The sequence below is a fragment of the Dipteris shenzhenensis genome, chromosome 25, assembly GCF_047967505.1.
Source record: "Dipteris shenzhenensis isolate YYH24624 ecotype China chromosome 25, Dip_SZ_1.0, whole genome shotgun sequence".
In the NCBI taxonomy this organism is placed as follows: Eukaryota; Viridiplantae; Streptophyta; class Polypodiopsida; order Gleicheniales; family Dipteridaceae; genus Dipteris; species Dipteris shenzhenensis.
In genome coordinates, this window is record NC_141620.1 from 42,958,223 (window position 1) to 43,030,311 (window position 72,089).

General features: G+C 41.6%; 1 protein-coding gene across 1 annotated transcript; it reads left to right on the forward strand.

Annotated features, from left to right (window-relative positions):
• Positions 1-24,724: 24,724 nt before the first annotated feature.
• LOC147885910 (putative WRKY transcription factor 43) lies at positions 24,725-25,656 on the forward strand. Its single transcript, XM_087396037.1, has 3 exons — positions 24,725-24,833; positions 24,968-25,132; positions 25,227-25,656. Exons 1-3 carry the CDS (start codon positions 24,763-24,765, stop codon positions 25,345-25,347), a joined length of 357 nt encoding a protein of 118 aa, XP_087252163.1. The 5' UTR covers positions 24,725-24,762; the 3' UTR covers positions 25,348-25,656.
• Positions 25,657-72,089: the final 46,433 nt, after the last annotated feature.

Sequence of the window (72,089 nt, forward strand, 5' to 3'; positions counted from 1 at the left end):
TTCTTCCTCCCCTTCAAGGGCGAGGTTTATTGTGCGTGTTTTTGCCGGTCCCTCATAGATTGGAGGTTCTCCAATGCTATCGGTTTCTTGAACTTCAGATTCTCTGATTGGTCTTGGCATTGCTATTGGTGCACTTCCACTTGTATAATTCTTAAAGTATTCCGGCACTGCTCGAAGATCGGCCTCTGATGGGGTTGAACTAGCCTGAGATGTGTCATGAGTACTGGGTGGCATAGTTGCATTTAGTAATTTGTTAGGCTCTTCTTTCCTTTCTTTTTCTAAAGTCTCTTGATCGAGCTTCATCCGCACATGTGGCTTATATTTCCGAAACTTCTTACGTTGGGAACTGTGGGGTAACTTTTCCACTGGTAAGGTGTTTCCAAGTAAGGGTTCATGTGCTGCACATACTCCTTCCAGTCCTTCAGGGGACCAGTCAAGAGGTGGTGGTTTTGACTTTGAGGGGACTGCCTTTGCAAGATACAATTCCACAATCCGTGTTTGGACTCGTTCGAATTCATTGAAGTGCTCGGCCTTGGCTTTTCTGCGATTTCCTCCGGCAGCTTTCTTGCGGGATCTTCTGCTGTTATGCAATTGTGGAGGTTCAACTTTTGGGAGCTCAACTGCCATTAGGGCATGCAGAATGGCTAGGTCATTTTCAAAGATTTGATCTTCAATTTCAGCATTCGCAGCCTCTGTTTCAAGGTCCCAAGGAAAATCTGAGTCATCATTGGTATGGGTACCTTCTTCAGGTTCATTATCCCATTCGAGGTCAGCCATAAAGAAAGGCATCTCTAGATCGATTGGTTCTTCATGTGTCGGTGGAGGATCGACCTGTAGTGCGTTAACATCTATCTGTGAGAAGATGGGGTCTAATGAATGGCAGTTGTCGATGGTTGCCAATGTTTGTATCCAGTTATTGACATTGCTATGTGAGTCACCTGCTATGGCATGCTGTTGCGAGGGATCTGATTTGCTCGAGATTGTCGTGGAAGATGTGTCATCCAATGCTCTAGGAACAATTGGTTTAATAACTCCTGTCCCCACATTCACCCTGACTGCAGTGTCTCGATTCTGGATTGTCAATCTATCCGTTCCCCAGTCATGGAGGACTGATGCTTCCCGTAACCAAGGACGTCCCAGTAAGATTTGATAGGATTTTTTGGGGAGATCCAAGATTGTGAATTGAAGGGAAAAGCGGACTCCTGCGATCTTTGTGGACACGCCATTCACTATTCCCAAGGGTTTAGCCCGTGAATCATCGGCAAGGCGTATGTTGAAATTAGCCTTTTGCATTGGTGGGAGACCCCATTTTTCGTAAAGCTCCTTTGATAGGACATTGAAATACATCTGCTATGCACAAGTGCTATTTCAAAATACAATTTCCAACTGACTCATTACACTGGCTCTATTTCAAAATACAATTTCAAGCTGACTCATTACACTTCAAAATCTTACACAAAATGCAGACTTACAATGCAATGGTATTGTCGATTGATTGCTCGACGGAGCAAGACGCATGTCCTTCTCCATGTAGATGTGTTGCACCTTTGCAAGCAATCCTTTCTTCCCAAGCTTGAACTTCATGATGCGGCCCTTCCATTCATGAAAAAGATCACCTCTTTTGCTCTTGGGAAGCTTATGTGGTCCCTTGGTAGATCCTCTCATGACTCTCCAATCATTCAAGCTGTAGGCGCAAGGCACCCGTTCACCCAGTGCATTTTTGCTCCTGTGGGACACAGAGTACATGTATGGTCTCCTCACCATGCTTGTATAGAGGTCACAACAGCAATAGTGGACTAGAAAGTGCAGCTTGGAGGGAGAGAGCAGCTCCAATAGAGGGAGAGAGAGGGAGAATGTATAGAAGGTGTAATTGAAGCTTGAGAGAAGCTCCAAGAGGTGTTGTAGCTAGGAATGGAGGGAGAAAGAGTAGAGGGGGATGAGTAGCTGCTACAAGAGGTGTTGTAGCTAGGAATGGAGGGAGAAAGACTAGAGGGATGAGTAGCCACTACAGGAGGTACTGTAGGTAGGAATATTTTAACCCTCTCTCTCTCTCTCTCTCTCTCTCTCTCTCTCTCTCTCTCCCTACGTGTGTGTGTGTGTGTGTGTGTGTGTGTGCATGTGCGCTTTCACCCAAAAAAAGTGTGTGCACCCATGCACATGTGTAAGTGTGTGTGTATGTGTAAATATTTTACCCAAAAAAAAAAGTGAATGTGTGTGTGAGAGAGAGAGAGATAGAGAGAGAGAGAGAGAGAGAGAGAGAGAGAGAGAATGGGTCTCATGGCCTAGGCGGTACATTCGAAATTCATATCATAAAAATTTCCCATTGATTGAAATGCAAATGTTATACAAAAATGGAAAGCCCATCTATTTCAATTCGAGGTTGACCATCTATACTTCACTTTTATTGTCCCATAACCAAGATTGAGTGAGCTAAGCCAAGCTGCTCCTTGGGTTGAAATTTTATTTCTTGAAACTAGAGATATTTCACCACCTTCAAACCCAGTGGAGCAGGTCTCTTACCCGTCGCAGATGGGTCAGGCTACTCATTTAAGGTAAAGTGAAAGGACTCAGACATGCCATCCTCCATGTGTGAAGATAGTGGGAGAGAGGGAAGGAGTCTCACTTGTAGCTTCCTCACATGCACAATGGGGGAATACATACAAAGGTGGAGGCTGAAAACAGTTTTTCTCTTCTTAGTTGTGAAAGCCAAAAGAACTCTAGTACAAAGAAAATAGAAGAACCCTATATGTGGGTCTCAAACCAAACTCAACTAACTAAGGTGGCATACTAACTGAGCCACAAACTAGAGTAGATAAGGATAGCTATCATCCAGCTATTATTCGTGGGCAGTGTACCAACCGCATCTCCAGCTAACAAGTCGGTGACATAAATACACAACGGTCACCCTGGCATATCGCGAGTGGAGCTCGATATCTCAACACTCCCCCTCGAGCTCAATCCCAATTCCTGCACACCAAGCAGGTCTCTGAACTTGCGCAGCTTCTCTGCGCCCAATGCTTTCGTGAATATGTCAGCTACCTGATCCTCTGTGCTGACATAAACTAGATCAATAAGACCTAGTAAAACCTTCTCCCGCACATAGTGATAATGCACCTCTGTGCTTTGTTCTAGCATGAAAGACTCAGTTCTTTGCCAAATGTATACTGCTCATGTTGTCACAGTAAATGACAACCGGCCCATCTGTAGACTGATGCATATCATAAAGTAGCTTATGCAACCAAGCTACCTCACATGCAGCCATTGCTGCACCCCTGTACTCAACCTCTGTGCTCGACAAGGCAACTGTAGGCTGTTTCTTGCTGCTCCAAGTGACTGCAGCACTCCCAAAAGAGAACACATATCCACTGGTAGATCGTCTGTTAGAAATACTACCAGCCCAATCAGCATCAGTGTATCCATGCAACTGTATCTGAACCCTAGCCTCATAAAATAGTCCATACTGCAATGTGGACTTCACATACCTGAGTATGCGTCTAGCCGCATCCAAATGCGGTTTCCTTGGAGCTTGCATAAACTGACTTACCAATCCAACAGCATAGCTTAAATCTGGCCTGGTAATAGTCATGTAAATCAAACTTCCTACTATGCGTCTGTACATAGTAGGGTCTTCCAAAAGCTCACCTGCATCTGTGCTCAGCTTCACATTCTACTCCAAAGGAACTGAAATAGGCTTACAGCCTGTCATCCCATATTTGGACAGCATGTCCAATCCATACTGCCTCTGCAAGAGCTGTATCCCACTTGGTGATCTAATCACCTCAATGCCCAAGAAATAACGCAGCTCTCCCAAATCCTTCATCTCAAACTTCTGCCTCAATAGCATTTTCACATGAAGGATATCTTCATCACTATCACCTGTGATGATCAAATCATCAACATAAATGACAAGCAGCATAATCCCTTTCTCTGTTTTTCTCACATAGAGTGAGAAATCTGCCTTGGAAATCTGAAAACCAATAGTGACAAGATACTGTCCTATCTTGTCAGACCATGCTCTAGGTGCTTGCTTCAAGCCATACAAGGCTTTCTTCCACCTGCAAACAAACTCAGGATGAATAGCATGAACATAACCTGCTCGCTGCTCCATAAAGACCTCTTCTTGCAAATCACCATGCAAGAAGGCATTCTTTACATCCATCTGATGTAAAGACCATCCCTTTGATGCGGCCATAGCAATGGCTGCTCTTACGGTTGCCATCCTTGCAACCGGGCTGAAAGTTTCTTCATAATCAATGCCATATGTCTGTGCATACCCCTTGACAACTAATCTTGCCTTGTATCTATTCACAGAACCATCTGCATTGTGCTTGATCTTATAAACCCACTTACAGCCAATTGCATTCTTGTCTTTAGGCAAAGGCACCAATTACCATGTAGCATTTGCATCCAAGGCATCCATTTCTTCATCCATGGCTTTCTCCCATTTTTCATTTCCCATGGCTTGCTCAAAAGAAGTGGGTTCTGGTTCCTGTATCACCTTGACCATATAGGCATAGTGAATGGCTGTAAATCCATCATATTTCAGCCTATCCATAGAATACCTAACCCTGGTAGACCTGTGCAAAATAAGCTCACTTCCAGGTGCTCTCAAAACATCCCTGGTCTTCCTTACTCCAGGTGTAACAACAGAAGGAATACCCAACTCATCATCAATGCTCTGTTCTAAGCCACTGGATTCACCATCCACACAAGAGTGACCTGCATTCACATCAAACATGGGCTGATCTACCTTCTCTTTTCCTTTTCATGATACCTGCATACCACTCTCTGCATTGCTTTGAGGAGATTCTCCTGATCTCAATCTGCCTATCCATGGTGAAGTATGTGAACCACTGCTAGAGGACACTCCAGGTCCACTAATATTTTGTGATTGCTGCTGTGAATTCTATGCAGCATTACCATTTTGTGCATCTACATCAATCATTACATTTACTGGTTTATACCAGCTGCTCATCTCCTCAAAAACAACATCTCTGCTCACTGTGAACTTTCGTGTAGAAGGGTTATAGCATCTATACCCTTTCTACTACAGAGAATAACCAATAAAGATGCACTTCTCAGCTTTTGGATCCAACTTGGACCTCAACTCATCTGGCACATGGACATAGGCAATGCAACCAAAAATTTTCAAATGAGAAATGTCTGGTTTCCTACCAGTATACATCTCCTCTGGCGTCATGCCATGTATTGCTGCAGTGGGAGTCCCGTTCATTATATAAACTGCTGTAGCAACTGCTTTAGCCCAATAATAATCTGGTAGATCTTTTTCATTTAGCATGGCCCGAGATACCTCTCCAATATGCCTGTTTTTCCTTTCTGCAATTCCATTTTGCTGTGGGGTATGACTACATGAATATTGCTGCTTTATGCCATGCTCCTGCAAGAACCTTGCAAACTCATTTGAGAGGTACTCTCCCCCTCCATCTGACCTTAGGCATTTTATTTGCAGGCCTGTTCCTTTTTCAACCATAGCATTGAAAGCTTTGAAGTGCCCAAACACTTCACTTTTCTTTTTCATAAAATACACCCAAAGTTTTCTGCTGAAGTCATCACTAAATGTGACAAAATAGTGACAGCCTCCAATAGATGCAGCTTTAGTAGTCCACACATCAGAGTGGATTAATTCCAATGGCTTTTTACTTTCTTGAACATGCCTAGGAAAAGGTTTCCTTGCCTGTTTCCCAAATTGACAGGCTTCACAAACCTTGTGCATTTCTGCAACCTTGAATTTAGGCAATCCTGCAACAATATTTTGGGCTTGCATTGATTTAAGTCGCTGTATATTAACATGACCAATGCGTTTGTGCTAGATATCAATATCTGCAACTCAACCGGTCCCATGTGCAAACCTTGCTGCACTCAATTTAGGCATGTCCGCATCCAACGTATACATCCTGCCCTTCTTCTTTCCTTTTGCTATCAAGCGACCGTTATTTTTCATATCCTCAACAAAGCATCCATGAGGATTAAATCTAACCTGCAAGCCCTGCTCAACCATTTGACCAACAGAAACTAGGTTCTTGGTGATGTTCGGGACATGAAATACATCGGACAGGTATTTCTTTTTCCCATCCTGCATAGACAAAGGAATTTTATCAATCTGCACAATAGGATGTGCAGTATCATCACCTGTCTCCACAAATCCTGGCTTTTCCATTTTCCTTGCATCTTGCATCCTTTCTGCATGACCTGTCATGTGGTTTGACACACCTGAGTCAACATACCACACATCATTTCGTTCTTCTGCACTTGTCACAGAATTGGTCATATGCTGTACCGTAAATAGATGCTCATTTCTGTCATCACCCTATCTACTAGAAGATGGATAATTGCCTTGCTGCAATTTTCCATTCATAATGTCATCCTGCTTTTTGTAGCAGTCTTTAGCCATATGCCCCATTTTACCACAATAGTAGCATTCAACATTGCTGTTTGCATTTTGGCCTCTCTACCATCCACCACGACCTATTTGGCTCTTCCTGCCTCTAGAGTTACCACGTCCTCCTGCATAGGACTAGTTTTCTTGAGTTTGCTGCATATTCTGATTTCTACCATGGCCTCTAGATCGGCCTCCTCTACCTCTACCTCTACCCCTTCCAGCATTTGAGTAGAAGACAGTTTCTTTTGAAGTTCCTCCTGAAGAAGATGCACAATTTTTCACAGACGGTAATGGATGTCCGGAACTATGCATAATCCTTTCCTAGACCATTCAAGGTCACAGAAACTAAATCGTCATCATCCACTGGCGACCCAATGGAAGCAAGTGCATCCGCAATTTTCTTCACCTTCATGTGGTAGTCATTGATGCTTATATTTTCTCTCTGCACATTGTGCAGCTCCTGCTTGAGCTGCATTTTCCTGGCCTGTGTATTTGTGCTGTACATTTTACCCAAAGTATCCCATGCCACCTTTGGCGTACTTGCATCCTGAATATGCACAATCATTGAATCTAAAATACTGATAGACAGCCAGTACATAACTTTTCTGGCTCTCTCATTCCATCCTTTAAATGCCTGCATTTCCTGTTGATTGGGAACATTAGGAAGAACAGGTTCTTCTTCATTTCCTGTAATGAACTCCCAATAGCCTTTTCCCATAAGAAAATTCGTCATTCTAAACTTCCATGCCTGGAAGTTGTTCTTGTCAAGCTTTTCAGTGACAATCTGAGAAAGAGAATCAGATGCCATTTCAGAACACCGCAAAATATTCTATCATTGCAAAAAACACAACTTTTGCCTCACACGGGCAGATCTGCAAAACTGACGAAAGTGGTATTCCACCACACAGTCACTTCCTAGGGATGATTTTGCATCAACAGGCAACAAGCATGATTTTTGCAACTCCCAATATCTCTGCACACAGGCATACGATGCAATTTCTGCGGCAACTTTTCACCGACTAGCCGCGCACAGTGGTCGCACAGCAAAAAACAGGGCCTTTTTCTGAGTGCCTGCGAAGAACTTCCGCCTTCAAAATGGGCCCTGAAATGGCCTTGAATCAGAAAAATAAAGTCACTAAGGGCTTTGCCCATCCCGTAGCATATACTACACTCTCGCCACACCACGAAGGGCGTCTCAATCTAAGACAGTGCACTCTTGCACTTCTGGCTGTGCTACCTGCAGAGATTTGCTCCCAAACTCGAAATAGGAAAGCAACACTACTCCTCTTACCAAGACACCACGAACTTGGCTTGCTTTCTTGAGCTCCTTAACACGAACAAGGCTCTGATACCATGTGAAGATAGTGGGAGAGAGGGAAGGAGTCTCACTTGCGGCTTTCTCACATGCACAATGGGGGAACACACACAAAGGTGGAGGCTGAAAACAGTTTTCCTCTTCTTAGTTGTGAAAGCGAAAAGAACTCTAGTACAAAGAAAATAGAAGAACCCTATATGTGGGTCTCAAACCAAACTCAACTAACTAAGGTGGCATACTAACTGAGCCACAAACTAGAGTAGATAAGGATAGCTGTCATCCAGCTATTATTCGTGGGCGGTGTACCAACCGCATCTCCAGCTAACAAGTCGATGACATAAATACACAACGGTCACCCTGGCATATCGCGAGTGGAGCTCGATATCTCAACACCATGACCAATAGGTGTTCCCGCATATCCTTGAGAGTCCACTATGACGTGACAGTCACATTCTTGACATCTCCTAAATGAGAACCAATACATAAACTTACCCCTATATTATCATTGTCGTTGGAGTCAAGGGGGAGCCAATTGCCACCTGTTTTGTTCTAGCGCCTATATTGGAAAGCAAAATATAACATTTGGCGTGAGATGTGGTACTTGACAACCACATTGTCCTTACATACATGGCATTGAAACAGATCACCCTTTTGTTCACCTGACTTCCCCAATTCACCCCAAGCAATTCCTCAAGGGCATTCTCATGTAGGCACTTGCATGACCACATGGTTTTTGTTCTGTGCATCTGGATATTATGAAAACAAGAAGCAAAAATGTGCAGAGGCATAAACCAAGACAACCTTACCCATTTAGAGCCAAATGTAAACTTCATGGCCATGCCCACATCCTTTGCAATCTTTTTCTTGTATGATTGCATTGTTCTTGTGTCCACCATACTGCAATCCATGTCTTCAAGTTGTGGTGTTGCAATGCATTGAAGATGGCCATAGCCTGATGCCATCCTTGGAGTAATGTACTTGGCATTATACCAATAGATATTTCTTTGTTTCAAAGCAGAGGACTTCTCTCCACCATAAATTTGCCTTCCTAAATCCTCATGAATGGCAGTAAACTTACCTAAGAAGCACTCGACTGGTTCCCACTCCTCAAAGTCTGAAGGAAATACATCTACTATGCATAAGTGCTATTTCAAAATACAATTTGCAACTGACTCATTACACGGGTTCTATTTCAAAATACAATTTCAAGCTGACTCATTACACTTCAAAATCTTACACAAAATGTAGACTTACAATGTGATGGTATTGTCGATTGATTGCTGGACGGAGGAAGGTGCATGTCCTTCCCCATGTAGATGTGTTGCACCTTTGCAAGCAATCCTTTCTTCCCAAGCTTGAACTTCATGATGCCGTCCTTCCATTCATGCAAAAGATCACATCTTTTGCTCTTGGGAAGCTTATGTGGATCCTTGGGAGATCCTCTCATGACTATCCAATCATTCAAGCTGTAGGTGCAAGGCACCCATTCACCCAGTGCATTTTTGCTCCTCTGGGACACAGAGTACATGTATGGTCTCCTCACCATGCTTGTATAGAGGCCACAACAGCAATAGTGGACTAGAAAGTGCAGCTTGGAGGGAAAGAGCAGCACCAATAGAGGGAGAGAGACGGAGAAGGTATAGAGGGTGCAACTGAAGCTTGAGAGAAGCTCCAAGAGGTGCTGTAGCTAGGAATGGAGGGAGAAAGAGCAAAGGGGGATGAGTAGCTACTCTAGGAGGTGTTGTAGCTAGGAATGGAGGGAGAAAGACTAGAGGGGGATGGGCAGCCACTACAGGAGGTACTGTAGTTACTAGGAATGGAGGGAGAAAGAGTAGAGGGGGATGAGCAGCTGCTGTTGTAGGAGGTGCTGTAGCTAGGAATGGAGAGAGAATGAGCAGTTGCTACAAGAGGTGTTGGAGAGGGAGAAAGACAGTGGACCAAAGCAGGAGGGGGCAGAGAAGATGCCAAATGAGTTCTCAGGTTTGAAAAATGGAGGAAGAATGGAGCTGGACCAGAGAAATGGAGGGGGCAAGTCTGTAACAAGTTGAGAGGGGGAAAATTTTTCCCAGAAGGGCCCACTGCCTCTTGAATGACTTGTACGTTTGTTTGGGGGAGGTGCATATGGGAGAAGGGTCAAGCATGGATTGGGGGGGGGGGCGGGATGGTTTAAGTGGTCCTCGGTGTAAGAGGAGCAGCCAATAGGGGCTATTTGCAAGTCTGCCCACCCTCCACCTCAACATGGCATTGCCCCACAAAAAGGAGCACTCCCATTGGTACACCTCAAATACCTCACTAATACCTTGAAATTAGGAAACACTAATTGGGGGCCCTTTGGAGAGCCCAATTCTCCCCTAATGTTATTTGGATCAAATAGTAAAATTTTGATCTAAACAATGAGACGATCTTAAGTTTATCAATTTACTTTATTTCAATCCAAGCCATTGTGATGTTGACTTGGATTCTGGAATCTGAAATTGGGTGACGGATTGAAATTTCCATTGAGGGAGTGACATATTCATCCAAAAAAAGGGGAAAAATAAAGTGTTCCAAAATGTCTAAAATCTCACTTTAATCCAATGAAAATTCCTGTGCCAAAATTTCCTACTGCTGGGAAAAAATTCATCCAAAAATTTCACCGACACAAAAATTTCATTTGCATCCACCGCCAGAAAATTTTCATCGATGGGAATTTTTTATGTGATCAAAATCGAGATTCTAGAATTCAAGTGGATTCTGATATGATCCCAAATTTCATCAACAGATTAAGAGTTTCCATTGACGGACTGAGATTCCTGTCGAGGGAGTGAAGTTTCCATCGACGGAAATATCAGTCCATCGACGTTTGGGATTCCAGAATCCATTTGGATTTTGGAATCCTGATTTTGATGACGAGAAAAATTTCCATTGATGGAGACTTTTTGACGGATGAAAAGTCTCACTTGCGGCTTTCTCGCATACACAATGGAGGTGGAGGCTGAAAAGCAGTTTTCCTCTTCTTAGTTGTGTAAGCCAAAAGAACTCTAGTACAAAGAAATAGAAGAATCCTATATGTGGGTCTCAAACCAAACTCAGCTAACTAAAGTGGCATACTAACTGAGCCACGAACTAGAGTACATAAGGATAGCTGTCATCTAGCTATTATTCATGGGCAGTGTACCAACCACATCTGTAGCTAACAAGTCAGTGACATAAATGCACAACGGTCACCCTGGCATATCACGAGTGGAGCTCGATATCTCAACAAATATTGCATGCACACACGACACAGAACGTTGAGAGAAGATCTTATATTTACACGAAACCTTGAGACAGGATGAGGAGGGTGGCGAGGGTGTGCATATAACTTCACACTTTCAGCAGGACTATAGTCTCTCAGATGTGAAGATGAGGAGGGTGGCGAGGGTGTGGATATACCTTCACACTTTGAGCAGGATTATAGTCTCTCAGATGTGCTAGATGATGAGACGAGGGTATGGTGGACATGATGGATTCTATTTTTAGGGGCACTACATCACATGTACATGTGATGTCCGACTCAGGTTAATATGTGAGAGTTGCAACCAACACAGTTGTACGACAATGCTATGATGTCTAAACTATGGGCTTGTCTCTCAATCTTGAATCTGCAAGCAAAGTATGGGTGGTCGGATACAAGTGTCTCAGCTTGATAGGTTGCTCCAAAAGATGTTGCCTGCACCAAATACCATGCCCACACCAAGAGATGAAGCGAAAAAGATGCTAACAATGGTGGGTATGGATAATGATACCATCCATGCTTGCCATAATGATTGTATTCTCTTTCTTCATGAGCATGGAGATTTGGCTAGTTGTCCGAAGTGTGGGGAACATTGATATAGAGATGACTTGAAGGGTGAGCAGATATTGATAAAGGTCTTGAGACACTTTCCCATCATTGCAAGAATACAACACATGTTCCGACACAAATCCATGGTGGAGTTGATGACTTGGCATGCATCTCAGATGTCCTTTGATAACACTTATTTCATTAATTTTGGACTCATATGTCTACTTTTGGACTATTCCTTAAAATCCTTCCCAACTGAAAAGTTTACTTTATGAAACTGTCATTCGAGAATCAAAAGTTTACTTTCTGGCACTATCATTTTCACATAAGACATTTCAAAATATCTCTCTACAATGTTGTACAAATAATGCAAAAACTACTATTAAATCCTAAATTTGTATTTCTTGTTTATAAGAATCATATTCTTAAAATAAAAAATCCGAGTTATTAGTTTAAATCCATGAAAAACCATGCTATTGAGGATTCACAACATTTTAAAAATGTATACATAAGAGACCTGTAAGACTCTTTTTACTTTCAATGCAGAAAACTATAACACTCTTGAATATTCAAGAAATTAAAAGGTTTATATACACATGAGACATGATGGAAGCCTCTTTTATACTCCAAAAAATAGCAATAGCTATGCTTGCAATTTTACATTATCATGTCATAAGTTTTACAACAAATATTGCTTTGGATGAGTCTTTGTACAAAGGATCTCCTGTGGCCTTTTCAATAATTTAATTTTTCCTTTACAATGAGTTTAGTACAAATGGGCGATCCAAACATTTGCTTGTTTGAATGTCCTTTTCTATCATGATCACAGAAATGAGCGATCCAAACATTTGCTTGTTCAGAATGTCCTTTCTGTCGTCACTTGTTGATAGGAACAAAGCCGTGGTTCATTGAGCAAGAGGCAATGGGAGCGACGGTCGATTGGGTTGAGGTGGCTGCTCGCACGGTATAAGTTTACTCCTACTTGTAATCTCACTTTTTAATTTAAGTTCCAATCTAATTTTCGATTTATACGGTTCACTCTTAGGGTCAAAGCTCAAGTGTCCCATCATCGGAGGCAAGCGATCAATAGGGCCAAGGATCAGACGTAGGTGGCGACGACGAGGGAGAAGACGCAGGTGTCGAGGACCAAGGAACACGCCAACAAGAGGAAGATGATTCGGATTCGGATTCGGATGAGTAGTAGTGGTAGTAGCATCTTATATATCTGCTCGTTTGAGCAATTTTGTATCGCCCTTTCGAAAGGGTAATTTTGTTACAAACACTGTTGTATATGTCCGACATGTATATGCATTTGTTACTCATCATTTCACAAGAACAATTTTGTATCACCCTGCAAGCAAGGGAAATTTTGTTATAAAAAACTTTCTTTTGTAATTACAAAAAAAAAAAAGGATTAGTGGGGCTAAACAGTGCTTCTCCAAAAGGAAGCCCTGTTTAGCCCCACTAACCCTTTTTTTTTACTTCTGTTAATCGTCGCTATATAGCGACATTTACCAGTGTCGCTATATAGCGACGATTAACAGTGTCGCTATATAGCGACATTTGCATCGTCGCTATATAGCGACGTTTCCATGAAAAAAAAAAAATTTAATGTAAAAAGCGTCGATATTTCCATCGAAAAATGGCCTGTGCCTTGTAGTGTGGCCTGATCCTTGGTCCTCATGAGCTGCGCCTTCTCCCTGATCCTCATCACGTGCATCTGATTTCTGGCCCTGGTGATCGCTCGCCTCTAATGATGGGATGCTCGAGCTTTGACCCTAAGAGTGAACCATATAAATTGAAAATTAGACTGGAACTTAAAGAATAAAACAATTTAAAAAGTGAGATTACAAATAGGAGCTGACTTATACTGTGCGAGCAGCCACCTCAATGCAATCGACCATTGCTCCCATTGCCTGTTGCTCAATAAACCACGGCTTTGTTCCTATGTGACACGCGCATTGCGTCTCTGCATCTGTAGGAAAACGACCCATCGCAACTTGCTGTGGATCCAATTTACGAGAGTTAGAGTTAGATAAAGTGCATGTAATATGTAGTAAAACAAATAGAACAATACATTAAACGAGAAGAAGTAGACTTACCACACTTGCCTCAAACGCCAACCGTCCACCTGCACCAAAGTGCGAAGTACCTACGATGTCCAACCATCTCTTCACAGCCCTCCTCTAACCCTCGAACATTTCGGGATGGTCCCTATTCTGCTTCTTGAAGAACTTCCAATCAGCTTTGTCTGCCTAGCTGGGTTTAGCCATCCCCTTTGCGATGGAAGTACGCAAGGTTGATCTATGATGCTTCAAGACCAAACCCATGCGCTCTCGCATATAATTCTCATTAAACTTCCAATTTGGCAAGTTAGGGTATTTTTGTTTTAATTCATCGATGACCGCCTGCATGCTCATGCTTTTGCTTATGCTCATGCATTTGGTGAATTAGGAGACATATGCTCGTGCTTTTGCTTATGCTTATGCATGAGCATAAGAGAAGGAGAAATAAGCGAGGGGAAAGAAGGGGAAAAAGAGATTGAAAGATGAAAAAAAGAAGAGAAGAGAAGGAGGGAAAAAGAAATTGAAAGAGGGGGAAAAAAAAGAGGGGGAAAGAGATTGAAAGAGGGAAAAAAGAAGAGACGGAAGACGAGAGAAGAGGGAAAGAAGAGGGAAATGGGGAAGAGAGGGGAAGAGAGGGTTCCTACGCCCATCATTGCAGCTAGCGCTTAAGGCGCTAGCTGTAGGCCAATGCAAATAAAAAAAATAACAAATGAAAAAAAGAGGAAGCACTTACTTGGAACAGTACGTCCTGCTCGGTGTTTTGTGGACTGGCCTTACAAAAGAGAAACATACAATTTTTCAAATAACTAGTTAGAGGAAGGAGGAGATTATAGAAGCAACTTCTCAAAGAGATTGGATTGAGGAGACAAGGAGAAAGAGAAGGAAGAGAAATACAAAAAAGACTATCTAGAAGAGGTGAGTCTTCTTTCTTTCTTGAAATCTCGTTTTTTGTCCTCAATCCTTTGAAATCAAGCATGAAAACTAGTACACAGCTTTAGCAATACTAGGAGAAACATGCTTTAACACTCACAAAACAAAATCTCACAAAAAATGAACCTACATTGTTCAAAGAGACTCACCTTCTTGAAAAACTTCCTTTCAAGAAACCAAAGAGGGAGAAGGGTGGAGAGGAAGCACAAGTGTTAGGAGAGGGGTGAGTAGTGGTGAGGAGTGGAGAATAGAGTGGGAGGTCATTGGAAATAGGTGGGAGGAGAGATTGCTTTGCTTACAATAGAGATTTGAGATTGCTAAAGAAAGTGCCACGCATCGCGAGGTTCGGGTTTCAACCCACAGTGTCGCTATATAGCAACGATTTGCTCTATTCCGTCACTATATAGCGACGCTTTTAATTAAAAGCGTCGCTATATAGCGACAGAATAGAGCAAATCGTCGCTATATAGTGACGGAACAGGTCAAAATGTCGCTATATAGCAATGCTATAGGACACTTTATGTTTAAATTTAAAAAAAGAAGCTCATAGATGCTATTTTATAACTGTTAATATATTTCCTTGCAACTTATGTTGTGATTTTATAAAATGTAGATGGAAGGGATGAGTGGAAGCTCGTCCGATGATGCGCCAATGCCCGGGAGCACTCATTTTATCATTGTCATTGCACTCATTGCAAGCGAGAAGTACGACATCAACATCATTTTATCATGTGCCACTTGCAGGAGCACTCATTTTATCATTGTCATTGCACTCATTGCAAGCAAGAAGTACGACATCAACATCATTTTATCATGCGCCACTTGCAGATGTATGGGGAGGAGCCTGAACTAGTACCCACCGTTGGTGTTGCACGTGTTGATGGATTATCAGTAAGTCAAGGCTATTTAAGTTCGTGGTTAATATTGGATACCATTATGGTACGAAACCTTGAGACAAGATCTTATATTTACATGAAATCTTAAAACAGGATGAGGAGGCTGACGAGGGTATGCATATACCTTCACACTTTGAGCAAGACTATAGTCTTCCAGATGATGATGAGGGTATGGTTGACATGATGGATTCTATTTTAGGGGCACTACATCCCATGTACACGTGATGTCAGAGTTTGAGGTCAAAATGTGGGAGTTGCAATCAACACAATTGTATGAGGGTGCTAGGATGTCTAAACTACGTGCATGTCTCTCAATCTTGAATCTGCAAGTAAAGTATGGGTGGTCAGATACAAGTGTCTTGGCCTTAATGAGGTTAGCTCTTGCATTAATTTGACTCATTATTTGGATATTGTTTGTTCTGAGAATCATCATGTATGGATTAGTATACCAAATCATCATTGTTCGAAGCCTATGTATGTTTGAATTGTGATAGGTTGCTCCAAAAGATGTTGCCTGCACCAAATACCATGCGTGCATCAAGAGATGAAGCGAAAAAGATGCTAACAACGGTGGGTATGGATTATGATACCATCCATGCTTGCCGTAATGATTGTATTTTCTTTCATCGTGAGCATGGAGATTTGGCTAGTTGTCCGAAGTGTGGGGAACAACGATATAGAGATGACTTGCAGGGTGAGCAAATACCAGTAAAGGTCTTGAGAAACTTTTCCATCATTGCAAGAATACAACACATGTTCCGAAGCAAATCCATAGCGAAGTTGATGGCATGGCATGCATCTCATTGGTCCACTGATGACACATTGAGGATTCCTGCAGATTGTGCAACTTGGAAGCACATAGACAATCAGTGGCCAGACTTTCCGAGGGAGCCATGCAACTTACATCTTAGGCTCGCCATGGACGGCATGAATCCTTTTCGATTACGCTCGACATCTTGGTCGACATGGCCCATAGTCATGGTGAATTACAATATCCCACCATGGCTAACAATAAAAAAGGGACACCTCATGCTTGCACTAATTGTGCCAGGGAAGTACGAGGCAAAAAATATGGACGTGTACATGGCACCTTTGATAGAGGAGTTACAGATATTATGGAGAGGAGTGCGGGTCTTTGATATTTCTAGAGCTCCTAAACATACCTATGATATTTTGGTTAGGGGTATCTTGATGTGGACCATGCATGACTACCCAGGATATGGAGAGTGCACAAGTACGTGGTTGTGTCTGTACAAGTATAATATAGGATTATGCTTTTATGACTCTCTTTTGCACACATGTCTTATACTAACACATTCATGCACCCGTGCAGGACACCCGTGCAGGACTTGTTACAAGTGGGTACCATGCTTGTCCTGTTTGTGGACCGGGTTTGAAATTGCTTGCACGATACTCCAAACATATGAGGAAAAATGTTTATGAAGGTCATGCTCGATACCTTCTGCTGGACCATCTCACATGTGGAGTCAACTTGATCCACCACCATCATATTTGAAGGCAAGTGACTGGATTCAAGCTTGGAGGGCGAATGGAGAGGAACATCCTCCTTGTATGAAGAGGCTATCGATCTTTCACGAGCTTCCTTATTGGGGTCAGATACAAATAAATCATCTCTTGGATCCCATGCATATCTTCAAGAATGTGGGGGCTACTATTTAGGCACACTTGGTTGGTTCCAAAGACTCGAGAGGAGTGCGAGAAGACTTGCATGCTATGAATAGGATGTCTCATTTGTGGCCCCAAGTGCATGCTTTGGGAAAAGTTGTCCTCCCGAAAGCAACGTGGATCCTCTCTACGAGGGAGGAGGCAACGATCAAGGTGGACATTGCCTCTTTTCAAACACTGACAGGGTACATGCGTTGCTTGAAAGGAGCATTTTCAAAGGACAATAAGCTTAGTGGGCTCAAGTCCCATGATTGGCACAAGGTCTTATAGGTATTCTAAGCTGTAGAATTAGTGTACCGATAGTTGTTATGCATTAGCGTAATTATGATTATGTTATATTGTTGATATGACTTCTTTGTTGCTTTGATAGTTCATCCTCCCAATTATAATAAAAGGGTACTTACAAGAAGATGTTAGAAATGCTGTATTCAAGATCAGTGGTATTGTGAGGTATGCTTACTATCAAATCGCATTGATTGCATTTTCTTCAATTTAAGCTGATTAATCTATAGGCTGATTATGAAAATATCTTACATGGACATGTGAAATAGGTGGATATCTCAAAAAGAGATCTCGATATCGAGCATCGAGAAGGCTAGGGTGGAATCCATCGAAGCCGTATTCTTGCTTGAGAAGCACTTTCCCTCGAGCATTATGACAACTCAAGTCCACTTGCTTGTGCACATAGTTGATGAGGTGGCTATTGTAGGTACCGTTCATAGTCGATGGATGTTTTTTCTCGAGCGGTTTATGAAAACTTTGAAGGGATTTGTAAGACAAAGAGCAAGACCAGAAGCAAGCATGGCAGAGGGATGGCTTGTGCAAGAGTCATTAGTATATATCACAGAGTTTCTTGCATCCACGGATCTTGATATGCCGCAAGCTTGGCATAACAAGGATGATGATCGCATCATTGGCAAGGTTCCCCAAGGAAAAGGGATTGAAAGAAAGATGAGTGAAGAGCAAATGGAGAAATTCAATAAGTTTTGTATCCTCAATAGCCCTGAGATGAAAAAGTGGATTGAGAGATATGAAGTGGCCAAAGCAGAAAGAATAAATACAAGGACGAGATTTAGAGTAATTTACAAGCGATCGCAACCATATCCATGGGATCTGGCTCTTCTCCCCACTCACATGTCACTTGATTGGCTACAACTGGCTCTACGTAAAGCCGAATGCGATGGAGAGATAATAAATGAGCACGAGCGAGAGTTATCACTAGATGTATGATGCATGTAAGTTTCTTACCTCTTGACGTAATTAAGTAATTATTTGTGGCAATATACACTATAAAATAGATGCATCTTCATTGTTTAATGATGCTCTTTTACAGTACAAAAAGTACAGTGCATTATGGTCATATGGACGACATTTTTGCGTGGAACGCATCGATTCAAAGAGAGTCATGTATGATTGTGGAGTCATGGCTAACTTCACACAAGATAGCCGAGCAAGTGCTTCAGATACCAATCTTCTCTCCTCACAGTTGGATTATTGTGAAACCATATGCGAAATCTATGAAGTTGATTTCAGATGATTTAGTATTTTCATTCTATATGTAAAATGGTTTAGAACTATTTACAACGGTCCCCATGAGACAGTGAGAAAAGATATTAGTGATTTCTTTGCAATAGACTCCACCAAACATTGGACCGATGAAAGTGATACTTTTGTTCTTCCCGAGCACTGTGAGCAGGTGCATACTAATGATTTAATTAATCAAAGCTTTTGTTTTTAAAGATCCATTGATACATGTACTTGAGCATAATTTCATATATATAATTGACGACATTTGGCACCCATCTTCAATATAGGTGGTTTTTCATCGGGATCATTCTGATCCAAGATGGTGGTACGTGATCCAAGTTGCACCACGAAGTAAGGAATTTGAAGATAGAGATGTAGATATGGAGATGCCACTACCAATGCCGGATCCCATTGATCCCGATGAATCTAGCGAAGAAGATGAAGATCACAATATGAGCCAAGAGGAAGGTGCGCATAGTGTAGCCATCGCATGGGAGGAAGATGGAGATCACGATATTGAGGAAGAAGACAACGATCATCAAGAATCACCACACTTTATTGAATAAGACATCTTGTGACAAGGGCATGCTCGATGGTAATCTTCTTCTTTTCTTTCCTTCAGTTCATCATGTGGCCAGGATCTTCAATCTCACCTGATCTTTGGGATGCCATCTTTCGGGAGTTATATAACATTTTGGGGCACCCTCCCACTCCTGCGGAGTTATACACATACACGACGGGTACTACAAACACCCTCCAGGAGTCGGCAGTACAAACTCCAAACCACCCCAATCCCACACCAGCTAAGATTACCCCACTAGCAGAGTCGAGATAGCCCAACCGGCTATAGAGCCAAGCCCCTTCTCCCCCCTTGCGGTCAGGAGGTCCTTATGCCTCGCAGAGCCATTGACGTACTCCCGTGCCATCGAGAGTCACTTCTCCAACTATGAGTGGCCAGGGTACTCCTGTGCAGTCGAGAGTCGCTTCTCCAGCTACGAGCAGCCAATGTACTAGCTCGACACGACAGGGCAGTAGGCGTAGTAGTAGGGAGAGAGGTGGGGAATGCATGGCAGCTTGCTTTGGGGGCAGTATTGGTGGGGACAGGGATGAGTCAGATGATGCAATGGTACGATTTACTATGACATCACTCAGACAGGAGGCATCTTGATGGATGGACGGGGGAAGGACATCATGGCCTTCATGCGCTCTTTAATTGCCAAGAACTACAGAGATTGCTTTATTCACTACAAAGACCATCCAAAAAGGTTGGCTGATGAGACCCTTGCTGCTGATCACTCTAGGTATCCCAATCCCCCCAATGTTCAGTTCATAGATAAATGGGCCAAGTCAAAGATTGTTACGATACTTAGCAATAAAAGATCTTCGCTTAAGAGGTAGGCACTAGCCGAGATTGCCAAGATCGAGGGAGGTCAACCACCAAGGGGCTAGCCTCACATCGCTCACAAGCATGAGTGGAAGAAAGCAATGAAGGTAGCGAAGGTGGACCCCAGTCTACAGCATGTGGAGGCACGAAGGATCCAAATGGAGCAATATGGAAGCGTACATTTTGGAGCAGGGGGTATTGAATCATGGGAGGCTCAATTTGTAGGTATCGATCTCAAATTATATTGTTTATGTAGTTTATTAGGAGGTTGTTTCTTTGTACTAACCCCTCCGCAAATTGTGTCATCTTGTAGCTTGATATCGTAGGTAGGTACCCTACTCCTATCGAGACAGCCTACCACTGCCACCATTGCAGAGGAGATACATGGAGGCACTTCTATGATGATGGGTTGATTACTGAGGAGCAGTATATTAGGGCTACTGGAGCGCCTCCCTGGGTATTGAAAGTAATTAAATAATGTCAATATTGTAAGTAAAGATTTGATTTTTCATACATTAATACATGTTGTTCCCTCGGGGGGGTCACTCATCATATGTAACCCTATCACGTGAGTTCAACAGAAGGATATTTTTTATTTCTAAAATTTACAGAAATAAATATACATAAGGGACTATTTAAAACAGTTTTGGAAAAAATTTACAGATTTGTATAGAAAAGGGGTACATTTTATTAATGAAAAAATTTACAGATAAGGGATTTTAAATATAGGCCTTGAACGCACGTGATATAGAGGGTTTATACATAGTGACCCCCCTGAGGTTGTTCCTCGTTTACAGGACCTTGTGGCTGATCAGGAGGGAGAAGGTGAGAAAGAAGGGGGCGAAGAAGGGAGCAAAGATGCACAAAACTTAGATTAGTCGTAGAAGTAGTGCTAGCTACTCTTTTTTGTACTTAAAGCCACTTGCTTGGCTTCGTACCTCTCTTGTATATACACTCCTCTTATCTTTTGTACTTGAAGCCACAGGATGTGGCTTGGCTTCGTGCTACATGTACATACAAATACTTTTTGAGCTATGAATTGTTATACACTCCTTTTATTTTTTTGGCTTTCAATTTCCTTGTGCAACATTCTATCAATGAATTCCTTGTGAACTAAACGTTTTGGAGTTGTAATGTTTTATTTGGAATTGTAATCATCAGCTATAGACATGCTTGTAATCATACTAATTAAAATACAGTTGGCTATAAGAATTGAATTGCACAATGTGGAAATGGGATTCTTGTAACTACATAGCATACACAACATACACCGCATTCTGTTCAACCACACAAAATTTTGCTTTTATTAAAAAAAAAGATTCTGTAGAGCATCTATAAGCGCATCTATAAACACATTTATATTGGGGGGGTCACTCATCATATGTAACCCTATCACGTGAGTTCAAAAGAAGGATATTTTTTATTCCTAAAATTTACAGAAATAAATATACATAAGGGACTATTTAAAATAGTTTTGGAAAAAATTTATAGATTTGTATAGAAAAGGGGAACATTTTATTAATGAAAAAATTTACAGATAAGGGATTTTAAATATAGGCCTTGAACACACGTGATATAGAGGGTTTATATATAGTGACCCCCCCAGTATACGTGTCTCTAAAATTTCTAGCAGAGCGTATATTTACACGTCTATAGACGCGTCTATATACGTGTCTGTCTATTTTTTTAATTTCTAGCAGGGCGTCTATTTGCACGTCTATAGGCACGTGTGTCTATTATATAGATGCAAGTCTCTAGATGCACTAATAGACGTGCAAATAGATGCACCTGTAAGTTTTTTTTAAAGTTAAGGAAGTGCATCTGTGTGCGCGTCTATAGGTGCTTTGTCTTGTTATGCACTACATTTCTTGGTAAAATTCATAAGATGTGCACAATTTCTAAGTACATCGTGGGACTCTATTGATGGATTTACTAATTTACTTTTTATTTTGTATAGTGGTATGGGAAAAAGCTGTATTGGGGAATCTTGGAAATTTAAATGGGACTTTGAAGATTCCTGAATTCCCCATATAGTGTTTTACATAGATTGGTAGATAGATAGATAATGGATAGATAGATATCAATCTAGATATATATCTCTCTATACATGTATGTGTGTGCGTGTAAGTAAGTATGTATGTTTGTATATCTATTTATCTATTTATCTATATGAACATTGTATGTGTGTATGCATGTATGTATATAGAGACATATAGATCTAGATAGATAGATTTCATATATAGATTATAAATATCTGTATCTATATCTATATACTATATGTCTACACATGCAACTTTGATAGAGAAATATCTATATAGATATAGCTATCTATATATGTATCTCTCTCATAGTAATTGATTGTTGTTATAAAAAAAAAAAAAAAAATCACCCACCCAACTCGCATACACAACAGTAGCCTAGTGGTAGGGCGCCAGCCTTTCAAGGGGGCAGCCTCGTTAGATCCCCATAGGGGGTAGAGGTAGGGCGGTTGTCCCTCGATAGCCTCAACTGGAATTGATTGTTGTTAAGTGAGGTCTTTAATCGGCTGCTAAGGAATAATGTGACATTATAAATTAATTCCATTAGATACTTGCACATACTAACAAGATTTTAACTTTTAGTACTGGACTACAAGGTGATGAAGTCTTGTCCTTTTTGTCTATCATAACCTCATCATAGCTTTATCTTTTTATGGATTTGGTTATTGAATATTTACTTCTTAAAACCTTGGACGTGAAAAGCTTTCATAAATATTGGTCGGTGTGTAAAGTCTTGGTGAATTGTTTTTTCCATGGATTGTCATTATAAAAATTGGTCGGTACGTGCTTCGTTATGTCTCCATGTATTGTAACTATATATATGGATTTTGATAGATTGTTTGCACGAAAGTTTGATCCTTTTGTGATGTCATAGGTTATGATGGAATGAGGAGGTGAGGGTCATTGTTACTAGAATAGATGGTGGTCCAGTAGATTGAACATATGATTAGCCTTTGCCAATTAAGTTGGTCATTGGGCTGCTAGGGTTGCACTTTATGTTGGTGTGAAGCAGAGCTATATGTTGAATGCTACTACTGTGGCAAAATGGGTCATATGGTTAAAGACAGCTATAAAAAGCAAAATGACCATGACTAGAAAATTGCAACAAGGCAATTATGCATCCTCTAGTAGACAAGGTGATGACAGAAATGAGCATTTCTTTATGGTGCAACACATGACCAATTCTGTGACAAGTGCAGAAGAAAGCAATGATGTGTGGTATGTTGACTCAGGTGCATCAAACCACGTGATAGGTCATGCAGAATGGATGCAAAATGCAAGGAAAATGGAAAGACTAGGATTTGTGGAGATTGGTGATGATATTGCACATCCTATTGTGCAGATTGGTAAAATTCCTGCTAGGTGAAGGAAGGAGATTTCAAGATGTGGATGGCATCCAAAGATGAGGTGCACCATGGATAATGATTAGATAGAAAACGTAGGGGAGTAGTAGTATTGAATGTGGCATGGTATTGGCCGTGAAATCCTGGGGTGACAAGTATGTGCATAGTTGGATCTAAAGGAGTAGGGAATGGGCAGCGAGAGGTGATTTACAAGGAGGAAATTGGTGAAGCAACTACTAAGAGTAAGTTGGAGCTAGTTTTATTCGTATTCACTAGTAATTGGTGATTATTGTCGTTGTTGTTTGGTTTGCCTCCGTGATTTGCATTGCCACATGACAAGCGGGTGGGCTACGGTGGGTAACCACCTTTGACTTCATCTTTTGTTGTGTGGGGGTGACAATTTACAACCTTATCAATAGCCGATCACTTTTATTTGGATGGTCCAACTTGTGTAAAGTAGCTGATGAGTGTTTGGCTGGACTAAGGTATGAAGGATAATGAATGGGGGCGTGTGGGCCAGGGGTGGGAACGCGTTTGGGTGAATGAATTAAAAGGAGAAGAAGGGAAGACCTTTGTATTGTAATTCTCAGTTGCTGGGTAACTCTCAGAATACAGTAAGCTTGCGTCCTTTGCCACTCTAAGAATACGTTAGCTCCTTTCCCGTGTCAGGAATACATTACAGAGATGGCGTTCTTCGATCAGCTGCCCCTCATTCACTCCCTTGACGTGCTATTCGATAACTCTTTCCCCTCTTCTCCCTCCCAATTCTCCTGCTCCGCTTCTCCCACTCATCTCCTCTTTGATCACTTCTCTCCTCCCTTCCTTCACCCTCTCCATTCAACACTCGCGTATCATCCTCACTCTCCCTCTTTGCACCTTGAATTCCCCACCCTTTCTCTCGACCAAGCTCAATATGCCTCTTCCTTCCCTTCCCATCCTCTCTTTGACATCTCCCCTAGCTGCCCTCCAGCTATCATCCTCAACGGCTGCGGCAGCGCATCGGTCACCACATCTCTGGAGATACCGCGCAGCGAATTACCCGCATCACCTCAGTTTCCCAGCCTCTTCGACTCTCCCTCCCCGCCCACAGTAACGGATTACTGTTTCCCTCCTCAGATTGTTCCTCCCACAGCTCGGCCAACCGCAAGTCCTCACCATTCATCCACTGAAATCAGCCCTTTCCATCCCGTTTTACCACTCGGAGAATGTACCGATCAGTTCGCTCCTCTCTCCGACTCCGATCTTGAGTTATGTGCCGGGACTCCGACCAGCAGCTCTTTGCATTCTTTGACCGGTTCGTTTTGGGGCGACAAAGAGCCTTGGGTCGATTCAGCTGCAACGAGTGAACTCATCATTGCCGCCCCCTGCCCCATGGAACCTGTTTACAACCCAGCTCCCAGCTACCAGCGCCTTAACGAGGCCTCCGATGCTAATATTATTGGGTGGGTGGGTCATCTAAGAATGCCAGCTTCTCAGTAGCGCTTCCGATCATCAAGAACCTGTACTTCCGATCCTAATTCCTCTTGAAAATTCATTTCTCGCACTGTAATAATTAATTGGTAACCCTGTTTTACAGGACCACGGATTCGGCTTCCAACCATGAAGTTAAGCACGACAAGGAATGCTCCCATGCGCAGCATATAATCATATGTGTATACACCGAGACGCCCAACTTTCTAGACGATGGATACCGTTGGAACAAGTACGGGGAGAAAAGCATCAAAGGTCGAACGTTTCGAAGGTGCGGCATCATACAGTTTTCTTAAACAATCCCCGACAATGTTCCTGAAGCCCTTTGTCAACTTAGGCTAGCTGATCTGATCTTGCGTGCGCAGGAGTTACTACAGGTGTGCTCAAAAGTCTCAAACTGGCTGCACTATTCAGAAACACATAGAACGTTGTTCAGTCAATCCCAAACGTTTTATGTTTACATACATCGGCACCCACAACCACTAGCAGTCTAGACGGAAGTCTTTGAATCTTTCCTAATCTTCACGTTAAAACCGCGATTTCGGTCAGGCAATGTAAGCCAGGTTTTCGGATTTCGATTTGCAGATTCGAATCCCCTGAACCCATCCGTTAAAGATGTAGGGACTAGTTGATACCCGTCTTGTTTTTACAAGACCGAGAATTGTATTTGTACGTAGGTAACCCAATCAACAAGCCTTGATGTCAAACGGGAAGCTCTGCCATAAACTTTAGCAAGAGGCATGCCATTCAAAGAAATGAAAATTTTGCATCACATTCTTTGCAAACTGCCCAAAAACCCAGCACAAAAATTTACTGTAAATTTATTGGGCCTGTACTGCATAAAATGTTCCACAACCGCGTTGTCAGTTACAGGACATTCATTATATTTTAGTGAGACAGATGCAATTTCATTCTAAAAGGTGCGATCGTGTAAACGTAACAAGCATGTATTTACATTCTTCGAAAGAATTTGCAAAAACTCAAGAGGCTATATCCCACGAGCTTTTCAAAAACTTTGTAAAACTCAAGAAGATATCTCGAGCTCAAAACTGGGAGACACTACTGCACATGAATGATCTCCGAAGTCCTACATTCGACTCGGCACACGGTTTCCAAAACAGGAAATTAAAGGATCCAACTTAGAAAGGACGAGTAAATTTGGAAGAAATGGGGTGTTTGTGCTTCATTAATTCAACTCAAGGAACAAAACTGAGCTGTGAAGATTGAAGGAGCGGATTGTTTGTTGCAATATGCGCAACAGCAAAAACCTACGTATTAAGATGGAAAATGGAAGCAGGGTGAAGGATTTAAGGACAATCATGATACACTGAGAGGCGAAAGAAACTCGGGCAAGGAGAGGCAGCTGAGGTGAGGTGGCAACATAGGATGCAGTCTCTTCGAAAAGCAAAGAATATAAGTTGCAAGGAGTCTCTTTCCAGCTCCCCTCTACAGCTGATCTCCGCTTCTTTTTATTCTACCACCTCAAGTACTATTGTCTACCACCGTTTTCAGTCTCTTGCCTTTACTTACTCACCCCTTCCCCCGGCCACATACTGTTCAAATCCGAAATCTTCGAAGGTATGCTTGCACTGGATTCTATTGCATCCTCCATCGCAGAAGCTCCATTATGGCATGATCCCTTGCCCAATGTTGACGATGACATGAAAGCATCCAGCTTAAGTTCAAGGTTGCGAGTTCAATAGGGAGGCCCTGGGCAGCTGGAACGAGGAAGAAATCGATATCTTCTACTCGACCCCCCCCTTCCCTGAGATGTACTCTAGCCAGACGCAGCTGATCGATGCTGTCTCGCTCCTCTATAAAGGAAGTGCATTGGCATGTAGTCGAGCTGTGACTAGTATGTTTCAGATACCCGATACATTTCCCCCCTGCCCGACAGGAACAGAATCCTTTCTCGCTTCTCAGCTTCTTCATCCTTCTTCAAACGGGAAATTGTAACGATTCTTCGCAGTCGCCTTATCAGCTTGATCACATTCATCACTCCGAATAGGCAGTGAATGGGCAAGTATTACACGTGGCTTTCCCGATTTTATTTAGCGGGATGCTCTTACAATTCGTGTACGATATCTCGTAGCGCCAACGTTGCTTCGACTACCCCGAGCCTATCGGGCGAATTCACGGCCGCCTCCACTGCTCGCATTTGCAGCCGGCCATGAAATTAAAATTTAATCGCGAGCTTGAGAAGTACACGCGGAGTGCTTAAATGCTAATAGTAAAAAGTGACTACGGATACGGTTGGCTCAGGTACGGCGAGAAAACTAATAGAGATAGGAAGTTTCGACGGTACGTGATGCGCAATCCCATCAATCCCATGGCAGCATCCGGAGCAAGATTTTTTAATTCCGTGTGCGCTGGCGGTGTGAACGTAGACTCCGAAAGAATTGGAGTCGAAAAGAGCGTACGATATTGCGAGCTGGGTCAAGCATTCAAAAATAGACTTCGTGTTTGCCAGATGAGGTTGCGTATGTGGGCGAGCAACTGGAGAATCAAAAGTTGTAGTTTTGAACTATAGTAAAGGGGCTTGGAAGAAATAGGAGGGGAATGGGAAAAGGTCATGCATATTTCTATGCCATTTCCATCCCACCATGTACTAACAAAAAAAAACTAAGAATGAGTTTACGAGGAAGAGGACACATGGCATTATTTCATGTGTTTAGGAGGTGGGGACCACGTCGGGACAAGGACACATGTCACCCTTCCATATTTTTGAATCCCTAAAAAAGGGGAACCTATTCCAGCTGGCAATGGTCTAGAGGCACAACAACACAAAGCAACTATAGATGCGCTTGATAGACGCGCAAAATAGCAGGCGCATCTATAAGCGTTGCTTGAATAGAGAAATTATAGACGCGTCTAATAGCGTGTCTAACACCACGTCTATTTGCGCGTGTATTGACACGTCTATTAGCGCATCAACACTGAAAAATACGGCCCGTCTAACACTGTGTCTGTGAGCGCATCTATTTGCGCGTGTATTAGCGCGTCTACACTAAGAATTAGACACATATTTAGATGCAAAACAGAGAATACAAAAAGTGAGATTTTTGTGTACATCACTACATTGCCCATGATTACCAAAGCACATAATTTTAACAAAAACATCAATGCTTTTTTGCAAGCCCACATATACAAGAATTAAGTGAGATGAGGATAATGAGACAATATGTAAAATAGTTTTGCCAATATCAATGATGGGCTACGGTTCAATCTCATCCTCAATGAGATCAAAACGCTTGCCAAACTATCTACTTCAAAATCTAAACAAGTGTTTAGATCTACAAATACATTCAACCCACTACTACTTGTGCTACTCATGTGCTCATCAAAATCAGCATCACCAATGGTAGGCTCGTCCTCACGGGTAATGGCCTCAATATCTGTATCTCCTATCTCATGATCATCCTCCTCTCTCGTATCACGGTCATCATCACCTCCATGGCCATGATCATCTCTCCATACGCTCCATATTAGTAAATGTACTGTACATTACTTTGGAACGTGGCATAATGGGTATGAAATGTCACCATCTATTATTATCCACCATTGGTTGATAGATAACCTAATTCAAACACAAATACAATCATGTTATTTTCCTTGCATCAAAGGTATCAAATATTTAAAAGCGAGTATTTTTATATGTGTGTACAGTACCTGTTCACATTGTTGCAGTAGTACTAGTGTGTCCTTCTTACTTTGCCAAAACTTTGTGGAGTCAATAATTACAAAGCCACTTGCATGGTGTTTGATTATTGCATTAGGGCCTCTTTCCACCACATCCTGAAACCACTTTACATCCAAAACATACACAAAGAAGTTTCGAAAGTCAAGCTTAATAATGTCTTGGATTATGCCATAATAATCATCCATGGCTCCATTGGCTCCCTCAAAGCTAGTAATGACGCCGCAATCTTGTGTGTTTCTCTTATCATCAATCGGTTGTGTTCAAAAATGCTTGCCTTCACACAATATAGCATTGAACATAGTATACTATACCAAGACAAAATCAATTAAATAAGCAATCTAAATTATTAAAAGCTCCTAACTTATGCATAACATTCTATATACCGACCTTGCTCATGCATCCCCTAGCATACTCCCATTCTTCCATTGTGATATGTATCCCCTCATCTTTCTCTGCTTTCTCCATTTCATCAAGTAACCAATCCACATGAATATCCTTTGGAAGTGCTCTTAGATACTGAGGGTATGGCACATGAGATCCGTGGTGTGTACAAAAGAGGGCCCTTTCTTCTTGTCTTCTTGCCTTTGCATCCTCGTATCTTATCAACCATCTTTTCATCACATCACTATTAAGGATGCAATAGAGGTTGATATTATTAAGCAACTCTGTGTCTATTACTTTGTTGCGTCCTTTCTCTTGAGGCACAATAGAGGTCATCCTTAGGTCTTCATCATCTCTCCATCGTCGTGGGAGAGAGCTATCCACATCAACAAGAAACTCAGAAATATATACAAGTGACTCTTGTACCAACCAACCCTCGGCCATGCTACCTTCGGGTCTTACATTCTGTCTCACGAAGCCATTCAAGGTCTTCATGAAGCACTCGAGGAAGAACAACCATCATTCATGTATAGTACCGCATATAGCAATCTCATCTACCAAATGCACCATGAGATGTAGTTGGCTTGTGAGAATAGAACATGGACATGTCTCCTCCACTAAACAAACCACCTCCATTGACATAACTCAAAAATTCTCAAGCGTGGTGGGATCTATTTCCTTTGAGCTCACATACCTAGAAATGAAAAAGTACACCATATTAGCAATATGAAAACCGAAGGACCACAAATAGGACATGCATGGTAACCAGATGTAGTGATCATGAGACCTGAACAATAGACACAATTAAGAGTTGAAGGTGGATTTAGGGTGCCACATCCTTTGCCTACTCATAATTAGAAGTGTAATGCTTACCTCAACACTCGCCATAGCTTGGGAAGTCATGCATCATCCACATCAAGACTGCTTTGCAGTTGAAGTCTCGTGATGAGGGAGGCCTCCTCACATCATGCACCTCGATACCTCTCCAAAGTATCTCTAGCTCGTCAATCAAAGGCTCCAAATAAACATCAAGATTTTTGACTTTATTAGAAGGGATAACATAACATGTCCTTTCTTAATCGCCATAGAGGGTGAAAGATTATAATTCACTAATATCATTGGCCATACACTGTAAGAGGTGCTTTTGAGACCAAATGGGTTCACACCGTCCATACCCAATCCAAGTCTCAAGCTCCTAGGTTCTTCCTTAAAGATTGGCCATGTGTCTTCAATATGCTTCCACGTAGGAGTGTCTGCGGGAGTTCTCCACTTGCCATCGATTGATCGATGGGAGGAATGCCATGACATGAGCTCTACAATGGATTTGCACTTGAACATATGTTGGATGCGAGGGATTATGGAAAAATGTCGCAGAACCTTACGAGGCACATCCAAAGTTTTGAGATCTGCTCTATATCTTGCCTCTCCACAAGTAGGACACTCTCTTGCATCCTTATGTAGTCCACGAAACAAAACGCAATCATTGACGCATGCATGGATGCGCTTGTAATCTAATCCTCCAAGAGAGGTCACATGTTGCCTTGCCATATCTCTTGAGGTCAGTAATTTATTCTCCCTTGGAAGCATTTTACACAATAGCTTGCACGTGACGACCATAAATTGGGAAAAGCATTCGTGTAATTGACCCACTAGCATAATTCACCATGTTTGCAAAATAGACTTTAAAGCTTACTTGAGTAATGCATTCAAACTTGCATTGCTCCTCGGGGGGGTCACTATGTATAAACCCTCTATATCACGTGCGTTCAAGGCCTATTTGTAAAATCCCTTAACTGTAAATTTTTCATTAATAAAATGTACCCCTTTTCTATACAAATCTGTAAATTTTTTCCAAAACTATTTTAAATAGTTCCTTATGTATATTTATTTCTGTAAATTTTGGAAATAAAAAATATCCTTCTGTTGAACTCACGTGATAAGATTACGTATGATGAGTGACCCCCCGAGCATTGCTCCATCCATAGATGGTTTGTAAGTTTAGTAACTCAAGGGAGGCACATAGAATAGAGAATGTGCACCCCTCAAATAGTGGAGTGGATGCTGCAATAAAAAGATCGTCTTGCTCCATGCTATCATCCCTCCCTTCAGATTGATGGAGATATAAATCCCACACCATATCATCAAACACCTCCTCCTCCACGGCTTCATGAGGTAATGGCGGAGGGCTACTATCACCATCACTCCATGCATCCGTAACGGTCCCTCCTGAAGATCCCACCTTATATCGTCGACGCTTCGCCTCCTCACAATGAGCATAGGGCAACATATGTGGTGTGGCACTACATCCTGTATCAAATTAAAATGGGATCATAACTAAAATATATGAACACCCATAGGTATCTCAATCAACCTTATTTCTTTAACACTTACCATGTTTACGGTCGCATCTCATTCTCCATACTTTGAGGCGTGATTAAGTGTAATCCTGCATGCACGATACATGTTTCCTCGACATCGATCACACATACATTTGATTTTTTCCTCCAACCACATTTCGCGATGGTGGATACAGAGGGATTCATCCTCACTGGAGCTACTTGTTGAAGATGAAGACATCCTACAAATAAACAGCCCAAAAAATTTGCTCTTGTATCAAATATTTGATCTTAAAACTTTGTGGTGTGTCTAATGCCGCATTTAAAACCGTGTCTATCTATTCTGTGGTGCGCGTCTAAAACCACGTCTGCTTTGTGTAATATATGCATAATTAAAAGGGTATTTAGACATGTGTATAGATGCGCAATTAGATGCGCTTATAGACACGGTTTTCAAAACTACTTTTAGTGCGCTTGCTTTTCTTCACATACTTTAAGCGTCATGCGGCTTGCTTTGCTATTAACAGACATAGTTTCGAGCACCCACACTTATCTCCGGGCACTCACACTTATTTCCAGGCTTACACAATCATCTCCAAGCACACAAGAGAAGAGGGTGAACAAGGAAGAGAAGAAAGAGAAGCAAAGGGTGAACAAGGAAGAGAAGAAAGAGAAGTAGCTTTGAAGAAGGACAAGAAGCTTCCATACCTCTATCCAAGGTAAGTCTCTTTACGGTTGATCTTCTTTGAAAGTTGCTCTCTTTGGATTCGTCCTTTGTCGTATCCAAGAAACGAATGTTTTTGATACTAGTGTTGTGCTTTTGTGTCAGGTGCATGTCCTTTTTGTGTTTTTAGAATAGTCCATCTGTTGGAGTGCGTTTATAGACACGTTTGAGAGTGCATCTAAAAGCGCGTCTAAGAGCGCATCTATAGACACGTCTACTCTATTTTTAGAAACAAATAGCCGTGTCTATAGACACGCTGTTATACGCAAAAATAGATGCACTTTGTTATTTTTCCCTAACCTGGCCTTCCCTTCCCTTCCCTTCCCTTTCCTTTCCTTTCTCTTTTCTCTTCCCTTTCCCTTTCCACTTCCATTTCCAAGAAAAGGATTGCATATTGAATGATGGAAATAAGTGATTGCATGAATGAAGAAAGGGATTCCATGAATGATGGAAAGGGATTGCATGATTAAAGAAGGGGATTGCATGAATGAGGGAAAGGGAAAGCATGATTGAAAAAAGCGATTGCACTCTATATTTTCCTCTCTTTTTCCTTTCCTCTTTTATTCTCTCTTTCCTTCTCTTTTCGTCTCTCTTTCTCTCTTATCTCCTCTCTTTTTCTCTCTTTTTTTCTCCTCTCTTTTCCTATATTTGCCTCTTTCCTTCTCTCTTTTATCCTCTCTTTCAGTCTCTTTTTGTGGTAATTTTTCTCTCTTATCTCCTCTCTTTTCTTCTCCTTTCTTTTCCTCTCCTTTCTCCTCTCTTTTATCCCCATTTTTTCTCTCTGTTTCTCCTCTCTTTTCCTCTCCTTTCTCCTCTCTTTTTCTCTCTTTTCTACTCTCTTTCCTTCTCTCTTTTTCTCTCTTTTTCTCTTCTTTTTCTCTTCTCAGCTCATCAATAATCTTCTTTTTTTCTTTTTTCCAGTTCATCATATGGCCAGGAAGCTCTTCAAGCTCACCTGATCTTCGGGAGACCATCTTTCGGGAGTTATATAACCTTTTGGGGCACCCTCCCAATCCTAGGGAGTTATACGGCTATATGACGGGTACTCTAAACACCCCCCAAGAGTTGGCATTACAGACTCCAAACCACCCCAACCCCAAACTAGCTAAGATTACCCCAGCGGAGTCAACACAGTCTAGTTGGCTACACAGCCAAGCCCCTTCCCCCATGTCGTCTTATGCCCCTTCCCCCATGCTGTCAGGAGGCCCTTCTACCTCGCAGAGCCGTCATCGTACTCCTGTGCAGTCAAGACTCGGTTCTCCAACTACGAGTGGTCCATGTAGTCCTGTGCAGGGAGAGCGGTGGGGGATGCATGGCACAATGCTTTGGGAGGGGTGGTGGTGGGGACGAGGATGAATCAAATGATTTAGATGTGCCTCTGGGTGATGGTACGATCTTCTATGACATCACTCAGGCAGGAGGCATCTTGATGTGCTCTATAATTGCTAACAATTATAGAGATTGCTTTATCTACTACAAAGACCATCCTAAGAGGTTGGCTGATGAGACCCTTGTTGTTGTTCACTCTAGGTATCCTAACCCCCCCAATGTTCAGTTCACAGATAAATGGGCCAAGTGAAAGATTGTTACGATACTTGGCAATAAAAGATCTTCGCTTAAGAGGCAGGCACTAGCGGAGCTTGCTAGGCTCGATGGAGGCCAACCACTAAGGGGCCTGCCCCAGACCACTCACAAGCGTGAGTGAAAGAATGCAAGTGGAGGCACGAAGGATCCAAATGGAGCAATATGGAAGCGTGCATTTTGGAGCAGGGGGTGTTGAATCATGGGAGGCCTAATTTGTAAGTACTCAAATTATATTGTTTAATTTATGTAGTTTATTAGGAGGTTGTTTAATGTTTACAGACCCCTACACAAGAAGATGAGGATGAAGGAGGCAGAGAAGGGAGAAGAGAAGGGAGCATAGAAGGAGGCGAGGACGTGCAGAACTTAGATTAGTTGCAGAAGTAGTGCTAGGTATTCCTTTTTTGTACTTAAAGCCACTGACTTGGCTTCGTGCCTCTTGTATATACACTCCTCTTATTTTTGGTACTTGAAGCCACAACATGTGGCTTAGCTTCGTGCTATATGTACATACAAGAACTTTTTGAGCTATGAATTTATATACACTCTTTTTATTTTTTTGGCTTTCAATTTTCTTGTGCAACGTTCTATCAATTAATGCCTTCTGAACTAAACGTTTTGGAGTTGTAATGTTTTATTTGGAATTGTAGTTGTCGGCTATAGATGTGCTTGCAAGAGTGCTAATTAAAACATGGTTGGCTATAAGAATTGAATTACACAATGTGGAAATGGGATTCCTGTAACTACATAGCATACACAACATACACAACATTCTGTTCAAGCACACAAAATTTAAAAAGTATTATGTAGCGCATCTATCAGACCGTCTATAAATGCATCTACATACGCGTCTGTATGTTCGAGGGGCGTCTATTTGTGCATCTATAAACGCGTCTATCAGACCGTCTATAAACGCGTTTAAGGATGCGTCTGTCTATTTTTTTAATTTTCTAGCAGAGCATCTATTTACACATCTATATGCACATCTATAGATGTGTCTGTCTGCTATATAGACGTGCCTTTAGATGCGGGTCTCTAGACGCACAAATAGACATGCAAATAGACGCGCCCGTAAGGCCTTTTTTTTGTTCAGTAAATGCGTCTGTGTGCATGTCTCTAGGTGCTTTGTCTTCTTGTAAGGCCATGGTCCGGGATGGGAGAAAAAGTGGCTACTCGCATTCTAAATCCATCCTAGACCACTTGGTGTAAAGTGGGAGTAATGATGACAAAAAGATTTTCATCCTAAACCCTTGCTAACCCCATCCATGTGCTAAGGCCCTTATTTCCATCACAAACGACATACAAAAGAAGTCCAAAGTATATGGGATTGGGATTCCATATTTAGACATGACAACTTATAGGCTATATTAGATATCTTTTAAACAAGGTGAATATTATTCAAAAGGCTAAAATGCATATTGAAATGGAGGAGATGTGTGAAGGAAATTTGATTTTGTGCTTTTTCGTGTTGGAGGCATTCTTGTGGTTTGCGATGTTGTCTACCATTCAATGAAGGGAATGTTGTGAAGTGTAGTGTAAAGTAAGCAATGATTGGACTAGAAAGCATAAGCGAGATAAGTTCAAGGTTATAATGGAAAAGTTGGGATTTGACAAGTGCTTCATGAACATGCCCAGTCTAGCAAGGATGCTTGTATAGGTACATATAGCTCCGATTTCAAGCATTGAAGCAACTTTGCGTGCTCATTAGAGCTGATCAAATGAAGCTATGGCTCCCGATTTGTGCAGAATTGCTTTAGTCTCTTCTCATTGTACCTAGAATCAAATTGTCAAAATGACTGGGAAACGAAAAACATCTCAAGATGCTAATTACCTTTGGAATGTCATCTTGCGGCAATAGAATTTCCAACTTAGAAAACTATTGAGACATCATTTTGCATCTGAAACTTTTGGGGAGAGAGGGATCTTTTTGAAAGGATTGCCTACATTCTAGAATTGAAGACTTTGATTCACATCTATGGAGCACTTGACAATTAAGGCGCCCATTGAATCAATCCTTGCTCTTTCGTATCTTCCAAAAAATTTGAGGGGAATGTGTGTGAGCCAGTTCAAAAAGCTCGACGACCATGACTGAGTATTTGTGAATTCATACCATGGTATTGAAAGGATACACTTGATGCCCTACAGTCGAAATACCACTGGAAAGTTCACGGTGATGGGTCACCACTCCCTCTGCTGTTCTAGAAGGATGCCAGGTGGAAATTATATCATGGGGCTGGCACAACAACACAAAGCAACTATAGATGCGCTTGGTAGACACACAAAATAGCGGGTGCGTCTATAGGTGTTGCTTTAGTAGAGGAATTAATGGCGCGCCTAAAAGCACGTCTAAAAGCTTATCTATTTGCACGTAAATTAACGCATCTACTTGCGCATCTAAACTGAGAAAATACGGGCCCGTCTAACATTGCGTTTATTAGCGCGTCTATATGCGCATGTATTAGTGTGTTTATTTGTGCGTTTACACTGAGAATCAGACGCGCATTTAGATGCGTAGATAGACACAAACCAGAGAATACAGAAAGTGAGATTTTGGTGTACATCATTGTTTTCCAAACATTGCCCATGATTACCAACGCACATAATTTTTTGCAAGCCCACATATACAAGAATTAAGTGAGATGAGGAGAATGAGACAATATGTAAAATAGTTTTCCCAATATCAATTATGGGGCTACGGTTCAATCTCATCCTCAATGAGATCCACCCTTGCCAAACTATCTACTTCAAAATCCAAAAAAGTGTTTAGATCTACAAATACATTCAACCCACTACTACTTGTGCCACTCATGTGCTCCTCGAAATCAGCATCTCGAATGGTAGGCTCGTCCTCACGGGTAATGGCCTCAATATCTGTATCTCCTATCTCATGATCATCCTCCATACGCTCCATATTAGTAAATGTACTATACATCACTTTGGAACGTGACATAATAGGTATGACATGCCACCATCTATTATTATCCACCATTGGTTGATAGACAACCTAATTAAAACACAAATACAATCATGTTATTTTTCTTGCATCAAATATTTAAAAGCGAGTATTTTTATATGTGTGCACAGTACCTGTTCACATTGTTGCGGTAGTACTAGTGTGTCCTTCCTACTTTGCCAAAACTTTGTGCAGTCAATAGTTACAAAGCCACTTGCATGGTGTTTGATTGTTGAATTAGGGCCTCTTTCCACCACATCCTTAAACCACTTTACATCCAAAACATACACAAAGAAGCGTCGAAAGTCAAGCATGATAATATCTTGGATTATGCCACAATAATGATCCATGGCTCCATTGGCTCCCTCAAAGCTAGCAATGATGCTGCAATCTTCTATGTTTCTCTTATCATCAATCCGTTGTGTTCGAAAATGCTTGCCCTCACACCATATAGCATTGAACATAGTGCACTACACCAATAAAAAATCAATTAAATAAGCAATCTAAATTATTTAAAGCTCCGCACTTATGCATAACATTCTATATACCGACCTTCTTCATGCATCCCCTAGCATACTCCCATTCTTCCATTGTGATATGCATCCCCTCGTCTTTCTCGGCTTTCTCCATTTCATCAAGTAGCCAATCCACATGAATATCCTTTGGAAGTGCTCTTAGATACTAAGGGTATGGCACACGAGATCTGTGGTGTGTATGAAAGAGGGCTCTTTCTTCTTGTCTTCTTGCCTTTGCATCCTCGTATCTTGTCACCCATCTTTTCATCACATCACTATTAAGCACGCAAAAGAGGTTCATACTATTATGCAACTCCGTGTCTATTACTTTGTTGCGTCCTTTCCCTTGAGGCACAATAGAGGTCATCCTTAGGTCTTCATCATCTCTCCATAGTCGTGGGAGAGAGCTATCCACATCAACAAGAAACTCAGAAATATATACAAGTGACTCTTGTACCAACCAACCCTCGGCCATGCTACCTTCGGGTCTTGCATTTTGTCTCATGAAGCCCTTCAAGGTCTTCATGAAGTGCTCCAGGAAGAACAACCATTGTGCATATATAGTACCGCATATAGCAATCTCATCCACCAAATGTACTATGAGATGTAGTTGGCTTGTGAGAATAGAACGTGGAAATGTCTCCTCCACTAAACAAACCGCCTCCACTGACATAACTCGAGCATTCTCAAGCATGGTGGGATCTATTTCCTTTGAGCTCACATACCTAGAAATGAAAAAGTATCGCATATTAGCAATATGCATTCAAACTTGCACGGAGCATTGATACGCATCATATTTTGTATCATGTAAAGTACCTCACAAGCTCGCCCATCTTGTAAATACAATCTTTCACGTCCTTCGATGCACTACGTGAAATGCTAGTAGGTAGTATGAACTGTACCCACGAGAAGGTGGTTGATTAGTTGCTTATAATTATTCACTCACACATTTGGAAGGAAAAAGATATTATGCACATAAAATACTTACTTGGAGCATCTTGTGCCAATCATGAGATTTCAAGCCATATAATTTCTCTACACCTCTTTTCTTGCTCTTTGTAAAGGCTCCCTTCAAACACCTCATGCATCCAGTGGGAGTACGAATTGTAGTAATAGCGTGCTTCACCATCGCCATCTCTAGCTTTGATAACATCCACGGTGCACGAGGTAAAAAAACATGCCCATTTGGTCTCTCTTGTCGCCAAGCTTCACGCATCCTCCCTGTGGTACGTAGATCCTCCCTTATGCCTGCCGAATCTCGTGTCCCATTCAAATGCTCCCAAATGGTAGATGCCACATTCCTGAAGATATGCATGGGATCAAGCAGGTGATTGATCTTGAGGTGGGACCAATATGGTAAACGATAAAACATGGAGTATCTAAACAAAATAAAGTGTTAGCAGGCAATCTTTATTTCCAGTCAATATAGCACACAATAGTTAGAAACCCTTACCAGCTCATGCCAAGTGGTGGAGGAGTCATGGAACTATCCCAAATTCTAATCCAATCTCCCATAGTGAGTGATTGTGGGAGGACTTCATTCCAAGGGTCAACATATGTAGGATGATCAGGTGGGAGAAATCGATGGTGATTCTCATAGATGACCTTATTTAATGCATCTGCCCGTGAGGCAACTAGCGAAGGACCACAAACAGGACATGCATGGTAGCCCGATGTAGTGAGACCCAAACAATAGATGCAATTAAGAGTGGAAGGTGGGTTTAGGGTGCCACATCCTTTGCCTATTCATAATAAGAAATGCAATGCTTACCTGAACACTCGCCATAGCCTGGGAAGTCATGCATCGTCCACATCAAGACTGCTTTGCAGTTGAAGTCTCGTGACGAGGGAGGCCTGCTCACATCATGCACCTCGATACCTCTCCAAATTATCTCTAGCTCGTCAATCAAAGGCTCCAAATAAACATCAGGGTTTTTGACTTTATGTTTCCCTGGAATTAGAAGGGACAGCATAACATGTCCTTTCTTAATAGCCATAGAGGGTGGAAGATTGTAGTTCACCAATACCACTGACCATACAATGTAAGACGTGCTTTTGAGACCAAATGGGTTCACACCGTCCATACCCAATCCAAGTCTCAAGCTCCTAGGTTCTTCCTTGAAGCTTGGCCATGTGTCTTCAATATGCTTTCTTACAGGAGAGTCCGCGGGAGTTCTGCACTTGCCATCGGTTGATCGATGGGAGGAATGCCATCACATGAGCTCTGCAAAAGATTTGCACTTGAACATATGTTGGATACGAGGGATTATGGGAAAATGTCGCAATACCTTACGAGGCACGTCCAAGGTTTTGAGATCTGCTCTATATCTTGCCTCTCCACAAGTAGGACACTCTCTTGCATCCTTATGTAGTCCACAAAACAAAACGCAATCATTGACACATGCATGGATGCGCTTGTAATCTAATCCTCCAAGAGAGGTCACATGTTGCCTTGCCATATCTCTTGAGGTCGGTAGTTTATTCTCCCTTGGAAGCATTTTACACAATAGCCTGCACATGAAGACCATAAATGAGGAAAAGCATTCGAGTAATTGACCCACTAGCATAATTCACCATGTTTGCAAAATAGACTTTAAAGCTTACTTGAGTAATGCATTCAAACTTGCATTGCTCCATCCATAGATGGTTTGCAAGTTTATAACTCAAGGGAGGCATGTAGAATAGAGAATGTGCACCCCTCAAACAGTGGAGTCGATGCTACAGTAAAAAGATCATCCTGCTCCATGCTATCATCCCTCCCTTGATGGACATATAAATCCTGCACCATATCATCAAACACCTCCTCCTCCACGGCTTCATGAGGTAATGGTGAAGGGCTACTATCACCATCACTCCATGCATTCGTAACGGTCCCTCCTGAAGATCCCACCTCATATCGTCGACGCTTCACCTCCTCACGGCAAGGATAGGGCAACATATGCGGGTGTGGCACTGCATCCTATATCAAATTAAAACGGGATCATAACTCAAACATATGAACACCTTAACTTACAAAGCCTTACCTTGTTTACGGTCACATCCCATTCTCCATACTTTGAGATATGATTGAGTGTAATCCTGCGTGCACGATACATGTTTCCTCGACATCGCTCACACAAACATTTGATTTTTTGCTCCAACCACATTTCGCGATGGTGGATACAGAGGGATTCATCCTCACTGGAGCTACTTGTTGAAGATGAAGACATCCTACAAACAAACAACCCACCAAATTTTCTTTCTTCAAATGTTTAATTTAAACTCTGTGGCACATCTAAAGGCGCGTCTAAAAGTGCATCTAAAGGCGTGTCTTATCTATGTATTTAGATGCGCGTATAGACGCGCCATTAGATGCAATTATAGACATGGCTTTTAAACTTGCTTTTCTTCACATTACTTATACTTCGTGCAGCTTGCTTCCTTCCTTATTAGCAGATCCACAGTTTCGACGCTTAAGAGGAAGGCTCCCATACTTACTTCCAAGCTTACACTTAAGAGGAACGCACCCACACTTACTTCTAAGCTTAAAGGAGAGGAGGACGAACAAGGAGGAGAAGCAACTTTGAAAAAGAAGAACCTTCCATACCTCTATCCAAGTAAGTCCTTTTGCAGTTGATCTTGTTTGGAAGTTAGCTCTCTTTAGATTTGTACTTTCTTGTATCCAAGAAGCACATGATCTGGGTATCAGTGTCACGTTTGTGTGTCGGGCGCAATGTCCTTTTCTACTTTTTAGAAATCCTATCTGTCGGAGCGGATCTATAGGCGCATCTCAGAGCACGTCTAAAACCGCGTCTATAGGCGCGTCTAAACACGTGTCTAGCCTCAGACAGATGCGTCTATAGATGCTCTATTAGATGCTCTGTTAGATGCTCTGTTAGACGCTTTGTTAAACGCTCAGTTAGACGCTCAGTTAGACACTCTGTTAGATGCGTCTATAGACACGCTAATCAAACGCGTCTATAGATGCGCTCCAACAGTAAGCCTCTTTTCCCTTCCCTTTTCTTCTCAACTCATCAGTAATAGATTTTTTTCCTTTTTCCAGTTCAACATGTGGCCAGGAAGCGTTTCCAGCTCACCTGATCCCCGGGAATCAATTTGGAAGGACTTATATAACCTTTTAGGGCACCCTCCTAGTCCTGCAGAGTTATATAGGTATATGACGGGTACTCTAAACACTCCCCAGGAGTCGACACTACAGACTCTAAACCACCCCACACCGCCTAAGATCACCCCAGCAGAGTCAGCACAGCCGTCTTATGCCCCTTCTTATGCCCCTTCCCCCATACCGTCTTATGCCCCTTCCCCCATGCCGTCGTATGCCCCTTCCCCCATGCCATCAGGAGGTCCTTCCATCTCGTAGAGCCGTCGATGTACTCCTGTGCCGTCGAGACTCGGTTCTCCAGCTACGAGTGGTCAGCGTAGTCCTGCGCAGTCTCTAGCTATGAGTGGCCAGTGTACGAGCTCGACACGACACGGTAGCAGGCGTAGTAGCAGGGAGAGCGGTGGGGGATGCATGGCACAATGCTTTGGGATGGGTGTCGGTGGGGACAATGATGATTTAGACGTGCCTCCGGGTGATGCTACAATTTATCATGACATCACTCAGACATGAGGCATCTTGATGGATGCGCGGGGAAAGGACATCATGGCCTTCATGCGCTCTGTAATTGCTAACAATTATAGAGATTGCTTTATCCACTTCAAAGAACAGCCAAAGAGGTTGGCTGATGAGACCCTCGCTGCTGTTCGCTCTAGGTATCCTAACCCCCCCAATCGCCAGTTCACAGATAAATGGGCTAAGTCAAAGATTGTTACGATACTTGGCAATAAAAGATCTTCGCTTAAGAGGTAGGCACTAGCGGAGCTTGCAAGGCTTGAGGGAGGTCAACCACCAAGGGGCCCACCCCACACCGCTCACAAGCATGAGTGGAAGAAAGCAATGAAGTCAGTGAGGGAGGACCCCAGTCTACAGCACGTGGAGGCACGAAGGATCTAGATGGAGGAATATGGAAGCACGCATTTTGGAGCAGGGGGTGTTGAATCATGGGAAGCCCAATTTGTAAGTATCGATCTCAAATTATATTAATTATGTAGTTTATTAGGAGGTTGTTTCTTTGTACTAATCCCTCTGCAAAGTGTGTCGTCTTGTAGCTTGAGATCGTGGGCAGATACCCTACTCCTGTGGAGACAGCCTACCACTGCCACCATCGCAGAGGAGATACATGGAGGCATTTTTGTGATGACGGGTTGATTATTGAGGAGCAGTATACTTGAGCTATTGGAGCAGCTCGCGAGGTATTTGAAAGTAATTAAATAATGCCAAAATTATAAGTAAAGATTTGATTTTTCATACATTGATATATGTTGTCCCTTGTTTACAGGCCCGTGCACAAGACGATGAGGAAGACGAGGAAGGAGGCACAGAAGGGAGCGCAGAAGGGAGCGTGGAATGGAGCGAGGACCTGGAGAACATAGATTAGTCATAGAAGTAGTACTAGCTACTCTTTTTTGTACTTAAAGCCACTGGCTTGGCTTCATGCCTCTTGTATATACACTCCTCTTATTTTTTGTACTTGAAGCCACATGACGTGGCTTAGCTTCATGCTATATGTATATGTTGAGATATCGAGCTCCACTCGCGATATGCCAGGGTGACCGTTGTGCATTTATGTCACCGACTTGTTAGCTGCAAATGCGGTTGGTACACCGCCCACGCATAATAGCTGGATGACAGCTTCTACTCTAGTTTGTGGCTCAGTTAGTATGCCACCTTAGTTAGTTGAGTTTGGTTTGAGACCCACATATAGGGTTCTTCTATTTCTTTGTACTTGAGTTCTTTTGGCTTTCACAACTAAGAAGAGGAAAACTGTTTTCAGCCTCCACCTTTGTGTGCATTCCCCCATTGTGTATGTGAGAAAGCTGCAAGTGAGACTCCTTCCCTCTCTCCCACTATCTTCACAGTATATACAAGCACTTTTTGAGCTTTCAATTTTATTGCGTTTTGGAGTTGTAATGTTTTATTTGGAATTGTAATTAAAATGCGGTTGGCTATAAGAATTGAATTACACAATGTGGATATGGGATTCTTGTAACTATATAGCATACACAAGATACACAGCATTCTGTAGATTTTAAAAAAATAATAATAAAGCACGTCTATCAGTGCATCTATAAACGTGTCTATATACGCATCTGTCTATTCGACAAGCATCTATATTTGCATCTATAAATGCGTTTATAAGCGCATCTATTTAAGTGTCTAAGTGAGCGTCTATACGCGCGTGTGTCTGATATATAGATGCGCTGATAGACGTGGGTCTCCAGACGCAAAAATAGACGCGCCTGTAAGTTTTTTATTTAGTTCAGTAAACGTGTCTGTGTGCACATCTATGGGTGCTTTGTCTTGTTGTGGCGCCCGGCCTACTCAAGGAGAATGACAAGTGCATTTAGTGGATGGACATCGTCTGTACTCTATGTTCCTTCTGGTAGCATGTTGGAATCTTCTTGTGTTCAAATGCAAGAAGTCCCCTTAGGCTTGAAAGTAAGCTAGTAGCCTTTCTTGTAGAATATCCACCCCAATATCAGTAAATTGAGTTGAGTTTGTAGGAACTTGACACCATTCATCAGAACAAATTAAAGCTAACATTCATAACTGGAGTGACAAGTCATTATCATGGTCAAAAGGCTTACTCCAGTTAAGCACATCCTCAGATCCATGATCATTGTGCTCCATTCGGGAGAAGATCTACAGAATATGGGCATTAATGTTATGCATTACCAAATACATGAGTGCTGCCTCAATCCTAGAGACAGCAAGTTTGATCTCTTGCACCCTTGAATCAGAGGCAGCCATAGAGTTGTGTGATACTGAAGAGGGCCACAAGCAACCACACAAATGAAAAAGAGGCACAACTAATCCTCTAACCACATATTAAAAAAAAGTGCAGATAAACCAAGCTTCCCATGCGATTGCTGCTCCAAGTTGGGATTCTATGCAAACCTACATAAACTAAGCGCTGCAACAAATTTTGTCTTTGAAGAAACGGGTTTCTACCTCAGCAAAGCATTCATCAATCAACACTACATTTGCTCGAGCTGCTATAACCAAGTGTACGGGCATGTGATGCTAAAATCTGCATCCAAGAACATGGCCCTTGCTCCAAAAAACGCATGCATATCAACACTGAATCGCATCGAGGAAAGGCCGGTCGCAATAAGGATATCATTTGTTCATATGAGAGAGCTCACCTATGAAGGGAAATATGGAATGCATGGAAGTGTTTTGAACATACTGATGTTAAAGATAGTGTAAATGGCACTATCCACATAGGGCATAGGGGCAAACCCTAACCCTAGCCCTAAGGGGTTCACATGTATATCTTCATGTTCATTGTCAATACATTTTAGTGTACAGGTAGCTATATCGTGTGCACCCCTCTCTCTCTCCCTCTCTCACTTCCGCTATCATGGTATCATAGACAATGGTGCTCCACTCCTTTCATGAGTGTCAAGTCCTCCTTGCTTGAAGCATCTTCCATCGAGAGAGATTTCCGTCAAAGAGAGTATAAGCCCTTGTTCCATCAAGGCGCAGAACCCCTGTTTCATGAAGGCACAAACCCTCTCCTTGAGGCATCTCTGTTCCTTTGCTAGCTCTCATCATAGAGCCCCTTCTCCTCTCCATTTTAGATTAAAAAATCTCTCCATTTTACTTCATGGAGGTCAAGTTATGCTATTCTAAAGCTCTGTACGTAGATTTCTTTGATGGATCTTGAAGGGTTTTGTGAGAGAGAGGTTTATTTCTAAGTTTGAGAGACTCTAAGGTTCATTGTAAGGTTTTCTGAGACATTGTGGCCTCTAATTTACCTTCAGTTCAAATTTGCAATGAAGCATATAGGCTCCCACAACTGTACTAGACTCGGACTACTACAAGGCAGCCAACTGCCATCAATTGTAGCAAATGATGCCTCTTACTCCAATATCTCAAATGGGCTACATCACGGTACTGCATAGCTTCATCAACAAACTATGTAAGGCTTTGTAAGACACAACCATTAATCCACAACGAGCAACGACTCCACCAGTCAGTGCCATAGCTACAATAGAGAGCATCCTCTATGAAGGATCTAGTTTATAAGCCTCATTATTGGGAGGCCAGATGATGCTATCTACACTGAACATGGTTGTCAAGCAACTCGACTCAAAGCATGCAACAAGTTTGTTGCATCAAAGGCAAAACATAAGTCCCAAAGGCTATGTACAGTAGTGACACGGCTCCTTGCAAAAGTCTCCTTGAACTACAAGCTTCAAACTAACACTAGTAGCAAGCCATGCAAAACTACTATAGCCTATAGTACCTACTCGACGAGTGGCTCTTTTCCACAAGCTCCTACAGCTCGGGCACAACAGGCTATGATGCTCAATAATAGCCCACCAATGGTAGCTATGAAGAGGAAGCTCCCATCTTCTCCACGACCTTCGATCGGCTCAAGTGACACTTCCTCCACACAGAGTAGCTCTTCAATGGCGGCAGCGAGACAACCTTCTCCTAGAACATCTCCCTATGAACTGTGAGATCCCATGCATCCAAGTGTCTCACCAACGAGTAGCCAAACCACATCTTGGGCTCCCTCCAAGCTCCTTCATAGGCGACCTGTAGCAGCGAACTCCAGGATGACTCCATAGTCACCTCCTCCAAAGCTCCAAGAGAGCCTAGGCTCCACCGGCCGACCAGTATCATCCAACGTGGGTGCAATGGAGCAGTGATAGCAATCTCTCTGCCATAGCCGACGGATGCCTCCAACTAACGACCATACGGTCTCCCTCTGCCTACATCGACGGACGCCTCCAACTAACGCTCCACCTTCAACGTCCATGAGCACAAGGGTAGCAACAAACATGCCAGCCTCCAAGCTCACAGCCGATTCCTCCATGTAACAGTGACCAAATGCCACTCCTCTACTTCGATGCATCTCCTAACGACCATGAGAAAATGACCAGATTTGTTTGTAACCAAAATCTTTTAACATTTTGGTAGCATCTATGATGATTCCATCCTATCCTTGTGGCTTGGTTCATAGGCTACCATGTGGCATCCTAATCCTAACTGCCATGTGGCATCAGCCTCTCACAAGCCATGTCACTGCCATGGTGGCACCCTTAGCGATCCACATTATCGATGACATCTTCAATATAGTCAATCAGCCAACCATGTCAACAAGAAACGTGGACTTCCATAGGTGTAGATATGTGTGGTTGTTTTCCAGCTTCTTGGAGACACCATCAACATTATTGGCGATCCTCTACTGTGTTCGAACTTTGACTGTTGGTTGCTGCTACATAGCAATTCTGCAAAAAGAGAACAAACAGTAAGATCTACACTACCACACGACAAATAGACTAGCAGACGCAACAACCTCCACGAAAATCCAGCATACAACGAATCATTATCGCAGTGACAACTTTGCGCAAAGCAGAAAGCCACAAAACGAAGTTCCACAAAAGAAATCCATCAGAAGTCATTTGAAGGCGGTCCTACTTCCTTCAAGCTTCTTTTGTCGACATCATTCAAAGACACTTAGCTGGATAGCACCACACAATTGCATACGCTGCGATGAGGGGGTGTCTACAAAGCTATAGCTCAGAATCTGCAATCAGTGCCAAGCAGAGCCTAATCCAACTCTTGTCTGACACTACAAGGGAGGAACAAGCGGACCAACATCCTACTATGAACAAGCGGACCAACATCCTACTATGAACAATAGCAAAATCAACTACTAAAGATTGAAAGATCAAGAAAATGCAGTTGACTACTCATCCAAATACACAAGACACACCTCTAAAGTAGGTAGTGATTAAAGTACTGTATTTTTTCTTTCATGGTGAGCACCTTGGTCCATGTCGGATAACTCTCAAGAGCAAACGTTGCCTCACCAAATTGGCTACATCTACTTCACCAAAAACTGTGCTTGACTAGAAGCAAGCACACACACGGATGATCAAGAAGATATTTTCCACGATCCCGATTACACACCAAGTGGAACCAGTTCTTCCAACAATTCTGTACATGGCACAAAAGTAAGTGAAGTATAGCTCAAACTTACCCAATTGATAGTACAATCACTTGCTGAAGAATTAATCAAGAGGAGTATTGTGGCAAATTTCGCAACACAATTGTTTGTACGAGCTCAAATAAAACTCAACTTCAATCCTCTGCCTCCACCTCCAAAAAGAAAACGAGTTCCACCTCCAAGACAATAGCAGCAGCTACGGATGTAGAATCCCTTGGTGAAATCCAATAAATTCACAGGCAAGTCATTTTTGTAAAGAAAAAACACTAGAAGACATACTCAAGAAGCTCAAAATTTTTGTTAGTTCAGGACTATGCACAGATGTTCAAAATTTTAAATAGGAGGTTGACAAACACTCAACAACCCACTGATGAGCAGTTGGGAGATTATTTTTGTAAAGGACTCAACAAAGAATTAAGGACAATAATAGCTAGCAAAGATCAGCTTGGAGGAGTAAATGATTTTCACAACATGGTTGATGGTGCACAAAGAGCGGAAAGAAGACTTGGCTCTAAGTCAAGATCTAAAAAAAAAAAGAAGAAAGGACATTCTGACTCTGACACAGATTCTGAAATAGAAACAAATACTGATGCAGAGGAAGAGGAAAGTGATGCAACAGCAGAACACACATCAACTGAAGAGAGTGATGAGCAACAGGCATCCAAGAAAAAGAAAAGACAGAGCAAGGACAAAGACAAATCAAAAGGCAAGAAGAAAATAGACAAGCTCTCTAAGTTAGAGTAGATGATCAAGGAGCAATTGGAAACTTTGAAGCTCCACCTAAAATTTCTTGTGCGTTTTATGGGAAGGAAATTATGTGAAAGAAAGATGATGGTACAATCCAAATTATAGGGGAATAGTTCCTCCTCATGTACAAAACTCAAACAACCATGCCCCACCTGTGGCAACCAATCAGATTGTAGTAGGCAACCGAGGACAACAAAGATTCAACAATCCACAATAAAGAAGACCCAATCAACAGAATTGGGGGAATCAACAAGGGCAAATTCAAAATCAACCATGCACATACTATGGCATGGAAGGACACAGAGAGGGTTCTTAATGTGATATTTGATGCAAGCACTGAGGAGAAAGAGGAATCCCCATTATTAACTATAATGCACGTGGTAATCAAAATCAGCAAAAAAAACAACCACCACCAGACATTCACATGGTATACTTGGATCCTATAAATGAGGATTACAAGAAACAAACTCTAAGAATTCAAAGTGATATACAAGCACTAGTAATGACAAGATGTAAAGGTACTAAACCCATGCCCGAAAACATGTGCCCGATGTGCCTGGCATTGGAGATGCACCAAGAATGACAACAAAGCCAATCAACTGGCCCAATCAGGCGCATGTTAGAAATCAAGTTCTACAGCAAATACTCGAGAATAATGCAGCATCAAAAGCATGAAGATCACATCTACAAAGCAAAGGTAAAGCTAAACTCAACCTCAGAGAAATCCAAATACATTCTGACATTATTTTGACAGAAGATGTTTGACAGCACGCTACAACAAGTCCGATTTAGCATGGCAACATACAACAATTTAACATGACCCCACACACATGAGGGTCAGGTGTGAACATTATCTTTGAAGATCTCTTTAAAAAATTTTGTTGCAATGAACTTGCCTCAACACCATTTTAGGTGAGAATGGCTCCCCAAAGGAGGATACAACCTCTTGGAATACTACGAGGGCAGGAAATCACTATTATGGGACTCTCCTTCATAGTTACATTTGTGGTACTTAGGATCTTGGGGGGGTCACTATGTATAGACCCTATATATCACATGCGTTCAAGGCCTATTTATTAAAATCCCTTATCTATAATTTTTTCATTAATAAAGTATACCCCTTTTCTATACAAATCTGTAGATTTTTCCAAAACCATTTTAAATAGTCCCTTACGTATATTTTAGAAATAAAAAATATTTTTCTATTGAACTCACATGATAGGGTTACATATGATAAGTGACCCAGCTCAGGATGGAGGAAAGAGATTGTGCATATTCCATGTTATTGGGCAGACCATGGAGCTGCCAAAGGAAAACAAGATTGGGGATCAAAAAGAATTACAATCAGGAAAGGCAAAAAGAAGTTCAAAATCAATCTCTCTTCAAGGAGAAGCTTCCCAAGCTAAGCATAGCCACTATAAGCAGAGGGCATTAATATGATAGCAAAATTTGAAGAGGATGAGGAAGAAATGTTCCTTAGGAGAAATCCTACCATTTTTCCCATATTTGAAATTAATGTCATCAAGATGCTTGATCAATATACATGCTCAAATCAACAAAAAGATCCATCCGACCTACGTCCAGCCATGGTAAAGCAGAACACAATAAAAAAATAGTCGAAAATAGATCCTCTCAACATCAACATCCAAAGTGACAAGCAGGCCCAACCAAATAACACACTACATGAGGATACTCAAAAATCAGCTGCACAAGCCATCTTAGAAGCTGAAGCTCACTTTGAAGAACATATGAAAAAGAGTGCTAGATTCCGACAAGATGACTTGGAGGAAATGAACCTTGGAGACCTCCACAACGCCAAGATAGTTTTGGTAAGTACATGTCTTCCCCCACCTTTCAAAATGGCTTTAAAAGACTTATTGACAGAATATAAGGATTTTTGCTTGGCATTATACTGATATGAAGGGAGTAGACCCCAAGTTCTATTAGTGTAGAATCAACCTCAAGCAAGATGCTAGACCAGTGATACAGGTTAGATACATAATGAATCAAAAAAGTTAAAGAGGAAATTGATAAGCTATTGAGAGTTGGTTTTATTTATCCCCTCACACATGTTACACATTTGGCTTTCCCCTAATGTGATTGTGCCCAAAAATAATGAAAAACTCAGAATATGTGTGGACTACAGAAAGCTCAATGCTGCCACCATTACTAATCCTTTGCCTCTACCAATTTGTGATTCTTTACTAGATGTTTTAGCAAGACATGAAATCTATAGTTTTCTTGATGGTTTTAGTGGGTACAACCAGATCAGAATGTCACCTAAAGATAAATACAAGACAACATTTGTCACTAAATGGGGAGTGTTTGCTTCAAATGTGATGACATTTGGTCTTAAGTATGCTCCTCCAACATTTCCAAAATACATTTAGGAGGTATTTGCTAAATATCTCACCTCTTTCACAAAATTTTTTCTTGATGATTTTTTAGTATTTAGGAAAAAAGAGGAGCATCTACACCACTTGAGTTTATGCTTTGCTAAGTGTACAATGGCTTATCTGAGAGCTTAAACCCAGCCAAATCTATATTTGTTGTAAGTAGAGGAGTTCTACTAGGGCACATCATCTTCCAAGATGGAATGGAGATTGATCCAAACAAAGTTTTAGCCATTCAACATGCTAAACCACCCAAGAATATCAAGCAGCTTCAAAGATTTATAGGGCAAATCAAATGGTACTGCAGATTTCTCAAATACCTTGCTGACATTTGCTATCCTCTCACCAAACTGACACAAGAAATAGAGCCATACATTTTGGGTGATGCTCAACAATATGCTTTTAATAAGTTGAAGAAAATGTTGATGATAGCTCCTATTCTTCAACCACCTAAATGGACTCTTCCTTTTGAGGTTTTTGTTGATGCTTCTGATTCAATAGTTGGTACAGTACTTATGTAGCAAAGAACACCAAAATGGTTCAGACTAGTTTACTATGCCAGTAGAATTTTAACCAAGCATGAGAGAAACTATGCAGTCATAAAAAGAGAAGCACTTGGAATGATTTATGCATTACACAAATTCAAACATTATTTATTGGCCAACAAAGTACATTTTCATGTGGATCATCAAGCTCTCATTTATTTAATAAACAAACTAAAATTAACAGGCAGATTGGCTAGATGGATGCTTTTGTCGTAGGAATTGCACTTAGGCGTTGCTTGAATAGAGAAATTATGGGCACGTCTAACAGAGTGTCTAACGGCGCATCTATTTGCGCGTGTATTGACACATCTATTAGTGCATCTACACTGAGAAAATACGGGCTCGCATCTAACACTACATCTAATAGCGCATCTATTTGCACGTGTATTAGCGCATCTATTAGTGCATCTACACTGAGAATTAGATGCATATTTAGATGCAAAATAGAGAATATAGAAAGTGAGATTTTGGTATACATCACTACTTTCCAAACATTGCCCATGATTACCAAAGCATATAATTTTAACAAAAACATCAATGCTTTTTTGCAAACCCATATATACAAAAATTAAGTGAGGTGAGGAGAATGAGACAATATGTAAAATAGTTTTGCCAATATCAATGATGGGCTACGGTTCAATCTCATCCTCAATGAGATCAACCCTTTCCAAACTATCTACTTCAAAATCCAAACAAGTGTTTAGATCTACAAATACATTCAACCCACTACTACTTGTGCTACTCATGTGCTCATCGAAACCAGCATCACCAATGGTAGGCTCGACCTCACAGGTAATGGCCTCAATATCTGTATCTCCTATCTCATGATCATGCTCCTCTCTCATATCTTGATCATCATCACCTCCATGGCCATGATCATCCTCCGTACCCTCCATATTAGTAAATGTACTATACATCACTTTAGAACGTGGCATAATAGGTATGACATGCCACCATCTATTATTATCCACCATTGGTTGATAGACAACCTTATTCAAACACAAATACAATCATGTTATTTTCCTTGCATCGAAGGTATCAAATATTTAAAAGTGATTTTTCATACATTGATATATGTTGTACCTTAGAAGGGAGCGAGGATGTGGAGAACTAAAATTAGTCGTAGAAGTAGTGCTAGCTACTCTTTTTTGTACTTAAAGCCATTGGCTTGGCTTTGTGCCTCTTGTATATACACTCCTCTTATTTTTGGTACTTGAAGCCATAGGACATGGCTTAGCTTCGTGCTATATGTACATACAAGTACTTTTTGAGCTATGAATTAATATACACTGTTTTTATTTTTTTGGCTTTCAATTTTCTTGTGCAACGTTCTATCAATTAATGCCTTGTGAACTAAACATTTTAGAGTTGTAATTTTTTATTTGGAATTGAATTGTCGGCTATAGACGTGCTTGCAAGAGTGCTAAGTAAAATGCGGTTGGCTGTAAGAATTCAATTACACAATGTGGAAATGGGGACGCTTCCACCAACTTTGGGTTAAATTTTCCATACTGACATTTTTATGTAACATCATTTCCAAGGGACCCAAAATAATTTTTGACGACAAGTTTGGTCATTTGAAAGATAAAAAATATAAGAGTATGTACACCAAAATTGAGATCAAAACACTCATATATTGATGGGGAACTTAACATACAGATGTAATAAATGTCATTATAAAAATGAGAGACCCAAACATAAGAAGTCTCGTCGATGTCTAAACCGTTCAATTAGTAGCATTTACATCCACGGCTTTGTCTTGAGCAACAAATCTTGTTTGCCAAATAGGTCTATCTCAAGGTTTACATACTATTTGATCACCTATATCATCATCCCCTATTGTATGTCTACCTAAGACTTGATCCTCTAGTCCACCCTCTAGTTCTCCCTCTTCTTCCCCAAAGTCGTGATCTCCACCTTTCTCCGTTATTGTTTCATTATTGTTATCTTTCCCCTGGCCCATTTTGTCGTCTTCATCCTCTTCCCTAGATCCATCAGCATGATTATTTGGATCTTCTCCTGACATCTCCATATCCACATTCCTATCTTCAAAAATATGTTTGCTTCGAGGAGTAACTTGGACCATGTACCATGATTTTGGATCCAAACGATCCAGATGAAAGACCACCTAGGCTGAAGATACAAATTAGATGCTAGTAACACAACAACACAAAGAAACTATAGATGTGCTTAATAGACGTGCAACATAGCGGGCGCGTCTATAGGCATTGCTTGAATAGAGAAATTATGGGCATGCCTAATAGCGCATCTAGCAGTTCATCTATTTGTGCGTGTATTGACACGTCTATTAGCACGTCTACACTGAGAAAATATGAGTCCATCTAACACTGCGTCTGTTAGTGCGTCTATTTGCACGTGTATTAGCGTGTCTATTAGCGCATCTACACTAAGAATTAGATGCATATTTAGATGCGAAACAGAGAATATAGAAAAGTGAGATTTTGGTGTACATCATTGCTTTCCAAACATTGCCCATGATTACTAAAGCACATAATTTTAACAAAAAAATTAATTCTTTTTTGCAAGCCCACATATACAAGAATTAAGTGAGGTGAGGAGAATGAGACAATATATGTAAAATAGTTTTTCCAATATCAATGATGGGCTACGGTATCTCATCCTCAATGAGATCAACCCTTGCCAAACTATCTACTTCAAAATCCAAACAATTGTTTAGATCTATAAATATATTCAACCCACTACTACTTGTGCTACTCATGTGCTCATCAAAATCAGCATCACCAATGGTAGGCTCATCCTCACATGTAATGGCTTCAATATCTGTATCTCCTATCTCATGATCATCCTCCTCTCTTGTATCACGGTCATCATCACCTCCATGGCCATGATCATCCTCCATACACTCCATATTAGTAAATATACTATACATCACTTTGGAACGTGGCATAATAGGTATGACATGCCACCATCTATTATTATCCACCATTGGTTGATAGACAACCTAATTTAAACACAAATACAATCATGTTATTTTCCTTGGATCGAAGGTAACAAATATTTAAGAGTGAGTATTTTTATATGTGTGCACAGTACCTGTTCACATTGTTGTGGTAGTACTAGTGTGTCCTTCCTACTTTGCCAAAACTTTGTGGAGTCAATAGTTAGAAAGCCACTTGCATGGCGTTTGATTGTTGCATTAGGGCCTCTTTCCACCACATCCTTAAACCACTTTACATGCAAAACATACAAAAACAAGCGTCGAAAGTGAAGCTTAATAATATCTTGGATTATGCCACAATAATCATCCATGGCTCCATTGGCTCCCTCAAAGCTAGCCATGATGCCGCAATCTTCTATGTTTCTCTTATCATCAATCCGTTGTGTTCGAAAATGCTTGCCCTCACACCATATAGCATTGAACATAGTGCACTACACCAATAAAAAATCAATTAAATAAGCAATCTAAATTATTTAAAGCTCCGTACTTATGCATAACATTCTATATACCGACCTTCTTCATGCATCCCCTAGCATACTCCCATTCTTCCATTGTGATATGCATCCCCTCGTCTTTCTCGGCTTTCTCCATTTCATCAAGTAGCCAATCCACATGAATATCCTTTGGAAGTGCTCTTAGATACTGAGGGTATGGCACACGAGATCTGTGGTGTGTATGAAAGAGGGCCCTTTCTTCTTGTCTTCTTGCCTTTGCATCCTCGTATCTTGTCACCCATCTTTTCATCACATCACTATTAAGCACGCAATAGAGGTTGATATTATTAAGCAACTCCGTGTCTATTACTTTGTTGTGTCCTTTCCCTTGAGGCACAATAGAGGTCATCCTTAGGTCTTCATCATCTCTCCATAGTCATGGGAGAGAGCTATCCACATCAACAAGAAACTCAGAAATATATACAAGTGAATCTTGTACCAACCAACCCTCAGCCATGCTACCTTCGGGTCTTGCATTTTGTCTCACGAAGCCCTTCAAGGTATTCATGAAGCGCTCGAGGAACAAGAGCCATCGTGCATGTATAGTACCACATATAGCAATCTCATCCACCAAATTCACTATGAGATGTAGTTGGCTTGTGAGGATAGAACGTGGAAATGTCTCTTCTACTAAACAAACCACGTCCACTGACATAACTTGAGCATTCTCAAGCATGGTGGGATCTATTTCCTTTGAGCTCACATACCTAGAAATGAAAAAGTACTCTATATTAGCAATATGAACACCTTGCACGGAGCATTGATACGCATCATATTTTGTATCATGTAAAGTACCTCACAAGCTCGCCCATCTTGTAAATACAATCCTTCACGTCCTTTGATGCACTATGAGAAATGTTAGTAGTTAGTATGAACTAAACCCATGAGGAGGTGGTTGATTAGTTGCTTATAATTATTCACACAAATTTGAAAGGAAAAAGATATTATGCACATAAAATACTTACTTGGAGCATCTTTTGCCAATCATGAGATTTCAAGCCATATAATCACTCTACACCTCTTTTCTTGCTCTTTGTAAAGGACCCCTTCAAACACCTCATGCATTTAGTGGGAGTACGAACTGTAGTAATAGCACACTTCACTGCCGCCATCTCTAGCTTTGATAACCTCCATGGTGCATGATATTAAAAAACACGCCCATTTGGTCTCTCTTGTGGCCAAGCTTCACGCATCCTCCCTGTGGTACGTAGATCCTCCCTTATGCCTACGGAATCTCGTGTCCCATTCAAATGCTCTCAAATGGTAGATGCCACATTCTTGAAGATATCCATGGGATCAAGTTGGTGATTGATCTTGAGGTGGGACCAATATGGTAAATGATAAAAGATGGAGTATCTAAACAAAAGCTGGTTTTAGCGGGCAATCTTTATTTCTAGCCAATGTAGCACACAATATTTACAAACCCTTACTAGCTCATGCCAAGTGGTGGTGGAGGAGTCATGGAACCATCCCAAATTCTCATCCAATCTCCCACAGTGAGTGATTGTTGGAGGACTTCATTCCAAGGGGCAACATATCTAGGATGATCAGGTGGGAGAAATCGATGGTGATTCTCATAGATGACCTTATTCAATGCATCTGCCTATGAGGCAACAAGCGAAGGACCACAAACAGGACATGCATGTTAACCCGATGTAGTGAGACCTGAACAATAGATGCAATTAAGAGGTGAAGGTGGGTTTAGGGTGCCACATCCTTTCCCTACTCATAACTAGAAGTGCAATGCTTCCCTGAATACTCGCCATAGCCTGGGAAGTCATGCATCTTCCACATCAAGACTGCTTTGCAGTTGAAGTCTCATGACCAGGGAGGCCTACTCACATCATGCACCTCAATACCTCTCCAAAGTATCTCTAGATCGTCAATCAAAGGATCCAAATAAACATGAGGATTTTTGACTTTATGTTTCCCTGGAATTAGAAGGGATAACATAACATGTCCTTTCTCAATTGCCATAGAGGGTGGAAGATTATAATTCACCGATCTCATTGGCCATACACTGTAAGAGGTGCTTTTGAGACCAAATGGGTTCACACCGTCCATACCCAATCAAGGTCTCAAGCTCCTAGGTTCTTCCTTGAAGCTTGGCCATGTGTCTTCAATATGCTTCCACGTAGGAGTGTTTGTGGGAGTTCTCCACTTGCCATCAGTTGATCGATGGGAGGAATGCCATGACATGAGCTCTACAATGGATTTGCACTTGAACATATGTTGGATGCGAGGGATTATGGGAAAATGTCGCGAAACCTTACGAGGCACATCCAAAGTTTTGAGATCTGCTCTATATCTTGCCTCTCCACAAGTAGGACACTCTCTTGCATCCTTATGTAGTCCACAAAACAAAACGCAATCGTTGATGCATGCATGGATGCGCTTGTAATCTAATCCTCCAAGAGAGTCGATGCTGCGGTAAAAAAATCATCCTGCTCCATGCTATCATCCCTCCCTTCGGATTGATTTGACATATAAATCCCGCACCATATCATCAAACACCTCCTCCTCCATGGCTTCATGAGGTAATGGTGGAGGGCTACTATCACTATCACTCCATGCATCTGTAACGGTCCCTCCTGAAGATCCCACCTCATATTGCCGACGCTTCGCCTCCTCATGACGAGCATAGGGCAACATATGCGGGTGTGGCACTGCATCCTATATCAAATTAAAACGGGATCATAACTCAAACATATGAACACCCATAGGTATCTCAATCAACCTTAACTCTTTAACACTTACTATGATTATGGTCGCATCCCATTCTCCATACTTTGATATGTGATTGAGTGTAATCCTACGTGCACGAGACATGGTTCCTCGACATCGATCACACATACATTTGATTTTTTGCTCCAACCACATTTCACGATGGTGGATACGGAGGGATTGATCCTCACTGGAGCTTGGGCGGTCAACCACCAAGGGGCCCACCCCACACCACTCACAAGCATGAGTGGAAGAAAGCAATGAAGTCAGCGAGGGAGGAACCCAGTTTGTAGCATGTGGAGGCATGAAGGATCCAAATGGAGTAATATGGAAGCGTGCATTTTGGAGCAGGGGGTGTTGAATCATGGGAGGCCCAATTTATAAGTATCAATATGAACTTATATTGTTTATGTAGTTTATTAGGAGGTTGTTTCTTTGTACTAACCCCTCCACAAATTTTGTCATCTTGCAGCTTGATATCATGGGCAGATACCTTACTCCTGTCGAGACAGCCTACCACCACCACCATCTGAGAGGAGATACATGGAAGCACTTTTGTAATGACGGGTTGATTAATGAGGAGCAGTATATCCAGGCTATTGGAGCATCCCCCGAGGTATTTGAAAGTAATTAAATAATGTCAATATTATAAGTAAAGATTTGATTTTTCATACATTGATATATGTTGTCCCTTGTTTACAGGCACCTGCACAAGAAGACAAGGAAGAAGACAAGGAAGGAGGCAGAGAAGGGAGGGCAAAAGGGAGCGTAGAAGGGAGCGAGGATGTGGAGAACTTAGATTAATCATAGAAGTAGTGCTAGCTACTATTTTTTGTACTTAAATCCACTGGCTTGGCTTCATGCCTCTTGTATATACACTCCTCTTATTTTTGGTACTTGAAGCCATAGGACGTGGTGTAGCTTCATGCTATATGTACATACAAGCACGTTTTGAGCTATGAATTTATATACTATTTTTATTTTTTTGGCTTTCAATTTTCTTGTACAACATTCTATCAATTAATGCCTTGTGAAGTAAATGTTTTGGAGTTGTAGTATTTTATTTGGAATTGTAATTGTCAGCTATAGACGTGCTTGCAAGAGTGCTAATTAAAATGCGGTTGGCTGTAAGAATTGAATTACACAATGTGGAAATGGGATTCCTGTAACTACATAGCATACACAACATACACAGCATTCTGTTCAAGCACACAAGATTTAAAAAATATTATGTAGCGTGTCTATCAAACCATCTATAAACGTGTCTATATATGCATCTGTCTGTTCAAGGAGCGTCTATTTACGCGTCTATAAAAGCGTCTATAAGACTGTTTATAAACACATCTATCCACGCGTTTAACGATGCATCTATCTATTTTTTAAATTTTCTAGTAGATCGTCTATTTACGTGTCTATATATCCGTGTATATGCACGTCTGTCTGCTATATAGACATGCCGTTAGACACGGGTCTCTAGACACACAAATAGACGTGCAAATAGACGCGCTCGTAAATTTTTTTTTAGTTCAGTAAACGCATTTTTGTGCGCATCTGTAGGTGCTTTGTCTTGTTGTGTAATTACATTAATTTATACTTAAATATATAAACAAATATATATATGAACATCTACCAATATTTGTTTGAAAATGAAGATATTAGCTTTTAATCAATTCATTAGTATGTACTTGTTCACAATGCTCTGGAAGAACAAAAGTATCACTTTCATCGGTCCAAGGTTTGGTGGAGTCAATGGAAAAGAAACCATTGCTGTCTCTCCTAACTTGATTTTAGATAATTTTGTATTTATAATGGTCCCAATGCTCGACATCAAGAATGAAAATACAAAATTATCTAAAATCAACTTCATAGATGTCATGTATGGTCCCACAATAATCTAACTATGAGGAGAGAAGATTGGTATAAGAAGAATTTTCTCATCTATCTTGTAAAAAAGGTTAGCCATGACTCCACAATGATATGTGACTCTCCTTAAATCGATACATCCCACCTAAAAATGCCATCCATGTGACCATAATGCATTGTATGTTTTGTACTACAAAAGAACATGATCGACACAATGAGGATGCATTTTGTAGATATTGTGGTCATAAATACACAAATTAAGTAGAAAAGTAAGAAACTCACATGTGGCATACATCCGAATGCAATCTCACCCTCTCAATCGGTTACATCCTCTCCATCATCTTTAGCTTCACGGCAAAGAGCTTCTTGTAGCCAATCATGTGACATGTATCTGGGGAGAAGAGCAAGGTCTCATGGTGGATATGGAACCCTTTGTCTATGCATGACTCCAAAGCTCGTCCTTTCATTTATTCCTTTTGATTTGGCCTCTTCATATCTCTCCACCCATCTTTGCATCTCGGGACTATTGAGGACACAAAACTTATTGAAGTTATCTCTTTTCTCTTCACTCGTCTTTCTTTCAAATCCTTTACCTTGGGGAACCTCTGCAACAACACGATCATCATCCTTGATGTTCCAAGCATGTGGCATATCGGGATACATATGCAAAACTTTGTGATGTATACTAATGACTCTTGCACAAGCCATCCCACCGCCATGATTGCTTCGAGTCTAGATCTTTGCCTCACAATCCCTTAAAATTTGTCATAAATCATTCAAGGAAAAACATCCAAATACCATGAACGGTTCTTGCAATGGTGACCTCCTCAACTACCTATACAAGAAAGTGCACTTGAGTCGTCTGATGCTTGAGGGAAAGTGCTTCTCAATCAAGCACACAACTTCAATGGAGTACACCTTAGCCCTATCGATGATCAATACAAAGATCTCTTTTTGTGAGATCCACTTACTCCACATGCACCCGTAAGATTCAATAAGGTCTACCGATCATTTAAATTTGTATAAAATATAATGAAGGTGATATGATAGTAAGCATACCTGACAATGCCACTAGTCTTGTAGATAGCTTTTCTAACATCTTCCGATAAGCATCCTCTCACTACAATTGGGAGGATAAACTACCCAAGCAACAAAGGAGCTATAAGAATCTATCGTAATCATATAAGTTACACAAAAGGATCACAATGTTAGTTCTATTAAGCATTCAAGCTAACATGTAGAATACATGTAAGACCTTGTACCAATCATGGGAGTTGAGGCCACTAAGATTATTGTCCTTTCTAAATGCTCCCCTAATGCAACACATGTGTCATGTGGGTGTCTGAAAAGATGCAATGTCTGCCTTCACCCTTGCCTCACTATAAGACACAGGCCTCTTTCCAACATTGTCTACCAACGCTTCACGTGCTTGCACAAAAATTATCGGCATGGTTGGTAGGTAGGGAAAGTGTCAATGTAGACAAGGAAATTGGAGTCGGTGTGGTCATCATTGGTATGCATGTCTATATATGCACATGCATACCAAGATGACTTGTAATGCTTCCACCAACACTTGCTCTAACTTTGGGTTTAAATTTTCGATACTGATGTTTTTATAAAACGTTGTTTCTAAGGGACCCAAAATAATTTTTGACCACAAGTTTGGTCATGTAAAAAATAAAAAATATAACAATTTGTGCACTGAAATTGAGATCAAAACACTCATATATTGATATTGAACATAACATAAAAATGTACAAAATGTCGATGGATTTGTCTTGAGCACAAATCTTGTGTGCCAAATAGGTCTAATGCTTGTAATTATATTCATTTTAGGTATATAAATAAATAAATAAATATATATATATATATATGAAAATCTATCAATATTTCTTTGAAAATGAAGATATTATCTTTTAATCAATTGATCATTAGTACGTACCTATTCAGAATGCCCTGGAAGAACAAAAGTATCACTTTCATCGGCTGGTGGAGTCAATGGCAAAGAAACCGTTGCTATCTTTGCTCATGTAGCATTGGGACCATTATAGATAGTTCTAAACCATTTTACATCAAGAATGAAAATACTAAATCATCTAAAATCAACTTCATATATGTCACCTATGGTCGCACAATAATCTAACTGCAAGGAGAAAGATTGGTATCAGAAGCACTTCCTCAGCTATCTTGTATAAAGTTAGCCATGACGCCACAATCATATGTGACTCTCCTTGAATCGATGCGTTCCACACAAAAATATCATCCATGTGATCATAATGACTTTATTTTTTGTACTACAAAAGAACATGATCAAAACAATGAGGATGCATTTTGTAGCGATTGTGATCATAAATACCCAAATTAAGTAGAAAGGTAAAAAACTTACATGTGGCTTACATCCGACTACAAGCTCTTGCTCTTGATCAGTTACGTCCTCTCCATCATCTCGGCTTCACGAAGAGCTTCTTGTAGACAATCATGGGACATATGTCTGGGGAGAAGAGCAAGGTTTGTTGGATATGGCAACCTTCGCCTATGCATGACTCTAAATCTCGTCCTCTCATTTATTCTTTTTGCTTTGGCCTCTTCATATCTCTCCACCCATCTTTGCATCTCGAGACTATTGGGGATAAAAAACTTATTGAATTTCTCTCTTTGCTCTTCTCTCATATTTCTTTCAACCCCTTTACCTTGGGGAACCTCTGCAACGACATGATCGTCGTCCTTGATGTTCCAAGCATGTGGCATATCAGGATCCATGGATGCAAGAAAATATGTGATGCATACTAATGACTCTTGCACAATCCATCGCTCTGCCATGCTTGCTTCGGGTCTAGCTCTTTGCTTTACAAATTCCTTCAAATTAGTTTTCAATAATCGTTCAAGGAAAAATGGAGACCTCATCAACTATGTGTGTAAGCAAGTGCACTTGAGCCGACATGATGCTTGCGGGAAAGTGCTTCTCAAGCAAGCACACAGCTTTAATGGAGTCCACCTTAGCCCCCTTGATGCTCAATACATAGATCTCTTTCTGTGAGATCCACTTATTCCACATGCACCCCTAAAATTCATAAGGTCTACTGATCATTTAAAATTGTATGAAATATAATGACGGTGATATGATAGTAAGCATACCTGACAATGCCACTAATCTTGTCAATAGCTTTTCTAGCATGTTCTGATAAGCATCCTCTCACTATAATTGGGAGGATGAGCTACCCAAGTAACGAAGGAGTTATAACAATGTATCACAATCATATAAGCTACATGAAAGCATCACAATTTTAGTTATACTAAGAATTCAAGCTAACATGTAGACTTCATGTAAGACCTTGTGCCAATAATTTTAGTTGAGGACACTAAGCTTATTGTCCTTTGTAAATGCTCCCTAAGGCAACACATGTGTCCTCTAGGTGTCTGAAAAGATGCAATGTTCGCCTTCACCCTTGCCTCCTCTACCTTGGAAAGGATCCATGGTGCCTTTGGGAGAACAATTCTAGGAGGATGCTCTTGGGTTCGTAAACCACCCTCTTGAGTTGTAGAACCACACTCTCAGGTCTACGCACATGCTATTGGGGCCACAAGTCAGACATCCTAGTCATATTCTCTTGCACGTCTTCACAAACTCCCTGAGAGATCTCAACAACGGATGCAGAATGGAAGAAGGTGAGAGAGAGGGAGAGGCAGAAGAGAGAGCCACGCAAGTTTTGGTGGGTGCAGAACACCCTAATCTTCTATGTCATCCATATATATATGTGTTTGAGTATTGTACATAATCAAGGTTAAGGTACAGTGGCCTTTAACCCCCACAACCTCCCACTTAAAGGTCAATTTTCCTTTAAGGAAGAAAAACCAATGGACATACTATCCAATAATGCCCATCAATACATGAAAAAACTCAAACCCCTGACTAGGTAAACTCTTCATTAGCATATCTGTAGGGTTATCATCTATATGAACCTTGATAAGCTTTATGTGCTTGTCCTCAAGTACCTTCCTGATAAAATGGTACCTGACCTCAATGTGTTTGGTCTTTGAATGCGCTAGCTAAATAGCACTTATGGAATCACAATGCAATGTCCATGCACCTGTATGAATCCCCAAATCTCCCACTAGCCAATCAAGCCATATAGCCTCCTTGCACCCCTCTGTGGCTACAACATCTATGTGGTAGACAAAGAAACACACTTATGTGCACAAGACATCCACGACACTGCACCACCTACAAAGGTGAACACATAACCAGAAGTGGATCTCCTGCTATCCACATGCCATGCATAGTTTGAATCTGTTCACCCAAGTACACACACTGTCTCTCCTCTGCGAAAGAAGATACACACTCCTTGGTAACCTTCATGTACCTCATGATGCACTTAACTGTCTCCCAATGCCTCTTTCTTCGATCAGCTAGATATTGGCTAACAACTCCCACTGCAAATGCAATGTCCGGTCTAGTAGCTATCATAGCATACATAAGACTCCCAACCATTGATGCATAATGAACCTTGGCCATCATGGCCCTCTCCTCATCTGATTTGGGACTATCTTCCTGACTCAATTTCATATATGGAGGCAATAGAGTACTTACTATCTTCCCCCCCTCCATATTGCAACACTGCAACACTTTTGTAACATACTCCCTCTATGAAAGCCAAAGGAGTTTCCTACTCTGGTCATGCGTGATGCGCATACCAAGAATATGACCTGCAGGTCCCAAATCCTTCATGTCAAAGGCCTCATGCAACTTGGCCTTCAATGCATCCCCAATGCATTGAGCTCATAAGTGTTCTTGCTAGCCAATAGCATATCATCCACATAAAGGGCCAAGAGTATCAGGCTATTATCCTTAGCCCTTTTAGGGTAGAGGTAGTGATTAATCTCACTTATTCTAAAACCATGGGACCGAATGAAAGCATCAAACTTTTGATACCATTCTCTAGGTGCTTGCTTAAGGCCATAGAGACTCTTTTTGAGCTTGCAAACCAAATTCTCTTTGCCCTTTTCTTCAAAGTCTTCTGGCTGTACCATGTAAATTTCCTCATGCAAATCCCCATGCAAGAATGTTGTCTTGACATCCATCTGCATAAGCTCCATATCCTTTAGTGCCACAAGTCCAAGTACACATCTAAGTGTGGTCATCTTCACAACTGGAGAGAAGATCTCATCAAAGTCCACACCTTTCTCTTTCTTGAACCCCTTGGCAACCAAATGGGCCTTGTAGTTAAGCACATCATCACGTGTTACCTTTGTCTTGTAGACCCAGGCAATTCTTTCTTTCCATGTGGCAAAGAAACCAAGTCCCAATTCTTATTTTCCATGAGTGAATTCATCTCTGATTTCATAGCATACTCCCACTTGCGCTGATCCTCATGCATCATAAGCTCTCTATAGAAAGAAGGCTCTCCACAATCAATAAGCATCACATAGTCTGCCCCTAGATCAAATCTCTCAAGTGGTCTAGACACTCTAGATGTTCTTCTCAAGGGCATTTTAGCTTTTTTTCCTACCTGCATATCAGCTGCATTTGGCTCATCATTGCCACCAATAGATGATCCATCATCTTCCCTTGACGTGTACCTGTGGGAGTACCTAGTGGCACCATTTCTTCCACATTTGGTGCATGGACAACTTGCTGTCTATCAACATATGCAGGTGGATTCACATCCTGGAAAGTGATTCTCCTCATTTGCACATCCCTCATGAGTGTCATGCATCTTCTTCTCATTGAAGACCACATCATGGCTTTGTATGATTTTCTTTGCTTTTGGATCCAAGAGATGATAGCCCATCTCGCCACTTTCACCATAACCTAGAAAGATGCATTTCCTAGACTTAGGATCTAGCTTCTTCCGAAGCTCTTTTGACACGTGTGCATATTCCTCACACTCAAATATACACAAATGAGAGTAACAGGGCTTCTTTCCACTCCATGCCTCTTGAGGAATACCACCATCCAAACTCTTACTAGGTGATCTATTGATCACATGCACTATAGTCTTCATTGCCTCATCCCAAAAACCACCAAAAAGAATTGCATTGGAAAGCATACATTGCAACCTTTCCTGAATGGTGCAGTTCATTTGTTCTACAACTAGATTTTGTTCTGGAGTACAAGGAGACATGAGCTCCCTCTTAATCCCACATGTATCACATAAATGCTGAAAGTCATGAGAGAGATACTCTCCACCATTGCCAATCCGTAGGCATTTAAGCATTCTACTTGACTGATGCCATCCATTTCTAGAAGACATCGCTCTTCTGAGCTATAGCATAAGCCCACACTTTCCTAATTGCATTATGAATGAATGTCACATAGTATTCAACCCCGCCTAATGACCGTGTAGACGTGGGATCACATACGTTTGAATGCATCAAATCAAGCCATTTCAATCTCTATCTTTCCCCTAGATTTATGGGCTAATTTAGTCTACTTTCCATAGAGACAGTGCTCACCAAATTCAAAATCAGTAAAACTCAAATGCGGTACATAATCCAAACGGCATAAGAGTTTCATTCCATTTTGGCTCATGTGCCCCAACTTCCAATGCCACAAAGAAGTACTTGGTTGCTCGATTATTGCAACAACATGTTCAGACACCCCTGATTCATGTAAGGGGAATACAATGTCCCACACTTGGCACCCCTAGCCAAAACCATACACAACAACACAAAGCAACTATAGACGTGCTTGGTAAATGTGCAAAATAGCGAGCGCATCTATAGGCATTGCTTTAGTAGAGGAATTACGGGTGCATCTAAATGCACGTCTATAAGCTCATCTATTTGCGCATAAATTACCGCATCTACGTGCGCGTCTAATCTGAGAAAATATGGGCCCGTCTAACATCATGTTTATTAGCACGGCTATTTGCGCGTTTATTTGCGCGTTTACAGTGAGAATCAGACACGCCTTTAGACGCATAGATATGCAAACGAGAGAATACAGAAAGTGAGATTTTGGTGTACATCATTGCTTTCCAAACATTGCCCATGATTACCAAAGCACATAATTTTTTGCAAGCCCACATATACAACAATTAAGTGAGATGAGGAGAATGAGACAATATGTAAAATAGTTTTGCCAATATCAATTATGGGGCTACAGTTCAATCTCATCCTCAATGAGATCAACCCTTGCCAAACTATCTACTTCAAAATCCAAACAAGTGTTTAGATCTACAAATACATTTAATCCACTACTACTTGTGCCACTCATGTGCTCATCGAAATCAGAATCTCGAATGGTAAGCTCGTCCTCATGGGTAATGGCCTCAATATGTGTATCTCCTATCTCATGATCATCCTCCTCTCACCTATCATGGTCATCATCACGTCCATGGCCATGATCATCCTTCATACGCTCCATATTAGTAAATATACTATACATCACTTTGGAACGTGGCATAATAGGTATGACATGCCACCATCTATTATTATCCACCATTGGTTGATAGAAAACCTAATTCAAACACAAATACAATCATGTTACTTTTCTTGCATCGAATATTTAAAAGCGAGTATTTTTATATGTGTGCACAGTACCTGTTCACATTGTTGCGGTAGTACTAGTGTGTCCTTCCTACTTTGCCAAAACTTTGTGGAGTCAATAGTTACAAAGCCACTTGCATGGCGTTTGATTGTTGCATTAGGGCCTCTTTCCACCACGTCCTTAAACCACTTTACATCCAAAACATACACAAAGAAGCATCGAAAGTCAAGCATAATAATATCTTGGATTATGCCACAATAATCATCCATGGCTCCATTGGCTCCCTCAAAGCTAGCAATGACGCCGCAATCTTGTGTGTTTCTCTTATCATCAATCTGTTGTGTTTGAAAATGTTTGCGCTCACACCATATAGCGTTGAACATAGTGCACTGCACCAAGAAAAAATCAATTAAATAAGCAATCTAAATTATAAAAAGCTCCTAACTTATGCATAACATTCTATATACCGACCTTGCTCATGCATCCCCTAGCATACTCCCATTCTTCCATTGTGATATGCATCCCCTCGGCGTTCTCTGCTTTCTCCAAGTAGCCAATCCACATGAATATCCTTTGGAAGTGCTCTTAGATGCTGAGGGTATGGCACACGAAATCCGTGGTGTGTACGAAAGAGGGCCCTTTCTTCTTGTCTTCTTGCCTTTGCATCCTCGTATTTTGTCACCCATCTTTTCATCCGTGGTGTGTACGAAAGAGGGCCCTTTCTTCTTGTCTTCTTGCCTTTGCATCCTCGTATTTTGTCACCCATCTTTTCATCACATCACTATTAAGCACGCAAAAGAGGTTGATACTATTATGCAAGTCCATGTCTATTACGTTGTTGCGTCCTTTCCCTTGAGGCACAACAGAGGTCATCCTTAGGTCTTCATCATCTCTCCATAGTCGTGGGAGAGAGCTATCCACATCAACAAGAAACTCATAAATATATACAAGTGACTCTTGTACCAACCAACCCTCGGCCATGCTACCTTCAGGTCTTGCATTTTGTCTCACGAAGCCCTTCAAGGTCTTCATGAAGCGCTCGAGGAAGAACAACCATCGTGCATGTATAGTACCGCATATAGCAATCTCATCCACCAAATGCACTATGAGATGTAGTTGGCTTGTGAGAATAGAACGTGGAAATGTCTCCTCCACTAAACAAACCGCCTCCACTGACATAACTCGAGCATTCTCAAGCGTGGTGGGATCTATTTCCTTTGAGGTCACATACCTCACAAGCTCGCCCATCTTGTAAATACAATCTTTCATGTCCTTCGATGCAATACGTGAAATGCTAGTAGGTAGTATGAACTGAACCCGCGAGGAGGTGGTTGATTAGTTACTTATAGCTATTCACTCACAAATTTGAAAAGAAAAATATATTATGCACATAAAATACTTACTTGGAGCATCTTGTGCCAATCATGAGATTTCAAGCCATATAATTGCTCTACACCTCTTTTCTTGCTCTTTTTAAAGGCTCCCTTCAAACACCTCATGCATCTAGTGGGAGTACGAATTAAAGTAATAGCACGCTTCACCATCGCCATCTCTAGCTCTGATAACATCCATGGTGCACGAGGTAAAAAAACACACCCATTTGGTCTCTCTTAAGGCCAAGCTTCATGCATCCTCCCTGTGGTACATAGATCCTCCCTTATGCCTGCCGAATCTTGTGTCCCATTCAAATGCTCCCAAATGGTAGATGCCACATTCTTGAAGATATGCATGGGATCAAGCAAGTGATTGATCTTGAGGTGGGACCAATATGGTAATCGATAAAAGATGGAGTATCTAAACAAAATAAAGTGTTAGCGTGCAATTTTTACTTTCAGCCAATGTAGCCAATCTTTACTTCCAGCCAATAATTACAAACCCTTACCAGCTCATGCCAAGTGGTGGAGGAGTCGTGGAACCGTCCCAAATTTTCATCCAATCTCCCACGATGAGTGATTGTGGGAGGACAAGGGGCAACATATCTAGGATGATCAGGTGGGAGAAATCGATGGTGATTCTCATAGATGACCTTATTCAATGCATCTGCCCGTGAGGCAACTAGCGAAGGACCACAAACAGGACATGCATGGTAACCCGATGTAGTGAGACCTGAACAATACATGCAATTAAGAGTGGAAGGTGGGTTTAGGGTGCCACATCCTTTGCCTATTCATCATTAAAAATGCAATGCTTACCTGAACACTCGCCATAGCCTGGGAAGTCATGCATCATCCACATCAAGACTGCTTTGCAGTTGAAGTCTCGTGATGAGGGAGGCCTGCTCACATCATGCACCTCGATACCTCTCCAAAGTAACTCTAGCTCATCAATCAAAGGCTCCAAATAAACATCAGGGTTTTTGACTTTATGTTTCCTTGGAATTAGAAGGGACAGCATGACATGTCCTTTCTTAATAGCCATAGAGGGTAGAAGATTGTAATTCACCAATACCACTGGCCATACACTATAAGACGTGCTTTTGAGACCAAATGGGTTCACACTGTCCATACCCAATCCAAGTCTCAAGCTCCTAGGTTCTTCCTTGAAGCTTGGCCATGTGTCTTCAATATGCTTCCACGCAGGAGATTCTGTGGGAGTTCTCCACTTGCCATCGGTTGATCGATGGAAGGAATGCCATGACATGAGCTCTGCAATAGATTTGCACTTGAACATATGTTGGATGCGAGGGATTATGGGAAAATGTCACAATACCTTACGAGGCACGTCCAAGGTTTTGAGATCTGCTCTATATCTTGCCTCTCCACAAGTAGGACACTCTCTTGCATCCTTATGTAGTCCACGAAACAAAACGCAATCATTGACACATGCATGGATGCACTTGTAATCTAATCCTCCAAGAGAGGTCACATGTTGCCTTGCCATATCTCTTGAGGTCGGTAGTTTATTCTCCCTTGGAAGCATTTTACACAATAGCCTGCACGTGAAGACCATAAATAAGGAAAAGCATTCGAGTAATTGACCCACTAGCATAATTCACCATGTTTGCAAAATCAACTTTAAAGCTTAGTTGATTAATGCATTCAAACTTGCATTGCTCCATCCATAGATGGTTTGCAAGTTTAGTAACTCAAGGGAGGCACGTAGAATAGAGAATGTGCACCCCTCAAACAGTGGAGTCGATGCTGCAGTAAAAAGATCATCCTGCTCCATGCTATTCTCCCTTCAGATTCATGGACATATAAGTCCCGCACCATTTCATCAAACACCTCCTCCTCCACAGCTTCATGAGGTAATGGCGGAGGGCTACTATCACCATCACTCCATGCATCCGTAACGGTTCCTCCTGAAGATCCCACCTCATATCGCCGATGCTTCGCCTCCTCACGACGAGCATAGGGTAACATATGCTGGTGTGGCACTGCATCCTATATCAAATTAAAACGGGATCATAACTCAAACATATGAACACCCATAGGTATCTCAATCAACCTTAACTTACAAACCCTTACCCTATTTATGGTCACATCCCATTCTCCATACTTTGAGATATGATTGAGTGTAATCTTGTGTGCACACGATACATGTTTCCTCGACATCGATCACACAGACATTTCATTTTTTGCTCCAACCACATTTTGCGATGGTGGATACGAAGGGATTCATCCTCACTGGAGCTACTTGTTGAAGATGAAGACATCCTACAAACAAACAACCCACCAAATTTGCTCTTGTTCAAATATTTAATTTAAACTCTGTGGCACATCTAAAGGCGCATCTAAAAGCGCATCTACTCTATGTATTTAGACGCGCCTATAGACACGCTATTAGATGCGACTATAGACGCGGCTTTTAAACCTGCTTTTTAGCGTGCCGCTCACTTTGCTTTTCTTCACAACATTACTTATACTTTGCACAGCTTGCTTCCTTCTTTATTAGCAGATCCATAGTTTCAACGCTTAAGAGGAAGGCTCCCATACTTACTTCCAAGCTTACACTCAAGAGGAAGGCACCCACACTTACTTTTAAGCTTAAAGGAGAGGAGGACGAACAAGGAGGAGAAGCAACTTTGAAAAAGAAAGAAGAACCTTCCATACCTCTATCCAAGTAAGTCTTTTTGCAGTTGATCTTGTTTGGAAGTTTGCTCTCTTTAGATTTGTACTTTTTCGTATCCAAGAAGCGCATGATCTGGGTATCAGTGTCACGTTTTTGTGTCGGGCACAATGTCGTTTTCTACTTTTTAAGAATCTCGTCTGTCGAAGCGCGTCTATAGGCGCGTCTTAGAGCGCGTCTAAAAGTGCATCTACAGGCGCGTCTAAACGTGCGTCTGGCCTGTTTACAGACACAGACAGACGCTTCGGTAGACGCTCTGTTAGACGTTATGTTAGACGCTCTATTAGATGTTCTGTTAGACGCTCTGTTAGATGCTCTGTTAGACACTCTGTTAGATGCTCTGTTAGACGAGCTGCTAGATGCTCTGTTAGACGCGTCTATAGACGCACAAATCAAACACGTCTATAGACGTGCTCTGACAGTAAGCCTCTCTTTTCTTCCCCTTTCTTCTCAACTCATCAGTAATAGATTTTTTTCCTTTTTTTCAGTTCAACATGTGGCCAGGAAGCGCTTCTAGCTCACCTAATCCCCGTGAATCTATTTGGAAGGACTTATATAACCTTTTAGGGCACCCTCCTACTCCTGCGGAGTTAGACGGGTATATGACGGGTACTCTAAACACTCCCTAGGAGTCGGCACTACAGACTCCAAGCCACCTGACATCGCCTGAGATCACCCCAGTGGAGTCAGCATAGCCATCTTATGCCCCTTCTTATGCCCCTTCCCCCATACCGTCTTATGCCCCTTCCCCCATGCCGTCTCATGTCCCTTCTGCCATCCCGTCTTATGCCCCTTCCCCCATGCCGTCAGAAGGTCCTTTTGTCTCGCAGAGCTGTCAACGTACTCCTATGCCATCGGGACTCGGTTCTCCAGCTACGAGTGGTCAGCATAGTCTCGTGCAGTCTCCAGCTACGAGTGGCTAGCGTACGAGCTCGACACGACACGGTAGCAGGCTTAGTAGCAGGGAGAGCGGTGGGGGATGCATGGCCCAGTGCTTTGGGCCATGTGGCGGTGGGGAGGATGATGATTCAAATGATTTAGATGTGCCTCTGGGTGATGGTACGATTTATTATGACATCACTCAGACAAGAGGCATCTTGATGGATGCGCGGGGGAAGGACATCATGGCCTTCATGCGCTCTGTAATTGCTAACAATTACAGAGATTGCTTTATCCACTACAAAGACCACCCAAAGAGGTTGTCTGACGAGACCCTCGCTACTGTTCGCTCTAGGTATCCTAACCCCCCCAATCGCCAGTTCACAGATAAATGGGCGAAGTCAAAGATTGTTACGATACTTAGCAATAAAAGATCTTCGCTTAAGAGGCAGGCACTAGCGGAGCTTGCCAGGCTTGAGGCAGGTCAACCACGAAGGGGCCCGCCCCACACTGCTCACAAGCGTGAGTGGAAGAAGGCAATGAAGTCAGCGAGGGAGGACCCCAGTCTGCAGTGCATGGAGGCACGGAGGATCCAGATGGAGGAATATGGAAGCGTGCATTTTGGAGCGGCCCCCCCGGTATTTGAAAGTAATTAAAAAATGCCAACATTATAAGTAAAGATTTGATTTTTCATAAATTGATATATGTTGTCCCTTGTTTACAGGCCCGTGCACAAGACGATGAGGAAGAGGAGGAAGGAGGCACAAAAGGGAGCACAGAAGGGAGCGT

Coding starts and splice junctions, on each gene's coding strand:
- LOC147885910 (XM_087396037.1), top strand. CDS start 24,763: ATGGAACCTGTTTACAACCCAGCTCCCAGCTACCAGCGCCTTAACGAG. Junction 24,834..24,967: donor TCCGATGCTAATATTATTGG/GTGGGTGGGTCA, acceptor CCTGTTTTACAG/GACCACGGATTCGGCTTCCA. Junction 25,133..25,226: donor AAAGGTCGAACGTTTCGAAG/GTGCGGCATCAT, acceptor TTGCGTGCGCAG/GAGTTACTACAGGTGTGCTC.